The 72,089-nt window shown below is 45.2% G+C and overlaps 1 protein-coding gene across 4 annotated transcripts; it reads left to right on the forward strand.

Annotated features, from left to right (window-relative positions):
- The first annotated feature begins 24,296 nt into the window (after positions 1-24,296).
- Positions 24,297-35,644, forward strand: LOC103635537 (uncharacterized). Of its 4 annotated transcripts, none has more exons than XR_004851990.1 (8): positions 24,328-24,759; positions 24,909-24,992; positions 25,166-25,226; positions 25,824-25,881; positions 32,766-32,823; positions 32,929-33,001; positions 34,962-35,332; positions 35,462-35,643. XR_004851990.1 is itself a non-coding variant. In XM_008657967.4 (7 exons), exons 1-7 carry the CDS (start codon positions 24,424-24,426, stop codon positions 35,052-35,054), a joined length of 759 nt encoding a protein of 252 aa, XP_008656189.2. In that variant the 5' UTR covers positions 24,297-24,423; the 3' UTR covers positions 35,055-35,311. The 4 variants fall into 4 exon arrangements, 1 of the variants encoding a protein (XP_008656189.2); XR_002264224.3 differs by having other exon boundaries at positions 24,335-24,759; positions 24,909-24,996; positions 35,462-35,644; XM_008657967.4 differs by lacking the exon at positions 35,462-35,643 and having other exon boundaries at positions 24,297-24,759; positions 24,909-24,988; positions 34,962-35,311.
- Positions 35,645-72,089: the final 36,445 nt, after the last annotated feature.

Below are 72,089 nucleotides of genomic sequence, written 5' to 3' on the forward strand. Positions count from 1 at the left end.
ATACCTTTGCCTTCATTTGATCCACAACCAATGCTTATGATTCTCCAATATTTCCTGTTCTATGTGGTCCAACCCTGCATTCTTATTTCTCCAAGAATCATTAGCCCACAAGCAGTTGTCATTAATTACCAAAACATCACCAAAGGGGCCTACATGATTCACAGTTGATCCATTCGGTAGCACTATATACTTGTTGTACCTTTTCGATATCGTAGTCTTGTAATCTTTATCTTGCTCCACCGGATCAAAATCTAAATAACCGTTTTGATGCTCACAAATAAAATTATGGACTATTATAGTCTCTACAACAATCATCTTTTAATTCTACAACGAATAGACTGGAATTAACAAATCAATCATGCTTAGTTGTCATTCTTTCAATATAAGTTATACTAGTGTATAACGCGCGACTTGCGCGTGATTTTTTACAGTCTTATTAGAATGTACATATAAAGAAGGAATGGTATATATGAAGATTTGGTGTAACATAACATTGATTGTTTTCCCTTTATAAACAAACTGAATTTATATAACTTTAGTATCAGTTTGAATTTTGATATCATTGAATATATATATATATAATCTAACTTAATTGGAACTAATTGTTAATTGAAAATAAGTTAGATTATATAATATGGATAGATTATAATCCTAAACAAACATTCTCTAACTATATATTCATGCACTATCTCAAGTTACAAAACACTAACATATGCTAATATATGTAGGACATATTTCGAGATTAATGGAAGCATTTGCACAAAAGTTATACAGCGGGCAGTATTATGGCTGAAGGGCTATAGTCGGATTGATAAATCCTTTTAGCTGGTAGAATTGTTGATGTGCAGTGATCCTTGTTTAACCCCTTGTGGGATGCAAATTGATAGGTAAAAGAATTTCACTAAATGGTTCATTGTTTGAGTGATGCAAATTGTACAGCACATTAGCACCTAAGATATGAGGAATCATGCATAATACAAGGATAACAACATATCATGCAAATCTTGTGGAAACAAACTTGAAATTATTAATATGAAATTTGACGCAAACTATATGATTCATATCTTCTATGGCTTCTTGCAAATAAGCCATGAAATGACCCAAAAGAAGAAAACACATCTAAGAGTCATGGCAATTTCATATTAAATATATCAAGCAACATGAACCACAAATACCGTTCCGAGCTTTAGACCCATATAAGAGATTGCTCAGATAGCATTTGCTAGCTGTTTCAAACCATTAGAAGCAACAGAACCAATTGCAATAACAACTTGAAATATATAAAAATGATCATCAAAACTATGTCATATATGTTCTCTTTTGCTCCTGGTCCATGCAGTTGATCTTTCAAACTTCAGCTACTAATGCACACAAAAGTATTTATATCTGTCCCATACAATATTAGTATATTCCAACAACAAGCTGAAAGTTGCCTAGAGGGGGGTGAATAGGCAAGTTAAAACTTTTTCAACAAAAAACTAGAAGAAAACTGGGTAAAACTGAATTGGTCTTGAAATTCACCCGGTTAACTTTGGAAATGAGATGTTCTAAATGATCCACAGGGTTCAAAGTAGTAGATCTGAGAAGGGCACTTCTCAAAATCCACACACCAAAAAGATGTGAACAAATCTTCCACGGAAGGGTGAGAGAACGAAGAACACGAATAAGCACAATGAACAAGAACACAAGAGACACAAGATTTATCCCGAGGTTCGGTCACACCACCAAGGTGCCCTACTTCCTCGTTGAGGCGCCCACAAAGAGCCGGGTCTCTTTCAACCCTAATCCTCCCTTTGCCGACCACAAAGGTCAAGCTCACACACTAATCTTTGCTCAAACGAGCGGGTAATACAAACTTTCTTATGGTCTTCCACAAGATTTGGAGACTCACAAGAGACACCTAGTCGTCTAGGAGCTAGAAGCTCCAAGAGTAATGAATCCACAAAGAACTCGATGTAGTACCAAAGCTCGAATGAAGAAGAGCAAGAGAGATTTGGAGATGAAGCACAAAAACCGTAGCTCTCAAACTCACTCAAAGATTTCTCTCCAAAGATTTGAAATGGGAGAGGCAAGAGGTGTGTGAGAGAGAGTGGGAGGTGTTTCTCAGGTTGGGAATGAAGTTTTGTGCGTGCTCTGCTGTGGGGAAGAGTGTGGGAGGTGTATATAAAGGTGCCCCCAAAAGCTGGTGGCCGTTGGGGAAATCTGACTGAAATTCGGTTGAACCGGTTCTAAAACCGGTTGAACCGGATTCCACCAGTCGGTTTTCGGTTCACTGGCGGACTCAGTCAGAGACTGGACCGGACTCAAATTCGGTTCAACCGGTTTCAAATTCGGTTGAACCGGTTTTAAATTCGGTTGAACCGGTTTCAAATTCGGTTGAACCGGTTTTCCAAAAATCTGCACACGACTTTTTCTGACAGGACTGACTGGTAGACTGGCAGTGACAGAGGGGAACAGTGCAGAAACCGGTTGAACCGGTTTGCAAATTCGGTTGAACCGGTTTGCAAATTCGGTTGAGTCAGGCCGAAATTCGGTTGCTCCATTTTGCAAATTCGGTTGAGCCGGGCCAAAATTCGGTTGGTCCGTTTTCCAAATTCGGTTGAGTCAGGCCAAAATTCGGTTGCTCCGTTTTTCAAATTCGGTTGAGCCGAGCCAAAATTCGGTTGATCCGTTTTGCAAATTCGGTTGAGCCGGGCCAAAATTCGGTGGAACCAATTTTTGAAACTGTTGCGCAGATTTTGAGAAAAGTGAAGTGAAACAAGGGTAAAATGGAAGTTTTAGATCAAGGATTTTGAGCTTTAGTACCAACACCAACCTTCTTTATGGATCCCTCTTGATAGTACGACGATTCCTATACTCAAGTTAGATAAAATATAATTAAGTAAACTCCTTGAGTCATTGGTGTCTTAAGTGTGATTTCTCCATGGTGTTGCTTCATAAGGATCACAAACATCTTTGTCTCACCTTTTGAAGCAAACACAAATCGAGCCTGTGACTTGTGCCATTTCACCATATATTAGTTCAAATCATGGCTTCAAGTCACCTTACTGATGCATCAACATGTTGTAACTCTTTATAGCTGATTAGTTCATCGACTTAGTGCAAGTACTCTCTTCTTCACCTTAGCCATGGTACCTCGGTCTACAAGTCGTCGCTTGGCCTTCACCTTCGCTTAGTTCCTCGAAGCCCTTTCCTTGCTATCTTCACCCTATCAAGCCATTCTTGAGTCACATCCTATTGAGCATCCATTGAGAGAATCATTTCTTCAATATTGTGAACCTTGCTTGAATGTCATTTAGATATAACTGCTAAGATCAATCAAGCTCTAGTTTGATTCTCATATATTTATATATGGACTAATAGTAATATGGTCAAGCCAATTCACGATTCCTCATATCTTATTCACTTTGGCTTGACCAATCCTCTTAATCACTTCAACCTCTATTATGATCATATTTATGCATAGTGATTTCTCAGGACTTGTCCATATATTCAAACCAATATAGAGACCATATTATATCCATTTGCATTGTCTCACTGGTTATTTGACCTTGTGTTGAACCTTGTTCACTGATCATTATACACTATTCAAGTATGTTCATCATACTGAATTCCCTGTTCAACACTTAGCAAACTTGTTAGACCTTTAAATGTGTTGTTATCCAAATCACCAAAACTCACAAAATGGATGAATGCACTTTCAATCTCCCCCTTTTTGGTGATTGATGACAACACATTTAAAGCTTACATAAGATTTGATAAATAAGATTTTGAATCCTATGATATAGTTTCCTCCCCCTAAATATGTGCATTTCAGAAAATACCAATTTTGTACTCAAATGCCAAAAGCACATATTTGGGTCAAAGTATGGAGACAACTTATATCATACTATTCATAGGATGCAGTGCGTCATAAAATAAACGTGATGCTCATGACATAGTATGCACTAATCAACTTTCTACATCTTATGTTTTTCTTATGACTTCCCTTTTTTTTAATTATTTCTCCCCTTTTTAAAGTCTTCTAACACTTAGTTATATAAGACTAAAGGTAAGCTTTAATGCACAATTTCTCCCCCTTTGTCATTAATCTCCAAAAAAGATATAAAGAATATAAAGGGTAGAAATTATGATTAATCAAGATTTGAACACACTATCATGAAAAGGGTCCTTATATGGCACAAAGGTAATGGAGAAGTGTCATAAGTGATGTACCTTTGCGTTTTACCTTTTCAAAGGGGTGTTCCACACTTGTGTTGTGTTTAGAGTTCATTTTGCAATCTCTTTGTTCCATGCCATATGGTCTTCATTATAATCATGAATTTCTATCTTAGCTTTTGATAGGCTTGACATTTCAAAGAGAAACTTATCCTCTTTAAACGATCAAGAGAAACTCATTCTCTTCAAAGAACTACACAAATTCACTAAAAGAAAATGTTAGTCTTTAAGGACACAAGATATAGAATGAGCTCCCCCTAAATGTATGCATCAAGTACTTGAATTACTTGTAACATGCACTTGATTCAATTAAGATTCTTAGAGGAGTTCATCATATATCTTGGTCAAGGCATAATATATTTGAAACAATTGAATTTATGCTAGAGAACACATATCGTTCCCCAATAGAACTAATCCATGGGGTGACATGTGGTAAATATTTGATCATTTCCTTGGAACCACTCATCCTCATTTGATGTTCTCCAAGGTGTGAGACTACAAAACATGAACTTGAAGAAATCATTAGCCTCACAAGATATAGGCTAAACTCTTCCTCAATTTGTGCATGCAAGAGTACACAAAGTACACTTATGCACATTAACAATACGAGGTTAAAGGAGATGTTTGCACTATATCTTGGTTTAACATAACATGTTTTACATAGATGATGAAAATTAAACCAATTAAAAGTTTAAGAACTAAAAGTATATCAATTGAAATCTTGGAGGGTAAAGCATGCTAATATGAACCTCAACCTCATAATGAAGGATATCATATAAATATGTCACTACATCTTCATTATTTGGTTGACAAAAAAAATATATAACCCCTTCTTGATTCACTGTGATCTCTTTTCTCTTTATGATTTCATCCAACCAGGCAATCTTGAACTTCATTCATCTTGGCATGGTTCAATCATACATGATATGAGACCCATTGAAACTCAATGATTGAAATAACCAAGACTCTTATATCCGTAGATTTTGAATCCATCTTGAAAGCACTTGGAAGGACCTTGTTCAAACACTTAGAAAAGAGAGCATTAAAAACACATGGGAAGGTTTCACAAATGATGATCCTTATATGTGGATGAAAATGAACCATCATTCTTGAAACCCAAAAGGATAGACTAAATTCCTTTAAATTAGTGCACACATATAGTTGATGTCGAAGTTATATGCACTATTGAACATTTTATAATGCAATGAATTTAACCTATACTATGGTACATCCCACTAAGGATAGAATACTAAAACAACTAAAGGATAGGAAGTTTTCATACCTTGGCCTCTTATCAACTTCATCTTACTTTAGTTGAATAGTATCCTTTAAGCTTGTGATTTATCCAATTTAAAACAAGCACCATCTCTTAACATAGATTTTCTATGGATAAACTCAACACAAGAGATGGCATTAGTAGCACAAGCACTAGTTTCTTATTTAGCAACCCTTTATATGTGAAAGGCAAACGAGTTGCTAAAATAGAGAAACCTCATAATATGGACTAAATTTCCCTTGATCCCTCATGCACAATATATTTTGAATGACATGGATAATATGCATGGTTATTCAATGAAGTCTAAAGGGATGACTTAATCCATATTATGGTGAGTGTCTAATATAGAAGAATCAAATCCAAATTAACTAGATAGAGAATACGTCACATAATTTTGGATTGTTCACCATATGATAATATTCATTCAACTTCCAATTAGACCTTTATTTCATAATCAACAACTGATGTATATCCTCAAGTGCTTCTTTTCCCTTAGTGGCTACACAAGTCACAAAAAGATAAGATTTGAAAATAATATGCACTTGAGATTCAGTTGTTACCACCCTAGCTACTATCTCCAAAGATGATTTATACATTCATTATCGAGCACCCAACTTGATCCATTGAAGGAGTGATCCTGCAAAACAAGTTTAAGCTTCATATCTTGGTACCCAATTTGAATTGGGTCCTTTGAGATTAGTAGTAAGAGCCTTGAGTACCCACACAATCCTTATTGTGGCCTTTCTCTTTGTGCAGGCAACCACATATACTTGACAACCATCTTACATGGTTTCAAGTCAATATTTAATCACATAGATAAAAACTAGAGTTAAGAATAGGAGCCTTTTCTCCTTTTATTAATACATCATTGTGTTGCCTTCTTGATGATGAACCTACCTTGACTTTGGGTGCACCTAGCTTATCAAGGTTAGTCGCACAAGCATTCATATCATAAAGACAAGTTATGCATGGAATTTACAACCTAGTGATCCAATTCAATGTGAAACATATGGATACTGATTGAAGTAGATTTCTAAGATATTAAAATATGGGTTTCCAAAATTTAGAGAGTATGGATCACTAATTGTACCTTTTATAGTTTAAAAATCATATCCATGTTAGTGCATATGTATGTCATGAATATCAACAAAAAGATTCTTATGCACTTTTAGATTTAACGATAAGGGAATTTTAAACTGCATCAAGAGTAGCTATTTAGAAAACAAAGATTACAATCCATATGAATGAGATACAAATTTACCATTTTGGATTGTCTTAGTATAGTTCACTCAAGTGAAAGGTATTCTCTATGACACAAGATATATAATGTTCTCCCACTAGATATGTGCATCAAGTATTTGAATGACTTGCCACATGCACTTTCAATTCAGTTAAGAGTCTCATGAGGAGTACATTACATATCATGGTCAAGGCATGACAAATTTGCAATGAATTAACTTATGCCTAAGAATACTTACCACCATATAGAATGTACCTTTTGTTATACCAATTTGACAGATCTTACTATCTGTGGTGGTGTCACCTTAGTATTCTTCTTTTCATCATTTGTGGAGACTTCCTTCTTTGTTATCTCTTTTCCTTTTAAAACTAGTCGATAAAACACTTTGAAAAGAGGTATTAGTAGTACAAGGAAGTATTTAATGAATGATGATATATATATATATATATATATGAATGGCAAACAAATCATCATTTATGAGGCGTAAAGGCATAAATTAAATTCCTTTTAAGTTAATGCACATGGAGCGGTGAATTCATAATATGCACTAATTTACAAATTTAAGCCAAAAGGAATTTAATCTTCATATTGACATTTCTTTTCATAGAATATATTATTAGCAATTGAAAGAATGTCACTTGAAAGGAACTACCATTGATCAACAACCAATTGAAGCAATTAGTTCAATACCTTTGCCTTGAGCATTCCTAATCTTTCTTTTAGGTGAAGATTAACCTTTAAAGCTTGTGATTTTACCAATTGAAAGAGCACAATCTCTACTTATGAATTTCCATGAAATATCTTAAAAGAGATTGTATTAGTAACACGAGCAATAGTTTCCTATTTAGCAACCTCTAGTATATGAATGACAAGAAGGTTACTAAAACAAGGAAACCTCATGATATGAACTAAATTACCCTTACAAGCATCATGCATAACATCAATTGTAAAAAAAGATGAAAGTAGCATGATTATTTAATTAAGTTTACATGGCAAGTTTAATTCATAGCATTGTGAGTGATTAATGTAGAAGACTCAAAACCAATTTAAACAAGAATGAATACATCACATAGTATTGGTTCGATCTTCTTTGAATGTTGAATGGCACACTCCATTTGGGAAACACATTCTCATGTTGTGAGACTACATAAACACTTAGATAGAAACATTAGTCTCACAACTCTAGTCATATAGAGAATTCCCCATTTGGTAAGTGCTATAAGAATTTGAATTTCTTACTTAGCACTCTATTCATTTAAGAACATGGGATAATACTCTTTATGTCTAGGTCATGGCAATAATATGATGATTAACTTGAAATATGCCATAAGATACATAAAATCAATTTAAAGCATGTAGATTGTCACAATATAAAAATATGAACTTGCAATCTACCATATAATTAGATCCTTTCCAAAGCAAGGTAAAATCTTTTAAGTTCATTCTCAAGTGCTTCATTTTTCCTATGTGGATACAAAAGACACAAAGGAATATACCAATTAAAAGCAATGTGCACTTAAAAATTAATTGTTACCATCCTTTGGATATCACTTGGTTATAGGCCTTTTGCTTGATTCCCACAAAGGTTAATCCTTATTCCCTACAACACAAGTTCTTGCTAGAGATGAATATGAAGTTAGTGATATAACAATTCAATTCATCTTTGGGTCAATCTTAAAGGATAGACAATGTAAGATTGATAGCTTGAGATAAGAATTGAGTTAAACCGCTCAAGCACCCCAAAGCTTCATATCATCTCTAGGTACCTGCAAAACTTATTAAGTACATTTTGGTACCCATCTCATGATAGGTCCATTATGGTTAGCCAATAAGGACTTAGGCACCCAAATAGCCTTGGTCCTAGAATATGGTGAACTCATCACCTTTCTAGCACAAGAGTCAAATTTGGGTCTCCTAAGCATATTTGAATGTATTGACAAGTTAGGCTTAGGAGTTTTACCCTTTGGACAAACCTTGAATAGATGACCTTTTTCACGGCAATTGTAGCAAATGCGGTGCTTATCCTTGCAATGCATTTGCCTTTTGTTTTCATCCTTTTTGATGGTCATCTTTCTTGATCGTGCAAGATCTTGGTTCTTCATGTGGGGGCATGAATCAATTTCATGACCCTTCTCCTTGCATCCATAGCACCTTCTATCGCTTCTCTTTGATCTTTGTTTGTTGAAGCACATAGGTACATTGTTAGAGCAAATAGTATGAGCATTAATTTTCTTACCATGAATTTTGCTCATGTCCTTCTTGGAAAGCTTGGTATTCTTTTGAAGGGGTTTTGTGCATGCTACGGTTGTCCCCTTCTCAAGCTTTTTCACCATATTATCACAGTTACCTTGAGAAGGTTGAGCATGACACTTTCCCTTCAAAAGAGTTAAGCTCCTTCTTAGCCTTCCAACTTCTTCCTTGAGCTCTTTATTTTCTTGTGTCATAGAAATATCACTAATTCCTGAAATTTCTAGCTCAATGGAAGATTGGCTTTCTTGAGAGCAACATTTGTTAGCACATGATAATATAGTTTCTACTTGAGTACATGTGCATATGTGAGGTTGGTATGATTTCAAATTAGTTAACACAACCTCATGAGCCATTTCTAACATGATATGTGAATCCATCAATTTATTATAAGAGCACACAAGCATATCATGTTTTTCTTGCAAAGCAAGATTTTCAATATTTAGCTTTTCTATTGTGTTCTTGAGCATAGCATTTTTACTTTCTAATTGAGCAATATATGATGAATGATTAACAGCTTTAATTTGCTCAATTGAAATGTCTTCATACCTTTGGACCAAATCATCATGAGAGCACTTTAGCTTCTCATGCTCTTTGGTCAACTTCTCTAAGTCTTCAATTTTTCCGATGAGGAAGTCTTCTTGCTTATGAAGCATTTCTTTTTGTTCTTCCTCTCTTTTCATGAGTTTGAGCAAGCTCATCCGATGTTTCTTGCTTAGCTGAGCGAAGAATTGTTGAAGATCATCCTCATCTTCACTATCACTTTCTTGCTCCTCCTCATCCTCACTTTCACTTTCACTGTCACTCCCATTAGCAATAAAGCACATATGAGAAGTGGATTTGAAAGACGAACCTTGTGAAGAGGTGGATTCGTCGTTTGGTCTCCATCGATCATTTTCTTCTTCAATTTTGTTCTTCGCCTCATCTTCCTTCATTTTGAGGAACATCCTTTCGGCGATTCTCATGGCAAGATCTATTGCCCTAGGATCAACATCTGCAACAAAAGATGAAGTCGAGGCAGCCTCAACTTTTTCAAGCTTAGAAGCACTTTTGTTTCTTAGTCCCCCCGACATGATCTTTTCCTCACACGGTTAAGCATTAGAAACGAGGATTAGGCTCTGATACCAATTGAAAGTTGCCTAGAGGGGGGGGGGTGAATAGGCAAGTTAAAACTTTTTCAACAAAAAACTAGAAGCAAACTGGGTAAAACTGAATTGGTCTTGAAATTCACCCGGTTAACTTTGGAAATGAGATGTTCTAAATGATCCACAGGGTTCAAAGTAGTAGATCTGAGAAGGGCACTTCTCAAAATCCACACACCAAAAAGATGTGAACAAATCTTCCACGGAAGGGTGAGAGAACGAAGAACACGAATAAGCACAATGAACAAGAACACAAGAGACACAAGATTTATCCCGAGGTTCGGTCACACCACCAAGGTGCCCTACTTCCTCGTTGAGGCGCCCACAAAGAGCCGGGTCTCTTTCAACCCTAATCCTCCCTTTGCCGACCACAAAGGTCAAGCTCACACACTAATCTTTGCTCAAACGAGCGGGTAATACAAACTTTCTTATGGTCTTCCACAAGATTTGGAGACTCACAAGAGACACCTAGTCGTCTAGGAGCTAGAAGCTCCAAGAGTAATGAATCCACAAAGAACTCGATGTAGTACCAAAGCTCGAATGAAGAAGAGCAAGAGAGATTTGGAGATGAAGCACAAAAACCGTAGCTCTCAAACTCACTCAAAGATTTCTCTCCAAAGATTTGAAATGGGAGAGGCAAGAGGTGTGTGAGAGAGAGTGGGAGGTGTTTCTCAGGTTGGGAATGAAGTTTTGTGCGTGCTCTGCTGTGGGGAAGAGTGTGGGAGGTGTATATAAAGGTGCCCCCAAAAGCTGGTGGCCGTTGGGGAAATCTGACTGAAATTCGGTTGAACCGGTTCTAAAACCGGTTGAACCGGATTCCACCAGTCGGTTTTCGGTTCACTGGCGGACTCAGTCGGAGACTGGACCGGACTCAAATTCGGTTCAACCGGTTTCAAATTCGGTTGAACCGATTTCAAATTCGGTTGAACCGGTTTCAAATTCGGTTGAACCGGTTTTCCAAAAATCTGCACACGACTTTTTCTGACAGGACTGACTGGCAGACTAGCAGTGACAGAGGGGAACAGTGCAGAAACCGGTTGAACCGGTTTGCAAATTCGGTTGAGTCAGGCCGAAATTCGGTTGCTCCGTTTTGCAAATTCGGTTGAGCCGGGCCAAAATTCGGTTGGTCCGTTTTCCAAATTCGGTTGAGTCAGGCCAAAATTCGGTTGCTCCGTTTTTCAAATTCGGTTGAGCCGGGCCAAAATTCGGTTGATCCGTTTTGCAAATTCGGTTGAGCCGGGCCAAAATTCGGTGGAACCAATTTTTGAAACTGTTGCGCAGATTTTGAGAAAAGTGAAGTGAAACAAGGGTAAAATGGAAGTTTTAGATCAAGGATTTTGAGCTTTAGTACCAACACCAACCTTCTTTATGGATCCCTCTTGATAGTACGACGATTCCTATACTCAAGTTAGATAAAATATAATTAAGTAAACTACTTGAGTCATTGGTGTCTTAAGTGTGATTTCTCCATGGTGTTGCTTCATAAGGATCACAAACATCTTTGTCTCACCTTTTGAAGCAAACACAAATCGAGCCTGTGACTTGTGCCATTTCACCATATATTAGTTCAAATCATGGCTTCAAGTCACCTTACTGATGCATCAACATGTTGTAACTCTTTATAGCTGATTAGTTCATCGACTTAGTGCAAGTACTCTCTTCTTCACCTTAGCCATGGTACCTCGGTCTACAAGTCGTCGCTTGGCCTTCACCTTCGCTTAGTTCCTCGAAGCCCTTTCCTTGCTATCTTCACCCTATCAAGCCATTCTTGAGTCACATCCTATTGAGCATCCATTGAGAGAATCATTTCTTCAATATTGTGAACCTTGCTTGAATGTCATTTAGATATAACTGCTAAGATCAATCAAGCTCTAGTTTGATTCTCATATATTTATATATGGACTAATAGTAATATGGTCAAGCCAATTCACGATTCCTCATATCTTATTCACTTTGGCTTGACCAATCCTCTTAATCACTTCAACCTCTATTATGATCATATTTATGCATAGTGATTTCTCAGGACTTGTCCATATATTCAAACCAATATAGAGACCATATTATATCCATTTGCATTGTCTTACTGGTTATTTGACCTTGTGTTGAACCTTGTTCACTGATCATTATACACTATTCAAGTATGTTCATCATACTGAATTCCCTGTTCAACACTTAGCAAACTTGTTAGACCTTTAAATGTGTTGTTATCCAAATCACCAAAACTCACAAAATGGATGAATGCACTTTCACAAGCGCTTGTCAGGTCATTAGATTTCCAATATGTATTAGCAATTACAAGCAACAACAACTGTTGTTTGTAAACTTTGCGATTGCAATCAAAATGAGAGTTGAAGTTCTGGAGCCAAAATCATCTCTGGACAATATATATGTGAGCAACTACATAACTAAACCACTATTGCACAACTTTCACTTGAAGAAATCTGAACATAGCACATAAGCCCTAAAAGAATAAAAAGGTGCTGCTATTGGAACAACCATGGAATAAGTAGATAGCAATTTAAATACATGTGTTGCATAGCTTAAAACAAGCATCATGTCCTCCACATATATCGCCACATAACTATGTAAAATCACATGACTTCCAATCAATGTCACCACAAGAAGTACAACCGTGCATTTAGTTGTAATAAAGAAGATTAATCCTCCAAAACGAAAAAAGAGATGTATCCTTCAAGGTAAGGAATCATCAGCATCACATAGAACGCGCATTAATCAGAATCAAATAAAAATAAAGTATAGAAAATACTGGTGTGCGAAAACAACAATATAAAGGAGAGGTACAAATCGACTTAAACTGGATCGAGCTTCCAATAACTTATAATAAACATTTTGCAAGAAAAGAGAAAGATTGGAGAGTTTGCAACAAACCTTGCTGCTCATCGTGGAAGCGCGGATGCCGCGGTAGGTGGGACCGGGGCGGTGGGCTGAAGCGTTGACGCTGGGGCTGCGGTTTCCCAGGATGTCGCCTCTTCGGCGGTGGCGGCAGCGGCGACCGATGCCTCACCCAACCACGGGGAGGCGGCGGTGAGAAGTCCCGTCGTTGCCGCGGGGGCAAGGCCCCGCGACCTCGGTGTCCGCCGGTGCTGGGAGTGAAAGGGAATTAGGCTTACACCTAGTTCCTATATATTTTTGGTGGTTGAATTGCCTAACACAAATCTTTGGACTAACTAGTTTGCCCAAGTGTATAGATTATACAGGTGTAAAAGGTTCACACTCAGCCAATAAAAAGACCAAGTTTTGGATTCAATAAAGGGGCAACCGAGGGCACCCCTGGTCTGGCGCACCGGACTGTCCGGTGTGCCACCGGACAGTGAACAGTACCTGTCCGGTGCACCAGGGGACTCAGACTCCAACCTTTCGCCCTCGGGAATTCGCGGAGGCCGGCGCGCTATAATTCACCGGACTGTCCGGTGTGCACCGGACATGTCCGGTGCGCCAACGAACCGCGGCCTCCGGAACTCGTCATCCTCGGGTTTTCACGACAGCCGCTCCGCTATAATTCACCGGACTGTCCGGTGTGCACCGGACTGTCCGGTGTGCCAGCGGAGCAACGGCCCTCTGCGGCGCCAACGGCTCCCTGCGCAGCATTTAATGCGCGCGCAGCGCGCGCAGACGTCAGGGCTGCCCATACCGATGCACCGGACATCAAACAGTGCATGTCCGGTGTGCACCGGACACCCAGGCGGGCCCACAAGTCAGAAGCTCCAACGGCTAGAATCCAACGTCAGTGATGACGTGGCAGGGGCACCGGACTGTCCGGTGTGCACCGGACTGTCCGGTGCGCCATCGAACAGAAGCCTCCAGCCAACGGTCAAGTTTGGTGGTTGGGGCTATAAATACCCCAACCACCCCACCATTCATGGCATCCAAGTTTTCCAACTTCTAACCACTTACAAGAGCTAGGCATTCAATTCTAGACACATACAAAGAGATCAAATCCTCTCCAATTCCACACAAAACCCTAGTGACTAGTGAGAGTGATTTGCCGTGTTCTTTTGAGCTCTTGCGCTTGGATCGCATTCTTTCTTTCTCTTTTGCTCTTGTGATCAACACTCAATTGTAACCGAGGCAAGAGGCACCGATTGTGTGGTGGCCCTTGCGGGGAAGTTTTGTTCCCGGTTGATTGAGAAGAAGGAAAGCTCACTCGGTCCGAGGGACCGTTTGAGAGAGGGAAGGGTTGAAAGAGACCCGGCCTTTGTGGCCTCCTCAACGGGGAGTAGGTTTGCAAGAACCGAACCTCGGTAAAACAAATCCACGTGTCACTCTCCTTATTTGCTTGCGATTTGTTTTGCGCCCTCTCTTGCGGACTCATTTATTATTACTAACGCTAACCCCGGCTTGTAGTTGTGTTTATATTTGTAAATTTCAGTTTCGCCCTATTCACCCCCCCCCCCCTCTAGGCGACTATCAATTGGTATCGGAGCCCGGTGCTTCATTAGAGCCTAACCGCTCGAAGTGATGTCGGGAGATCACGCCAAGAAGGAGATGGAGACCGGCGACAAGCCCACTACAAGCCAAGGGAGCACCTCATCGGAAGAGTCCCGCACCAAGAAAAGGGAGAAGAAGAAGAACTCCTCCAAACGGAAGGAGAAAAGATCTTCCTCTTCTCACCACAAGGAGAAGAAGGAAAAATCTTCTTCTCACAAGCCGCATCGGAGTGGGGACAAGCACAAGAGGATGAGGAAGGTGGTCTACTACGAGACCGACACTTCATCGACATCTACCTCCGGCTCCGACGCGGCGTCCGTCACTTCTAAACGCCAAGAGCGTAAGAAGTATAGTAAGATTCCCCTACGCTATCCTCGTGTTCCTAAACATACACCTCTACTTTCCGTCCCATTAGGTAAACCACCAACTTTTAATGGTGAAGATTATGCTATGTGGAGTAATTTAATGCGATTTCATCTAACCTCTCTCCACAAGAGTATATGGGATGTTGTTGAGTATGGTGTACAGGTACCATCAATAGGGGATGAGGACTATGACACGGACGAAGTGGCCCAAATCGAGCACTTCAACTCCCAAGCCGCAACCATCCTCCTTGCCTCTCTAAGCAAGGAAGAATACAACAAAGTACAAGGGTTGAAGAACGCCAAAGAGATTTGGGATCTTCTCAAGACGGCGCACGAAGGTGATGAACTCACCAAGATCACCAAGCGGGAAACGATCGAGGGGGAGCTCGGTCGCTTCCGTCTTCGCCAAGGGGAGGAGCCACAAGACATGTACAACCGGCTCAAGACCTTGGTGAACCAAGTGCGCAACCTCGGGAGTACAAAGTGGGATGACCACGAAGTGGTTAAGGTTATTCTAAGAGCTCTTATTTTCCTTAACCCCACACAAGTTCAATTAATTCGTGGTAATCCAAGATATCCACTAATGACCCCCGAGGAAGTCATCGGGAATTTTGTGAGTTTTGAATGCATGATTAAGGGCTCCAAGAAGATCAACGAGCTTGACGAGCCTTCCACCTCCGAGGCGCAACCAATGGCCTTTAAGGCAACGGAGGAGAAGAAGGAGGAGTCTACACCAAGTAGACAACCAATTGACGCCTCCAAGCTCGACAATGAGGAGATGGCCCTAATCATCAAAAGCTTTAGGCAAATCCTCAAGCAACGGAAGGGGAAGGACTACAAACCTCGTTCCAAGAAGGTTTGCTACAAGTGTGGTAAGCCCGGTCACTTCATTGCAAAATGTCCTATGTCTAGTGACAGTGACAGGGGCGACGACAAAAAGGAGAAGAAGAAATACTACAAGAAGAAGGGCGGCGATGCCCATGTTTGTCGGGAGTGGGACTCCGACGAAAGCTCAAGCGACTCCTCCGACGACGAGGATGCCGCCAACATCGCCGTCACCAAGGGCCTTCTCTTCCCCAACGTCGGCCACAAGTGTCTCATGGCCAAGGACGGCAAAAAGAAGGTAAAATCAAGGTCCTCCACTAAATATGAAACATCTAGTGATGAGGATGATGACAAAAATGAGGAGGAAAACTTGCGCATTCTTTTTGCTAACCTTAACGTGGAACAAAAGGAAAAATTAAATGAACTAATTAGTGCCATCCATGAAAAGGATGATCTCTTGGACTCCCAAGAGGACTTCCTAATCAAGGAGAATAAGAAACATGTTAAGGTTAAAAATGCTTATGCTCTAGAAGTAGAAAAATGTAACAAATTATCTAGTGAGCTAAGCATGTGCCATGACACTGTTGCCAACCTTAGAAGTGAAAATGCTAAATTAATTGCTAAGGTAGATTCTCATGTTTGCATTGATCCTAGAAATGATAATGTTGATTTACTTGCTAGGATTGATGAGTTAAATGTTTCCATTGCTAGCCTTAGAAATGAGAATGAGAAACTAATTGCTAAGGCTAAGGATTTTGATGTTTGCAATGCTACTATTTCCGACCTTAGAACTAAAAATGATATGTTGCATGCTAAGGTTGTTGAACTAAAATCTTGCAAACCCTCTACATCTAATGTTGAGCATATTTCCATTTGTACTAGATGTAGAGATATTAATGTTGATGCTATCCATGATCACCTAGCCTTAATTAAAAAACAAAATGATCACATAGCTCAACTAAATGCTAAGATTAGAGAGCATGACTTAGAAAATGAAAAATTTAAATTGGCTAGAAGCATGCTCTATAATGGGAGACGTCCTGGCATCAAGGATGGCATTGGCTTCCAAAGGGGAGACAATGTCAAACTTAATGCCCCACCTAAAAATTTGTCTAACTTTGTTAAGGGCAAGGCTCCCATGCCTCAGGATAACGAGGGTTACATTTTGTACCCTGCCGGTTATCCCGAGAGCAAAATTAGGAGAATTCACTCTAGGAAGTCTCACTCTGGCCCTAACCATGCTTTTATGTATAAGGGTGAGACATCTAGCTCTAGGCAACCAACCCGTGCCAAGTTGCCTAGAAAGAAAACTCCTAATGCATCAAATGATCATGCCATTTCATTTAAAACTTTTGATGCATCTTATGTGCTTACTAGCAAATCCGGCAAAGTAGTTGCCAAATTTGTTGGGGGCAAACACAAGGATTCCAAGACTTGTGTTTGGGTACCCAAAGTTCTTGTATCTAATGCCAAAGGACCCAAAACAGTTTGGGTACCTAAAGTCAAGAACTAAATTTGTTTTGTAGGTTTATGCATCCGGGGGCACAAGTTGGATACTCGACAGCGGGTGCACAAACCACATGACCGGGGAGAAAAGAATGTTCTCCTCATATGAGAAAAACCAAGATCCCCAACGAGCTATCACATTCGGGGATGGAAATCAAGGTTTGGTCAAAGGTCTTGGTAAAATTGCTGTATCTCCTGACCATTCCATTTCCAATGTTTTTCTTGTAGATTCCTTAGATTACAACTTGCTTTCCGTTTCTCAATTATGTCAAATGGGCTACAACTGTCTATTCACTGATGTTGGTGTCACTGTCTTTAGAAGAAGTGATGATTCAATAGCATTTAAGGGAGTGTTAGAGGGTCAGCTATACTTGGTAGATTTTGATAGAGCTGAACTCGACACTTGCTTAATTGCTAAGACTAACATGGGTTGGCTCTGGCATCGTCGACTAGCCCATGTTGGGATGAAGAATCTTCATAAGCTTCTAAAGGGAGAGCACATTTTAGGACTAACCAATGTTCATTTTGAGAAAGACAGGATTTGTAGCGCATGCCAAGCAGGGAAGCAAGTTGGCACTCATCATCCACACAAGAACATAATGACGACTGACAGGCCACTGGAGCTCCTACACATGGATCTATTCGGCCCGATCGCTTACATAAGCATCGGTGGGAGTAAGTACTGTCTAGTTATTGTGGATGATTATTCTCGCTTCACTTGGGTATTCTTTTTACAGGAAAAATCTCAAACCCAAGAGACCTTAAAGGGATTCTTGAGACGAGCTCAAAATGAGTTCGGCTTAAGGATCAAGAAAATAAGAAGCGACAACGGGACGGAGTTCAAGAACTCTCAAATTGAAAGCTTCCTTGAGGAGGAGGGCATCAAGCATGAGTTCTCTTCTCCCTACACGCCACAACAAAACGGTGTAGTGGAGAGGAAGAATCGAACTCTATTGGACATGGCAAGAACCATGCTTGATGAGTACAAGACACCGGACCGGTTTTGGGCCGAAGCGGTCAACACCGCCTGCTACGCCATCAACCGGTTATATCTTCACCGAATCCTCAAGAAGACATCATATGAACTCCTAACCGGTAAAAAGCCCAACATTTCATATTTTAGAGTTTTTGGTAGCAAATGCTTCATTCTTATTAAAAGAGGTAGAAAATCTAAATTTGCTCCTAAAACTGTAGAAGGTTTTTTACTTGGTTATGACTCAAACACAAGGGCATATAGGGTCTTTAACAAGTCCACTGGACTAGTTGAAGTCTCTTGTGACGTTGTGTTTGATGAAACTAACGGCTCTCAAGTAGAGCAAGTTGATCTTGATGAGATAGGTGAAGAACAGGCTCCATGCATCGCGCTAAGGAACAGGTCCATCGGGGATGTGTGTCCTAAGGAATCCGAAGAGCCTCCAAGTACACAAGATCAACCATCCTCCTCCATGCAAGCATCTCCACCAACTCAAAATGAGGATGAGGCTCAAAATGATGAAGAGCAAAATCAAGAAGACGAGCCACCTCAAGATGATAGCAATGATCAAGGGGGAGATACAAATGATGAAGAAAAGGAGGATGAGGAAGAACCAAGACCGCCACACCCAAGAGTCCACCAAGCAATCCAACGAGATCACCCCGTCGACACCATCCTCGGCGACATTCATAAGGGGGTAACTACTCGATCTCGGGTTGCTCATTTTTGTGAACATTACTCTTTTGTTTCCTCCATTGAGCCACACAGGGTAGAGGAAGCTCTCCAAGATTCGGATTGGGTGGTGGCGATGCAAGAGGAGCTCAACAATTTCACGAGAAACAAGGTATGGCATTTAGTTCCACGTCCTAACCAAAATGTTGTAGGAACCAAATGGGTCTTCCGCAACAAGCAAGATGAGCATGGTGTGGTGACAAGGAACAAAGCTCGACTCGTGGCCAAAGGGTATTCACAAGTCGAAGGTTTGGATTTTGGTGAAACCTATGCACCCGTAGCTAGGCTTGAGTCAATTCGCATATTATTGGCCTATGCTACTCACCATGGCTTTAAGCTCTATCAAATGGACGTGAAAAGTGCCTTCCTCAATGGACCAATCAAAGAAGAGGTCTATGTTGAGCAACCTCCCGGCTTTGAAGACAAGTTTGGTAGGATCATGACACAGAAATTCGAGATGTCGATGATGGGGGAGTTGAAGTATTTTCTAGGATTCCAAGTCAAGCAACTCCAAGAAGGCACCTTCATTAGCCAAACGAAGTACACTCAAGACATTCTTGCTAAGTTTGGGATGAAGGATGCCAAACCCATCAAGACACCCATGGGAACTAATGGGCATCTCGACCTCGACACGGGAGGTAAGTCCGTGGATCAAAAGGTATACCGGTCGATGATTGGTTCATTGCTTTATTTATGTGCATCTCGACCAGACATTATGCTTTCCGTTTGCATGTGTGCAAGATTCCAATCCGACCCTAAGGAATCACACCTTACGGCCGTAAAACGAATCTTGAGATATTTAGCTTATACCCCTAAGTTTGGGCTTTGGTACCCCCGGGGATCCACATTTGATTTACTTGGTTATTCGGATGCCGATTGGGCGGGGTGCAAAATCAATAGGAAGAGCACATCGGGGACTTGCCAGTTCTTGGGAAGATCCTTGGTGTCTTGGGCTTCAAAGAAGCAAAATTCGGTCGCTCTTTCCACCGCCGAAGCCGAGTACATTGCCGCAGGACATTGTTGCGCGCAATTGCTTTGGATGAGGCAAACCCTGCGGGACTACGGTTACAAATTAACCAAAGTCCCTTTGCTATGTGATAATGAGAGTGCAATTAAGATGGCCGACAATCCCGTCGAGCATAGCCGCACTAAGCACATAGCCATTCGGTATCATTTTCTTAGGGATCACCAACAAAAGGGGGATATCGAGATTTCTTACATTAATACTAAAGATCAATTAGCCGATATCTTTACCAAGCCACTTGATGAACAATCTTTTACCAGACTTAGGCATGAGCTCAATATTCTTGATTCTAGAAATTTCTTTTGCTAAGCTTGCACACATAGCTCTTTTGAATACCTTTGATCATATCTCTTTTATATGCTATGACTAATGTGTTTTCAAGTTTATTTCAAACCAAGTGATAGGTATATTGAAAGGGAATTGGAGTCTTCGGCGAAGACAAAGGCTTCCACTCCGTAACTCATACTTCGCCACCACTCCGAGCAACTCTCTCTTCTTTGGGGGAGAAATGAGCATCAAAGAAAAGGACTTCGTCTTTGGTATAATCTTAACTCACTTATTTATGACCAAAGGGGAAGATTGCACTTCGAGGGCTCTAATGATTCCGTTTTTGGCGATTCATGCCAAAAAGGGGGAGAAATGAGCCCAAAGCAAAAGGACCGCACCACCACCACCAAATTCAAACACTTAGTGCTTTCCAAAAGTCTTTATCATTTGGTATCCTATTGTGTTCAAAAGGGGGAGAAAGTAGTATTTCAAAAATGGTATATCAAAACCCTCTTGAACACTAAGAGGTGGATCTCTTTTAGGGGGAGTTTTGTTTAGTCAAAGGAAAAGCATTTGAAACAGGGGGAGGAAATTTCAAATCTTGAAAATGCTTTTGCAAACTCTTATTTATTTACCTTTGACTATTTGCAAAAAATCTATGAAATGGATTTACAAAAAGAATTTGCAAAAAAAACAAAACATGTGGTGCAAACGTGGTCCAAAATGTTAAATAAGAAAGAAACATTCCATGCATATCTTGTAAGTAGTTTTATTGGCTCAATTCCAAGCAACCTTTACACTTACATTATGCAAACTAGTTCAATTATGCACTTCTATATTTGCTTTGGTTTGTGTTGGCATCAATCACCAAAAAGGGGGAGATTGAAAGGGAATTAGGCTTACACCTAGTTCCTATATATTTTTGGTGGTTGAATTGCCTAACACAAATCTTTGGACTAACTAGTTTGCCCAAGTGTATAGATTATACAGGTGTAAAAGGTTCACACTCAGCCAATAAAAAGACCAAGTTTTGGATTCAATAAAGGGGCAACCGAGGGCACCCCTGGTCTGGCGCACCGGACTGTCTGGTGTGCCACCGGACAGTGAACAGTACCTGTCCGGTGCACCAGGGGACTCAGACTCCAACCTTTCGCCCTCGGGAATTCGCGGAGGCCGGCGCGCTATAATTCACCGGACTGTCCGGTGTGCACCGGACATGTCCGGTGCGCCAACGAACCGCGGCCTCCGGAACTCGTCATCCTCGGGTTTTCACGACAGCCGCTCCGCTATAATTCACCGGACTGTCCGGTGTGCACCGGACTGTCCGGTGTGCCAGCGGAGCAACGGCCCTCTGCGGCGCCAACGGCTCCCTGCGCAGCATTTAATGCGCGCGCAGCGCGCGCAGACGTCAGGGCTGCCCATACCGATGCACCGGACATCAAACAGTGCATGTCCGGTGTGCACCGGACACCCAGGCGGGCCCACAAGTCAGAAGCTCCAACGGCTAGAATCCAACGTCAGTGATGACGTGGCAGGGGCACCGGACTGTCCGGTGTGCACCGGACTGTCCGGTGCGCCATCGAACAGAAGCCTCCAGCCAACGGTCAAGTTTGGTGGTTGGGGCTATAAATACCCCAACCACCCCACCATTCATGGCATCCAAGTTTTCCAACTTCTAACCACTTACAAGAGCTAGGCATTCAATTCTAGACACATACAAAGAGATCAAATCCTCTCCAATTCCACACAAAACCCTAGTGACTAGTGAGAGTGATTTGCCGTGTTCTTTTGAGCTCTTGCGCTTGGATCGCATTCTTTCTTTCTCTTTTGCTCTTGTGATCAACACTCAATTGTAACCGAGGCAAGAGGCACCGATTGTGTGGTGGCCCTTGCGGGGAAGTTTTGTTCCCGGTTGATTGAGAAGAAGGAAAGCTCACTCGGTCCGAGGGACCGTTTGAGAGAGGGAAGGGTTGAAAGAGACCCGGCCTTTGTGGCCTCCTCAACGGGGAGTAGGTTTGCAAGAACCGAACCTCGGTAAAACAAATCCACGTGTCACTCTCCTTATTTGCTTGCGATTTGTTTTGCGCCCTCTCTTGCGGACTCATTTATTATTACTAACGCTAACCCCGGCTTGTAGTTGTGTTTATATTTGTAAATTTCAGTTTCGCCCTATTCACCCCCCCCTCTAGGCGACTATCAGGGAGAAGGCGAGCGGGCGGAGGATGAGGGCGGGGAGGATTCGCCGCCGTTCTCCTGCTACTGCGGTGGCGGCCTGACAATGAGACTGCTGAGAGGGGCACGCGCGGGATGTGGTGAGGCGGGGGCAAGAGCGGGCGAGGGCGAGGGTGAGGGCGAGCGGATGGGGTCGGTCTCAGGTTCTGGCGTTCTTCGAGGGGGCGTGATGTCCTCGTACTCATCCTCGTCGTCTTCGATGTCGTCGCCCCTGCTGCGCGGCCTCATCTTGCTACGTGTGGGAGCGCTACGGCGGTGGCGCTGCGTCCTAGGGTTTGGGGTATGGCGAGATGGGGAAGGGACAGAGAGGCTTGACCAAACAACGCTACAGGACCAAGTGAAATCAAGCCGCAGAGCGAGGACAGGCATTGAACGATCAGAAGGGAGCGTGGAGAGGCGGACCGAGCGAGGGAGCGAGAGGAGACATCAACCTTTGATTGGCGATTGGACATCTGTAATGCCAACTACTGACGTGGCTGAACCTGAGGGCAGATTTCCTTCCCGCTTTAATATATAGATAGAAATGTCTTGGGGAATGTTTGGGATGACTTCATGTTCTAGCTCCAACGTTAGAGCTGTAGTTTATAATATCAAACTAAATAATTTTTAAAATATTTTTAATCTAAATAATAAACAAACTGACTTATAAATATTTTCTAAAGGCTTACAGCTCTAACTCCATGATTTTCTGTAGCACCTAGGTCATGTTTAGGTCTTTAGGATAGCTTTAGCTCGAGAATATTTGGTGGAGTTGGTAGAGCAGGTCATTAGGTGCTCCAGAAAATCATGGAGCTGAAGCTATAAGCCTTTAGAAGATATTTAGATAGTCATTTTGTTTATTATTTAGATTAAAAATATTTTTAAAATTATTTAAATTGATATTATAAACTATAACTCACACTGGAGTTAGAATCTGAAGCCATCCTAAACACCCTCTAATGACCTATTCCACAAACTCCAAATTTTTTTGGAGCTGGAGCTATCCCAAAAAGACCTAAGTTTGCAATTTTATTTTGTGAAATGGCCTCTAGCCTAGTGGTTAAGGGCTTTCAACTAACACCTTTCAAGTTATGGGTTAGATTCCCCTCAAGGGCTGATTTGGTGATTAGGGATTCCAAGGGGAAGAAATCCTCTTGCAATTCAATTTTGAATAACAAGGGGATTCTTTCCCATGGATCCCCTTGGGATCCCTGACCACCAAATCAGCCCCAAGGGTTAAAAAAATCCTCGCTCGCTCTAATGGTCGAGGCCAATGTTCGATCTCTGCTTAGCTATCAATGACTTGTGTGCATACTGAAGTGTCGACTTTAGACATTAATCACGTGATTGGTTACCTTGCTCGCCATATTATAGCGGTCGCGTGCGTTAACTGTGTGTGAGTCGGTGATTGGTTAACTGCTGGAGCACGAGATTGGCCAATACATACTGCTTTAATCTAAACACTTTTTTACCTCCTACATACATGGGAAAATGGAGATCAGACTTCGCTAGCCATTCAGGCCGCCGCGAGCCCGCAGCAACGGAGCATGCCAACCAATCACGTGGTAATAGTAGGAGGGCGGTTTTTTTTGCTCCGACCAAGTTTAAGTTTGCAATTATTAAATAAAGAATTTGGAGAATTTTTTTTTTGAAAAATGGAAGTTGCGCGGGGTGTGGGCCTGGCCACTAAAAAGTTTGCAAATTGTGGCAAAAAAGTTTTCTGAAAATGGAAGTTGCGGGGACGTGGGATTGACCACTTGCTATTTAGTGGAGTCAGACATGAGTTAACAAAAACTACTACCACGTTTCTCTTCCAATGGCCCGTCTCAGCGCCACCGCCACGTATTGCGCCCATCCCTTATCCGAAAAATCAGCCCGAAACCCGTACTCGCTCTCGCCACGGCTCCAACCGCACTCGGCCCTCGTCTCCGCCACTCGGCGCGGCGCTATGGCCCCTGCCGCGCTTCTCCCGCTCGCCCCTTTGCCGCATCACCCGAACCCACCACGGCGACCCCTATGCCGCTGCGGGGCCTCACGCCGCGGCTTCACTGTCCACACCGTCATCGCCATTGCCTCGGTCTCGGACTCCGCCTCCGACCCCACCGCGGCCGCGGAGGCGACGTCCCCATCTCCGCCCCCCTCGCTGCCAACGCAAACGCCTTCCTCTAAACCAGGACCCCCGGCTTTGGGCGGCATCGCGAACACGAGGTCTTGGTCGCAGTACTACGGCAGCGGCTTCTCCATCCGCGTGCCTCCGTCCTTCGACGACATCCTCGAGCCCGATGTAATTACCGACCTGAACTGTTTCTTCACTCCTACATTCCATCGTCCTCCTGCGGTTAGGGTTGCTGGGCGTCGCGGGGGTGCGGAGGAGCTCAGTGTTTGGTTTCGAATTTAGTGAATGCTGACTCATTCAGTCCTTCCGCGTCTCAGGACTACAACGCCGGGATGACATACTACGGTGACAAGGCCAAGCCCCGGGCGTACGCGGCCCGCTTTGCATCTCCAGATAGGTAGGTAGGTAAGGCCTCACTCTACTCCATCAACTGCGGCCATTCCAGTTCTGTACTGTACATCAATTTGTGATTACATTTGTCTCACTTTCACAAGGATGCTGTAGGAAATGAATTTTGGTGGTGACGTGTTGCACATGCTAAATGCGGAGTGCTCTGCTCCTTTGTTTGATGTAGGGATGAGCTCATCAGTGTGGTGATTAAGCCGTCAAATCAGCTCAAAATCACATTCCTAGAGGTTATAAGAGACTTGCCATTTTATTGTTTTTGCCAGACATATGTAATCCCCCTTGAATTTATCTGTTCTCTGCAATATATAGTAAAAAATGACCTGGCATTTCATAACAGGCCTCGTGATATGTGTTCTCACATCAGCTTAGAGCATTCTCTTGTATCCTTGAAACATAGAAGATATAACATATACAAGCTTGTTAAAAGGAGTTCAAACGTAGGCAAACTTTGTTAGATTCATAGCTTTCTTAGTAATTATATCTGGCATCAGAGTGAGTAGTTTGTAAGCTTACCTATAGCTGATACGACACCCTTATAGACAAGCATTTGTCTCATCAGTTGAACTTGCTCTTATTACTTTTTATTAGTGCGATGAATTTCCAAAGTATATTGAGTTTGTGGGTTTGACAATAAAAGGGCACACACGCATCGCTATGACTATGACCAAAACCGTCTTTGCAACGAGAGAGTCAATTAATAAGGCCTATATTATCAGACACCGTGATTCTGCCGTGATTCTGCCACTGATTTGCTCACCATGAAAGAACTTTATGGTCTGTGCACGACCATTTCTAAATGATGTTCTACAAATATTTGTTTGCAGGCAAAAGATATAACTGATTTGGGAACTCTAAAAGAGGCATCCAAGATATTTGTACCGGGTGATTTCTGTTATCTTAGAATTGGATGCTGTACTGTTTTCTTTACAAACAAATTACATGACAATGAATATGAAACATTAACATATTTCATATAGCAATAATGAAAATTAATTAATGTTGGGCCTAGCTTTTTGTGGTTTGTACATTCTAAATGAGATAGTTCTTTTATGATCAGTCTGACACATATTAACCTTTACTTTAAAGCTTTGACTTACTTTGCATGCAAGTTTTTAAAGCTAGCAAAAACTGTACGACTTACTGTCATGGTTAGTTGCACAAATAGGAAGCCTGTTTTAGCCATTGTGTTTTTCGAGACCTTTTTTGTTAACATTATATAGTCTTGGCACTATATAGTGTGGCTATTTCAAATTTTCACTTCTCATTACAGAAATATGGAATAAAAATTTAAATCCCATTCTAATGCACAAAGAAATCTCATCATCAACAACAACAAAGCATTTTAGTCCCAAGCAAGCTAGGGTAAGCTAGAGGTGAAACCCAAGCGAAACCATAAGTCAAGGTTCAGGTGTTAGAATACCCGTTTAGGGTTTGGGGTTTTCCCCGTGTATTCACTATCTTACCCCTTTGTAATGGCCATGGCCCAGTTTACTCAAGCCTATTAATACAACACCCTAGACCCAGTTAGGGTTAGGGTTTTCACTGTTCAACATGGTACCAGAGGCGGTGTAATTTTTTCTCCCTGGCGACCAGCCGCCACTCCCTTGCCGCCACCTCCGGCTGCCCGCCCCTCCCCTCCTCCCAGGCTCTCAGCCGTTCTTCTCTCAGCCGTCGTCGTCGCTCTCCTCTCTGTCCCTCTCCTCCACACCGCTCTCCTCTCTCCTGCGAGTCGCAGCTCTTCTCTCTCCCTCTCCCCTGCGCGCCGCCACTGCGGGCATCTACACCACTGCCGCTCCTCTCTTCTCCGAGCTGCAACTCTTCTCTCTCCTCCACTGCGCGTCGTCTGCGCTCCCGTCTGCAGCCACATCGGCCTCCGCCAGTGCCGTCTGGCAGCAGCAGCCTCCGTCGCCGGTCCGGATGCCTGCGCGCCGCCGTCGCCTGTCCGGACGCCTACGCGCCGAGCTCCAACCCTCCATTGCTCCCCTGCGCCGGTCCGTTCGCCTGTGCGCCGTCGGCTGCCTCCACCGCGCCCCTGCGCAGCCAGCCGCCGCCGGCCATCTCCCCTAGGCCCGGCCGCCGCTTCACCTCCCCGTCCGCGCCCGGTTCTACGCCACCTCCTCCATTTGCGCGTCGCTCTGCCTGTCAGCCGCCGCGGGCTCGCCTCACCCGGCTTCCTGCTCATCGGCACCGCTTGGGCCGGCCTTGCCGCGAACCAGTTTTGGCCTCCACTCATCCTCGCCCTATAGCATCGCCTTTCCCCAAGCGTCGTGCCGGCTGCTTGCCTCTGACCACTCTTCGCTCTCTCATGGCTTCACCCCCTTTCGACGGGCTCACCGTGCGCGTCCTCCTCCACGATGGTCAGCTTGTCTAGGGCACCTTCGTGGCCGTCGATCGCGCCATGAGCCCTGTCCTTCGTGACTGTGTTGAAATCCACCCCAAGGCCGGTCGTCACGTGCCCGGACCCCTTGTCTTCCCTCGTACAGTGATCGCCTCCCTGGCAATCGAGCCCCTGTTGTCTCCCTCCCCTCCTAGTAACCACGTCAGAGCTCCTCCTCTAGCTCTCTCAGCGCACCCTACGGCCTCCCCACCCTCTCCCACCGATTGGGTGGTCGACTCCGGGGCCTCCTTCCACACTACTCCCACAACTAGTTTGTTATTCCACTACCATCCACCACACCCCTCACATCCTTCCTCCATCGTCATAGGCAACGGTTCCACTCTCCCGGTCGCCTCAGTAGGTGCATCAGTTCTTCCCGAACCATTCTGCCTTAACGACGTCCTTGTTGCTCCCGGTCTGACTCATCCCCTCCTCTCGGTTCGTCGCTTCACTAGTGACAACCAATGCTCTATGGAGTTCGAGCCCTGGGGTCTCACCATACGTCACCTTCCCACACATGTGCTCGCTCGCTGTGACAGCTCCGGCCCCCTCTATTCTCTTCACTTGCCCTCCACTCCCCCCACCTGAGTAGCCTCATCTCCTGCACTTACTACTACCACCACATCACATGCTCTTGCTACTACCACCACCTCCTCTGCTGTTTGGCACCGTCGCCTCGGGCACATTGGACCTGATGTCATGTCCCAGCTTTCCAGTCACTCAGACATATCCTATACTCGGGGCTCTTCTGAGCGCCTCTGTCATGCTTGTCAGCTTGGCCGTCACTCTCTTCCTTTTTCCACTTCCACGTCCAGGGTTGTTCAGGCCTTTGATCTTGTTCACTGTGATCTCTGGACGTCTCCTGTCCTTAGCCTCTCCGGCTACAAATACTACCTGGTCATTCTGGACGACTACTCCCATTTTCTTTGGACTTTCCCCCTTCGGCTGAAGTCCGACACGTTTACCACCCTCACTCACTTCTTCGCCTGGGTATCCACCCAGTTCCAGCGCCCGGTCCGTGCACTGCAGTGCGACAACTGCCACGAGTTCGACAACCACGCCTCTCGGTCATTCTTCCTCACCAGTGGCATTTAGTTGTGTCTCTCGTGCCCCTACACCTCCGCCCAGAACGGCCGGGTAGAGCACATGATTCGCACCACCACCAACATGGTCCGCTGCCTTCTCTTCCAGGCGTCTCTCCCTGCCAGCTACTAGGCAGAGGCCCTGCACACTGCCACCCACCTCCTCAACCGTCTTCCCTCCAAGGCGGTGAACCACCCTACTCCCTACTTCGCCCTGTACGGCACAGCCCCCACCTACGACCACCTTCGCGTGTTCGGCTGTGCCTGCTACCCTAACACTTTCGCTATTGCCCCTCATAAGCTTTCTCCTCGCTCCACCCGCTGCCTCTTCCTTGGCTACTCCTCTGACCACAAGGGGTATCGGTGTATGGACCTCGCCTCCCACCGCATCATCATCTCTCGTCACGTCGTCTTCGACGAGGATGTGTTTCCCCTTGCTGGCCCCTTCCCACCCACCGATCACGACTCCCTCCTCGAGTCTGATCCGGTCTCCCCCTCCTCCCAGGCGTCCCGCCTTGCGCCGTTACCCGCACCCCGTGCGGCCTCGACGCAGCGGCTTGCGCCTATTCCCGCGCCACGCGCGGCCCCGTCGATCATGCCTACGCCACACGCGGCCCCGTCGACCACGCCTGCGCCTATTCCCGCGCCACGCGCGGCCCCGTCGATCACGCCTACGCCACGCGCGGCCCCGTCGACCACGCCTGCGCCTTGCGCGGCCCCACCGACCCCTCCCATCCCATGCGCGGCCCTGTCAACCACGCCTGCGCCTCGCGCTGCCCCGCCGACCCCTCCCGCACCATGCGCGACCCCGTCGACGCCCACGGCTCGCTTCGCCGACCCCGCGCTCGTCTACCACCGTTGCCGCCACGTCACTACCTTGGCACCTACGGACCCGGGCCCGTCGATGAGCCCAGTACGCTTCGCCGACCTCGTCGTCGTCTCTCACTGCCGCGAGTCGGCCACGCCCGTGGCCCCCGACGTCCCGGTAGACCGCCTCGAGCCACCGGTGTACCACCCGGTCGCCATCTACCGCAACCCCGGGCACGTCCACCCGATGGTCACCCGGCGCGCCGCTGGCATTCTTCGTCCTATCGACCGGCTGATCTTGGCAGCTGATACGACTACCACTCCACCAGACGCCTCCCTGGTCCCCTTCGTTCGCACCGCTCTCGCTGACCCACACTGGCGACGCGCTATGGAGAAGGAGTACGCGACCCTCCTGGCCAACCACACCTGGGACCTAGTGCTGTGTCCACTAGGCACCAACGTGGTCACCGGCAAGTGGCTATTTCGCCACAAGCTTACCTCGGACGGCTCCCTCGACCGCTACAAGGCCCGTTGGGTCCTTCGGGGCTTCACCCAACGCCCCGGAGTGGACTACGACGAGACCTTCAGCCCCGTCGTCAAGTTTGCCACTGTTCGCACCGTCCTCTCCCTTGCCCTCTCCCGGGACTGGGCGATTCATTAGCTCGACGTCAAGAATGCCTTCCTCCACGACACTCTGACGGAGACTGTCTACTGCAGCCAGCCCACCGGCTTTGTCGACGAAGCTCGTCCGGATCTAGTCTGCCGGCTAAACCGCTCTCTCTACGGCCTCAAGCAGGCCCCGCGAGCCTAGTACAGTCGCTTCGCTTCCTACTTAGCCTCCATTGGCTTCGTCGAGGCCAAGTCGGACACATCCCTCTTCATCTACCGACGCGGTGACGACACCGTCTTCCTTCTGCTCTACGTCGACAACATTGTGCTCACGGCATCCACCACCGACCTTCTTCAGCGCACGATCGTCGCCCTGCAGCGGGAGTTCGCGATGAAGGACCTGGGGCCCCTCCACCACTTCCTCGGCATCACCGTCGAGCGCCGGCCCTAGGGTCTCTTCCTCCATCAGCGCCAGTACGCCATCGACATACTGGAGTGGGCTGGCATGTTCGACTGCAAGCCTTGCTCCACGCCTGTCGACACTCAGGCGAAGCTCTTAGAGGACGACGAGCCCCCGATCGCCGATGCGACGTCCTACCGGAGCCTGACCGGCGCGCTCCAGTACCACACCTTCTCCAGGCCTGACATCGCCTACGTCGTCCAGCAGGTGTGCCTGCATATGCACACCCCATGGGAGCCTCATCTCACCGCTCTCAAGCGGATCCTGCGCTACCTCCGTGGCTCCCTCGACTACGGCCTCCTACTCCGACCATCCCCGACGTCGGAACTCGTGGTCTACACCGACGCCGACTGGGCTGGCTGTCCAGACACGCGTCGATCCACCTCTGGTTACGCCGTGTTCCTGGGCGCCAACCTCGTCTCCTAGGCCGCCAAGCGGCAGCCCGTCGTCTCTCGCTCCAGTGCTAAGGCCGAGTACCGCGCCGTGGCCAACGGCGTAGCAGAGGCCTCCTAGCTGCGACAGCTCCTCCACGAACTCCACAGTCCCCTCCAGCGCGCCACCCTCGTCTACTGCGACAATGTCAGCGCAGTCTACCTCTCCACCAATCCCGTGCAGCATTAGCGCACGAAGCACGTGGAGATCGACCTGCACTTCGTCCGCGAGCGTGTCACCGCCGGTGACGTTCTGGTTCTCAGCGTCCCCACCACGCTGCAGTTCGCTGACATCTTCACCAAGGGGTTACCGTCGAGTGTATTTTTAGACTTTCGCTCCAGTCTTAACATCTGTACAGGATAGAGTTGTTACTGCGGGGGTGTTAGAATACCCGTTTAGGGTTTGGGGTTTTCCCCGTGTATTCACTATCTTACCCCTCTGTAATGGGCCTGACCCAGTTTACTCAAGCCTATTAATACAACACCCCAGACCCAGTTAGGGTTAGGGTTTTCACTGTTCAACATCAGGCACATGGATAGCTGTTTTTCATGCACTTCTATTGAAGGCTAAATCTTTGGATATATTCCATCATTTCAAGTCTTATTTTACCGCCACTTCCCATGTCAACTTCGGCCCTCCCCTATCTCTCATCCCATTGCTATGACGCCTTAGGATCCCACTATACACTGGTGTCTCAACTGGTGTTGGACATATCGATAGCATCTCAACCAATGTTGGACAAATTTTTCTTCATTTGATTGTATCCCTAGCCTATCATGTATATCATCATTTCCTGATTCCATCACTTCTTGTATGGCCACAATCTAATGCAACATACACATTTTCTCAACATTTATCTACTGAACATGTCTTTTTATAGGCTAACATTCTACAATATACAACATAGCATGTCTAATCACAGTCCTATAAATCTTGCTTTTAACTTATGCGGTACTGTATTGTCATATAGAATGCTAGATGTTTGATGCCACTTCATCCACCCTGCTTTGATTCTATGGCTAACATCTTCATCAATATTCTCGTCTCTCTATAGCATTGATCCTAAATATCGAAATGTATCCTTCCTGGACACTACTTGACCAACCAAACTAACATTTTCCTCATGTGTAGTGATACCGTAGTCACATCTCATATATTTGGTTTTAGTTCTATTGAGTCTATAACCTTTGTATTCTAGAGTCTTCCGCCATGACTCTAGTTTGCTATTTTACTCTTGCTCTACTTTCATCAACTAACACTACATCGTTCGCAAAAAGCATTTACCAAGAGATATCCCCTTGTGATCTTATCCATCACCAAGGCAAAGAGGTAATGACTCAAAGATGACCTTTGATGTAGTCTTATTCTAATTAGGAAGTCATTTCTCATTTGTGTCTCTGTTACTTGTTCGAACACTAGTCACAACATCGTTGTACTGTCATTAATGAGTCGAAGGTATTTTGTTGAAACACTATGTTTGTTCGAAGCCCACCACACAATGTTCCTTGATATTTTATCATAAGCCTTCTTCAAGTCAATGAAAACCATGTATAGGTCCTTGTGCTCCCACTTGTCTTATTAAGAAAAACAGCTTTTATGGGTGACCTTCCATGCATGAAACCAAATTGTTTCATAGAGATCCTCATTATTACTTTTAGTTGATGCTTGACAATTCTCTCTCATAGCTTCATAGTATGGCTCGTTAATTTAATTCCTTAGTAATTAGTACAACTTTGAATATCTCCCTTTTTTTAGATTGGTATCAATATGCTCTCCACTCGTCAGGTATCTTGTTCGACCAGAAGATATTATTGAACAACTTGCTTAGTCATACTATAGCTATGTCCTCGAGGCATCTCCATGCCTTAATTAGGTTAAGTGAAATATGAAACATCGATAAGGAAAATATGAAGCGCTAATATTATATTAAATTCTAGAGCCTTGACATGATGTACTGATCTGGATGATTTGCCTTATATATTTTTGTTTCATTTTGTAGCTGGTGCAAAAATATTCTCGGCTCGAACAATTAAAGTTAAGGAAGAGGAGGATATTAGGTACTACATGATATATCCAATTAAAAAATCTTCCTAGTTATAAATAGCATCCAAATTCGGAAATAGCTTTCCTTTGTAATTTGTTCAGGACAAATTTTTCCACAGGACATATTACTTCTATGAATTCAGTCTGGACAAGCAACACGTAGCTCTGATGGCTACCGTGAATAGTGGGAAGGTACTCAGCTGTTCTTTTGATTCACATTCTTTAATGAGTATTGATTCCTACGCGTTTACACTTTTCAGTTGGATTATATCTACTCCAGTTTACTATGATGCTTTCTGTTTACTTCCTCTTCTGAAATATAAGGGATTTTCAGTTGTTCTAATTCAAACCATCCTAAGTTTGATCATCTTAAATATTATTGTTCTTTTCTGCAAACTTAGTATTGTTTTACTTAGAAAAAACTAAAAATCCCTTACATTTCAGGACTGAGGGAGTATTTGTTTTTTTCCCTTCATCTATTTGTATCACTACTTTATCGGTTTCTTTACTACTAGGGTCTTAGATTCTGATGTTCAAATTTTCCTTTGAGAATAAGTAAATGTACAACAGAACCATATAGCCATATAGGCACAATACATATATGCAAACCTTAGTTCTGCTATACTAACAGCTTGAAAGTTAGAAGGCACGCGCTGGTTGTCTGGTTGACTGGTTGTTTACAATGATGGTGGGTCAATGAGCTCTCCAACACAACATGCTGTTTCATGCTTCGCCATATCATTAGCAATCTGTAAAGCACTAAATTTTGTGACCCCATATAGAGAAAGTCAGCCATAGTAGCGAAACCAAGCATTTCCAAATTAAGAACCAGAATTTATCCTTAGTGTTAGAACAGGATACCATGGTATGTTTCGTGGAATTGCTTTAGAGAGAGGTGTCAGTAATCATGCAATATCTCGTGAGGCATTATTGATCAACAGGGGGTCACTTGTCCAGGTTGAAGCAGAGCAATTAGGAAGCGAAAGCTAACTAGAATTATATAGAGAGATAACAAGGTGTGTCATACTGTTGATGCAACACACAGCATTATAGTAGTGGCCTATGGTAGTAGCATTAACAGATACAGACCGGTGAAGCACATAAATAACATGCTAAAAGTGTAGATAAAAAGAATGCAAGGAAAGGTACTAGCCATCATTCAGTGAGTTCTCTAGGTGACACGATTCATGGATGAGCACTGAAGTTCAAAGAGGCAGATACGGATCATTGCTTGAAAAATGGAAGGACTAAATGGCTGTGAAGGTGCCATCAGAGCTCTGAAAACCGAATGACTCGATGTTAAAATGAGCCATCTGAAAACCCAAGGGAGAGTAGTACCTGAGGAAGTAGGAGATGATATAACTAAACATGCAGATGATCAACAACCTGAAGGTCACTCAGATGTATCTGAAGCTAACCCAACGGATTAGTTCTCGACTTCCTAAGTCCTAATCACTGGCAAAGGCAGAATTAACACCCTGAATATGCACATGTCACATGTGATCTCTTGGCTCAGGATAAAGCTCCTAGCACTGCTCAGCAGGATAACCAGATCTCTTGCACTGAGAGGACAGTTTGGGTATGAGAAGCAGACAGAGAAACATCTTTCATAAGCAGAGCAGTAAGAGCCTTATCCATAGTGGGAAGCATGTAACGTGCTGACGTGCAACAAGCTCAACCACAGTAGGATCGAACTCTGGGCGAAGACGTGCAATGAAGTTAATCAAGTCATACTTCTGATTAAATTTCTCCTTGGTTGTGGAACAGTCACATCCAGACAGGCCTTTGGCATCATGCAGTCCAACTGCCATGTGCTACGCGTGAATGCATTGTAAGAAGCCTCTCCAGGACAGGAACGTGTACTGCAAAATTATGCTCATAACACTGCTGAAGATACTCACATATCCCTCGAGATGATGAGAGACCAAAAAATTGTAGCTCGATTGGTTCCTGCGTGCTCATGTACAAGATAATTAATCAAAATTTTGTTCCTCTCAAAACAAAATAAACCAAACTTTGTATTTTTGTTAGAAAAACATAATTTGTTGAACTGAAAACTTATGTCGGTCTTTAGCTCGTTCTTATACAACTCATCTTATTTTCTTAGATCCTTCATTTTTCTTGATTTTTGTGTTGACATGTGGTGTGACAGACGTACATTGCCGGCGCTACCGCTCCAGAGATGAAATGGGGTGATGATGGCGTGAAGTTACGTTCGGCTGCCGTATCTCTATCGGTTTCATGATTTATTGTGCAGAAGATAACAACTAAAAAAATGTGATACAACTCTCAGATTCAGCGGTACGCATAGAGGGTTCTATTACTGTTCTAGTCATTGAAAGAAGGTAAATAGTTGGGTTAGTCGGCAAAAGCAACAAAAGCACTGGATGAGACTGCAAGGTTTCAGTCAAGTCTGTAAACAATTTTGGAAGTGGATATGTATTGTTATGAAGACTGGCATCATGATTGAAATTTGATAATTGAGTTCTTGTCTGCCTATAACTGATATGTTCATTCTAAACTGTAAGTTGTTTAAATTTTGTTTGAAGTCGAACTCATCTAGTTAGCAAAGTATAGACATCTACAATACCAAATAAGATTTATCAGGTACACTATGGAATATAATTGTAAGTGTATTAATTGATATTGCAGGTGCTGATTGTATAAACTTGGTCAAAGTTAAAACAATTTGACTTTGGACAAAACCAGGACAAGTGTATTATTATAACATTTCAGCTGTACCATAGGTCGTCCCGTACCCTGTCATGTAGAGGAATGTTATTGATGCAAAGGGAAAAGAGTAATGTTGAGAGAAAAACTTATTGTATTGCTCCATAAACTAAAGACTAAATAGCTATTGTACCACTGTCATTGTATAAGTTATTATCATGTAACTCAACACATTCCTTTTGTTATATGCATAAATTAAAAAACTTTTAAGTTACTACAAGCCTTCAAATGCCAACTTTTTTTAAAAAAAATGACAACTATACATATCATCTATTAACTCACCAAGATTGCATAGTTCTGCCTCCAGCGCAAATTATAAGCTTATACCTTTATCTGACGTCATATAAGAAATGCATGATTTTTCTCTTAAAAGACAGCTCTCATATACAATTATTAATATTTATATTATTTTTTGAGCATATTAACTATCTTAAATAAAAAATCTCAAAATTACAAAGATGTAGATCTCAACGATAGCTATAAATTAGTAATCCAAAATCCTGATTTTGGGATTAGTAAAAGAAAGCAAAGCAAAGTGTCCCTGATGAATAATTATACTTTAGAATTCACACTTTTTAAAATAAATAGTAATATTAAAACAATGTTAGTTAAAAAAATAGAAACAAAAATTTACTTCTGTTTCAAGAAATAAATAATAAAAAGAGTTTCAATTTATTAGAATGGATTATCCTCTTCAAGGACTATGTTGGTCCTTGTTCTCAAATGATATATATCAAGAACAAAGCAACAAAATTATTAACAATTAAAGACTTTCGCCCTTCGACGCATTATCTCCTTTCGGATATAATGATCTCCAGACGAAGATCATGAAGGACATACCTTCATCATCTCAATAAACAAATATAAATGAAAGTACATGAAATACAAAAGAATATAAATAATGATGATATATCAGTGAATCATTTATATTATCATTTCATAAACATGAATAAATATCTATAATATTTATATTATATTGATACCTTTGGATTGCCAGAAGGTGGAAATGCGAGAGTGACGCAAAAGTGATTATGATCCAGCCCCCACAGTATGCTGTTACAGTTCATCTATTTATAGGCACGGGACGCAGCCCGGGCAAAATTACATCTATGTCCCTGATATTTACTCTTAATCATAAAGCAAACTTTCAAGGGCTAAGTAGTCTTTTCCCCTTTAAGTCGGTTTCGTCTTTCACCTTCGTCATCATATTAAGCTGAAGCTCCTTTAACCACAGCTTCAGCGTCTGTCCGTTCTGCCTTCGGGTTGTATCTTCATATCACACATACTTTCACCAGAAAGAGAACCTTCATCCCGAAACCGAAGTCTCCTGTAACAGTCTATATTACACTGAAAACATATAGTTATTCACGTTTTTGAGGATCTTCGGAAAAGGAAGGCCCCAACAGTAGCCCCTCGCAGTATTAATTTATTTCTTTGTAACAAATTCAGACTGCAACGTGAACAAAGACCTTTAGCCGAAGGTCCAAAAAACACCTTCCCGTCGCTAAAATAGCGAAATACATTGACAAGTAGGGCCTACTAAGTTGTGAGGCGCTGGGCATATAAATAGAGACTCATATTGATAGCATCTGTTACGCTATTTCAGTTGCTTGTGTTATTCTTGGCATTCTGAATTTTCTTGCTCTGCCGAGTTTTGATTAGATTGTAAACTTCGGCAATCGCTCAACCGTTGACTAAATGACTGAAGAGAAGAAGATTGTTGACCCTGCACTGGCCGGGTTTTACGAAGCTATGGAGAAGACAAATACAGAGAAGATCACTAATGAAATGCTAGTTGGGTTATCTGAGGATTCTGGCGATAGTGAAAGTTTTGACTTAGAAAGTGAAAACGAAGGTGCCGAAGATCGACACTGGTGGCCGAGTCATACCATCTTCGGGAAATCGACCATCAAGCAGAGTCAAATTGATGCAATGAAAGGAAGATACTTCCGTGATATTTCTATCGTGAGGGCTGGAGATAGCAATGCCCCTGTGCCCGAAGCTGACGAAGTGGTTGTATATAGAAGCTTCATGAAGGCAAGGCTTCGGTTTCCCTCGAGTAAATTCTTAGTTGAAGTTCTGAAGACTTTTGAAATTTTCCTTCATCAGATTACCCCCGAAGCTATCATCAGAATAGGGATTTTCATTTGGGCCATGAGGAGCCAGGGTTTGGAGCCGAATGCAAGATGCTTCTGCAACATGCATGAACTATCATATGAGACGAAGGCTACTAGCAAAGAGCAATATCATAATAATTTTGGTTGTTACGGCTTCGTGCCTCGCTCTGATGTGAGCTATCCCGTCCCAACATTTCGGAAGAGGTGGCCAGGAACCTGGATGCAAGAGTGGTTTTATGTGAAGAACAACTTAGTTGAAAGAGAAGATATAAAGGGAATCATTCAACGCCCTATCTGGTCTCGCTTTAGCGTTAGGAGGCCAACCACTGTCCTTGGGGATGATATTCAAGCATGCTAGACCGCCTAGACGGCTTTTAACATTGTATGTACTTATATTGGCACTAGGGACTTAGTCTAGGAGCATATTGCTTACAGAGTGTGGCCTCTTAGGAGTGGCTGGGAGATGCCGAAGGAAGCTGCTATCGAGTCCAGTCCAGGCAGTTTAGTTTATCTGAAATACACCTTTAGATATAGAGATCAGTTCGATGAGCCAAACGATGACTGGTTGGATTGTATTGAGGCAACTAGTGATGAATTACTTGGGGCCTACACAAGGGCCGAAGATGATGCCATGACATTGGCCTTCAGAGGACGAGGCAAGAAGAGATTGAACAGGGTTTTTGATGTAATTGGCTTCGTATACCCAGACTATTGTTATCCCTCGTGAAAGCAGGGAAAGAAAAGAAAAGCTGCTACTTTGGCCATCTCTGCTACGCCAAAGGGGAAAAAGATTAAAGTTTTGACACACCGGCCTAGGTACATTGAAACAGCAGGGTGCCGAAGCTTGCTGAGGGGCCTTCTTCCGCTGTTGAGCCAGAGTTCTCTGCTCGTGCTGAAGCCACAATGGGATCAGCCGAAGAGCCAATTTTGAAGACAGCAGCGGAGCTGCCAAAGTTCGAAATAGCCAATGCGTTGAAGTGTCCTGCCGAAGCTAGGGCAAAAACGACCAAAGAACCAGAATTGAGGAAATCGGCAGAGGTATCAAAAATTCCTGCAGTAACTCCAAAGAGGAGGAGAATGGCCAGCGTACTAGACGCTGTTATGGAGTCGACAAAGGTACCAACTCCTGCCTCTACAGAAGTGCCTAGCATGAGTGAGAAAAATATAGAGGAGACCGCAGAAGCTGTTATAACTCGGGTTGAGGCTGAAGCTGGGCCCTCAGTTCCTACAAAAACAGGGCCTGTGGAGCTTGTTGAAAAGGATACTAAACAAGGGCCCTCGGATGCTGCAAAAGCTCCATTACCATTAGAAGAAGAGAGAACCAGCAAAGAGTCTAAATTCTCTGCCGCCGAAGCTTCTACTGAGGGATTGGAATTTATAGTGCGTCACGCGGCAGGGAAAAAGCTATCAGAGGAGCAGATTACGAAGCTGTGCAATATGCTAAAGACCTGAAGTATCCCCCGGAATCCCTTGTGTTTAATGGCACTGACGAAGATGATTTTTTGTACTGCCTCTCGGACAATAAGGAAATATCTGTTTGCCGGGAGATGGCAGAAAATATAGGATTCCCGAAGCTAGAACTTGGCCTGTCTGCAATGTCAAAGGATGACCTTGCAGATAGCCTTGCCTATAACAGTTTGAAGGTGGGGATGTTTTAGCTTATAAGCAGATTACTTTTTATGTCTTTTCTTATTATTGTGTGCTGATCCTTTATTTTTTGTAGGGCTTAATCCTAAGCAAGGCTTTAAGGGCGCAAAAGAATGCGGAAGACGAAAGCTGCCAAATAGCCCTTGGGAACCTTTGGTCAGAAGTTATCACACTAAGGAACGAGACGCTTGAAAAAGATAAAATACTGCTTTCCTTAGTAGATAGGCTGAAGAGCAACAAAGCAAATTTAATGCACAATCCGAAGCTCATAAAACCGAAGTTGAAGATCTTCAGAAAAAGCATGCCGATGCTAACGAAATTTTTGAACTCGTAAAGGCAAAGCAAGAGATAAGTGAATGGACAAGTGCGAGGCTGGAAAAGAATGTAAAGAAGCTTCGTGAGTCCAAGGAGAGATGCTATGAGAAATCCTTGGATTGCTCCAAGAAACTGGAAAACAGCTTCGCCAAGGTGGGTGCATACTCATCGGAGCACAAGTTTATTCAAGGCGATCCTGAAGGAGTCATTGAATGGATCGGCGAAGAGGGTGAAGCTTTTGAAGAAATTCTTAGCGACTGTGGGGATTTTTGTGCCTTCATCGGTGCTCGAGGGGTTGCAGCGATTCTAGAGAAAACTGGTTGTGAACACGTTAAAGCCGCAACTCAGGCAGAAGCCTTCTTCTCCATAGACAACGCGAAGGAGCCTTCGGCCGAAGCTACTTTGATAGGCGGGAAATTTTATTGTGATGTTTGGATGAGGGGCGGCCGCAAGATTGCTAACGAAGCTATAAAGAAAAATGAAAAAGAATCTCAGGATGTCCGAGAAGAAGCCAAGCGAGTCGAAGAGGCTGCTGAGCGAGCAAGGCGTATAGGTATTTTTACTGAATCTTAGCTTCGGTGTTTGTTTTTGGCTTCGGATTAACAACTTGTTCTTCACTACAACTGAACTTTCACCGCCACCTGAGCCATATGATCCCGAGGCCAATCCAGCCATGAAGGCAGCATTAGAAACGATAAGGATTGCGGAAGAAGCCGTTGACGAAGCTATTAACAAACTCCTGAATGAAACTACCGAGAAAATATTAAAAGAAGATTGAATTCTTGTGTACTAAGAAATGTAATATTTGTGTATGAGTCAAACATCAAACATCTGTATGTATATGAATGTAATATATTTCTTTGCAATGTATGAAATTTATGTATATACCTGTTTTTGAGCCTTCGGCGAAAAAACACCTTCCCTTCTTTTTATGCTTCGCAAAGAAAAAATCACCCTTTCTTATGCCGCAGTTGTTATATAATATTGTTGTCGATGAAGATTCTCTTGGCATGTAAAATTATATTTGCCAAAGGTACACTTCGTGCTTCAGCACATTGTTCCATTCATCACATATTTTGAAAGAAACGTCTATTCTCCACAATCTTGTTGCTGATGCGACATGATGTATGATGTAATGTTATGCGAAATGATGCGATGATATGATGCAGCATGATGTTTATGCCGAAAACACATACCCACACGAAAACACACCCAGACTCTACATCCCCTTAGGAACGACTTTTGAGTGTCTTCACCTTCTATTTCGGTGGCATTTAAGCTCTGCATTCCCTTAGGAACGACTTTTGAGCTTCTTCACCTTCTATTTCGGTGGTATTTAAGCTCTGCATTCCCTTAGGAACGACTTTTGAGCTTATTCACCTTTTATTTCGATGGCATATTGGCTCCACATTCCCTTAGGAACGACTTTTGAGCTTCGGAACTTACTCTACGCTCCCTTAGGAATGACTTTGTAACTTCGGAACTTACTCTGCGCTCCCTTAGGAACGACTTTGTACCTTCGAAACTTACTCTGCACTCCTTTAGGAACGACTTTGTAGCTTCAGAAGCATTGTTTAGGGAATGCGTTCCACACTCGATGGTGTGTCCCCAACAATATTACATCAAATTGAAGATTAAACCTTCGTGAATTGTTTTTCATGCAAGAAAATAAAATGACGGACAAACCTAAGATACACCAGATTAGGATATTGTTTAATCAAATCGTCGTGGCACCTTTAGTAGATGTGCTTCGATTCAGGCATAGTGTTGTTGACTGTGCGAGCTTCGGACTCCTCCCGAAGGTCGTGCTGTTGCTGAGCATGGTGATGCCCTTCTGGCTGTTGACTGCGAACCAGGGCAGGTGCTAGCGGTGGGGGTGGTGGCAACTGGGCCCAGGAAGCTTGAGAATGGCTTGCCGAAGCCATATAGGCCGCAGGCTGTTGATTGCCTACATACTCCAAGATGTAGGGAGAGTAGCACGAAGCGATATGCAGAACCTGCTTTGGCTGATTCTACCGTGTTTCAGCTTCGGCAATTTCTTTCTGCTTCTGAATCGTGACTTGGCACGTCCTTGTGGTATGCCCTTTGTCTTTGCCACAAAACAAATAAAACAGTTTCCTAGGCTGATCTCCATATCTTCCTCCAAAGCTTCTGCCCCCTCTGCCTCTTGGAGCTAGTGGCCTAAAAGAACTTTGTTGCGCCCCTAATGATTGAGAGTTGTGTTGTTGCGTTTAGGTATGCCCCTGTTGTCATTTGTACTAGAATTATGAATCGACCTGACATGCCTAGGGTGGAATCTTCCTCCGAAGCCCCTGGCCAACTCAGAGTATCTGAAGGCTTCTTCCCTTCTTTGCTGAAAATCATTGTCGGCTCTGATGTACTCATCCATTTTCTAGAGAAGCTTCTCCAAGGTTTGCAGTGGCTTCCTTTCGAAGTATTGCGTCGTAGGTCCTGGACGGAGCCCCTTGATCATGGCCTCAATGACGATCTCATTGGGCACTATAGGTGCTTGAGCTCTTAGCCGCAAGAACCTTCGGACATACGCCTGCAAGTACTCCTCCTAGTCCTGCGTACACTGAAAGAGAGCCTGAGCAGTGACCGGCTTCGTTTGAAAACCCTGAAAGCTGGTCACTAACATATCCTTTAGCTTCTGCCATGATGTAATTGTCCCTGGTCGAAGAGAGGAGTACCAAGTTTGAGCTACACTTTTGACTGCCATGACAAAGGACTTTGCCATGACTGCAGTATTGCCCCCATATGAAGATATGGTTGCCTCGTAGCTCATTAGGAATTGCTTCGGGTCTGAGTGCCCGTCATACATGGGGAGCTGAGGTGGCTTGTATGACAGCGGCCACGAGGTAGCCTACAATTCTGCTGCCAAGGGGAAGCATCATCAAAAGCAAAATTGCCCTGATGAAAGTCACTCTACCATTCATCATCATTGAATAGGTTTTCTTAGCGAAGCTCCCTGTGTTGAGGCCTTCGGTCCTAGTCATCCTGAGTGAGGTGACGCATTTCTTCAGCAGCTTCGTCGATCTTTCTCTGAAGGTCGGTGAGCCGAAGCATCTTTTCCCTATTCCTTTGCACCTGTTGGTTGATAGCCTCCAAATCCCTGATCTCTTGATCTAGTTCCTCCTCCTGAGGTGTTGGGCTAGTAGCCTTCCTCTTCTGGCTCCTAGCTTCTCGCAGCGTCTCCTGATTAGTGTCTAGTGGCTGCAGGGTAGTGAAAGGGAATTAGGCTTACACCTATTTCCTAAATTGATTTTGGTGGTTGAATTGCCCAACACAAATATTTGGACTAACTAGTTTGCTCTAGTTTATAAGTTCTACAGGTGTCAAAGGTTCACAATAAGCTAATAAAAAGACCAAGAAAAAGGGTTCAAACAAAAGAGCAAAGGGACAACCGAAGGCACCCTGGTCTGGCGCACCGGACACTGTCCGGTGCACCACCGGACAGTGTCCGGTGCACCAGGGGACTCCGAGCTGAACTTCGCACCTTCGGGAAAACTCAGAGACGCCGCGCTATAATTCACCGGACTGTCCGGTGCACCACCGTACAGTGTCCGGTGCTCTAGAGGAGAACGACTCTGAACTCGCCAGCTTCGGGAATTCGCTCCGCTATAATTCACCGGACATGTCCGGTGCACACCGGACTGTCCGGTGTAACGGCGGAGCAACGGCTACTTCGGCGCAACGGTCACCTGCTACAACATTAAATACGCGCCAGCGCGCGCAGAGGAGCAGTGCACGCGCGGGTGGCACACCGGACAGCCTACAGGGCTTGTCCGGTGCACCACCGGACAGCCAGGCGGGCCCACACGTCAGAGCTCCAACGGCCGAACCCTAACGGCCTGGTGACGTGGCTGGCGCACTGGACAGTGTCCAGTGGCGCACTGGACTGTCCGGTGTGCCATGCGACAGCAGCCTTCACCAACGGCTAGTTTGGTGGTTGGGGTTATAAATACCCCCAACCACCCCACATTCAAGTCATCCAAGTTTTCACACTTCTACACCTTACAAGAGCTCTAGCATTCAAGTCTAGACACACCAAAGTGATCAAATCCTCTCCAATTCCACACAAAGCCTTAGTGATTAGTGAGAGAGATTTGTTGTGTTCATTTGAGCTCTTGCGCTTGGATTGCTTCTTTCTTTCTCATTTGTTCTTGTGATCGAAACTCAATTGTAACCGAGGCAAGAGACACCAATTGTGTGGTGGTCCTTGCGGGGAAGTTTTGTTCCCGGTTGATTTGAGAAGAGAAGCTCACTTGGTCCGAGGGACCGTTTGAGAGAGGGAAAGGGTTGAGATAGACCCGGCCTTTGTGGCCTCCTCAACGGGGAGTAGGTTTGCGAGAACTGAACCTCGGTAAAACTAATCCTTGCGTCTCACTTCTTCACTCACTCGTGATTTGTTTTACTCTCTCTCTCTCGGACTCATTATTATTTCTAACGCTAACCCGGCTTGTAGTTGTGATTAACTTTGTAAATTTCAGTTTCGCCCTATTCACCCCCCTCTAGGCGACTTTCAATTGGTATTAGAGCCCGGTGCTTCATTAGAGCCTAACCGCTCGAAGTGATGTAGGGAGATCACGCCAAGAAGGAGATGGAGACCGGCGATAAGCCCACTACAAGCCACGGGGAGACTTCATCGGAAGAGTCCCGCAACAAGAGGAAGGAGAAGAAAGACTCCTCCAACAAAGGGAAGGGGAAGGAGAGGAAATCCTCTTCCCACAAGTCGCATCGGAGAGGCGACAAACATAAGAGGATGAGGAAAGTGGTCTACTACGAGACCGACTCTTCATCACCATCGACCTCCGGCTCCGACGCGCCGTCCATCACTTCTAAGCGCCATGAGCGCAAGAAGTTTAGTAAGATCCCCCTACGCTACCCTCGCATTCCTAAACATACACCTTTACTTTCCGTCCCATTAGGCAAACCACCAACGTTTGATGGTGAAGATTATGCTAGGTGGAGTGATATGATGCGATATCACCTAACCTCACTCCACAAAAGTATATGGATGTTGTTGAGTTTGGTGTACAGGTACCATCCGTAGGGGATGAAGATTATGATGAGGACGAAGTGGCCCAAATCGAGCACTTCAACTCACAAGCCACCACTATACTCCTCACCTCTCTAAGTCGAGAGGAGTATAACAAGGTGCAAGGGTTGAAGAGCGTCAAGGAAATTTGGGACATGCTAAAAACCGCGCACGAAGGAGACGAGGTGACCAAGATCACCAAGCGGGAAACTATCGAGGGGGAGCTCGGTCGCTTCCGTCTTCGCCAAGGGGAGGAGCCACAAGACATGTACAACCGGCTCAAAACCTTGGTGAACCAAGTGCGCAACCTCGGGAGCAAAAAATGGGATGACCACGAAGTGGTTAAGGTTATTCTTAGATCACTTGTTTTCCTTAACCCTACTCAAGTTCAATTGATTCGTGGCAATCCTAGATATACTCAAATGACCCCCGAGGAAGTTATAGGTAATTTTGTGAGCTTTGAGTTGATGATCAAAGGCTCAAAGAAGATCAACGAGCTTAACGGCCCCTCCACGTCCGAAGCACAACCGGTCGCATTCAAGGCAACGGAGGAAAAGAAGGAAGAGTCTACATCAAGTAGACAACCCATTGATGCCTCCAAGCTCGACAATGAGGAGATGGCTTTAATCATCAAAAGCTTTCGCCAAATCCTCAAGCAACGGAAGGGGAAGGATTACAAATCCCGTTTCAAGAAGGTTTGCTACAAGTGTGGTAAGCCCGGTCACTTTATTGCTAAATGTCCATTATCAAGTGATAGTGATAGGGACAATGACAATAAGGGGAGAAGAAAGGAGAAGAAGAGATATCACGAGAGGAAGGGTGGCGATGCCCATGTTTGCCGGGAGTGGGACTCCGATGAGAGCTCCATCGACTCCTCCTCCGATGAGGACGCCGCCAACATCGCCGTCACCAAGGGTCTTCTCTTCCCCAACGTCGGCCACAAATGCCTCATGGCAAAAGACGGCAAAAAGAAGAAGGTTAAATCCAAATCCTCCACTAAATATGAGTCCTCTAGTGATGATAATGCTAGTGATGAGGAGGATAATTTGCGTACTCTTTTTGCCAACCTAAACATGCAACAAAAGGAAAAATTAAATGAATTGATTAGTGCCATCCATGAAAAGGATGATCTCTTGGACTCCCAAGAGGACTTCCTAATCAAGGAAAATAAAAAGCATGTTAAGGTTAAGAATGCTTATGCTCTAGAAGTAGAAAAATGTGAAAAATTATCTAGTGAGCTAAGCACATGCCATGATACTATTGCCAACCTTAGAAATGAAAATGCAAAATTAAATGCTAAGGTTGATTCTCATGTTTGTAATGTTTCAATTCCCAATCCTAGAGATGATAATGTTGATTTACTTGCTAAGATTGATGAATTGAATATCTCTCTTGCTAGCCTTAAGATTGAAAATGAAAAATTGATTGCTAAGGCTAAAGATTTTGATGTTTGCAATGTTACTATTTCTAACCTTAAAAGTGAAAATGATATACTACATGCTAAGGTTGTAGAATTAAAATCTTGCAAACCCTCTACATCTACCGTTGAGCATGTTTCTATTTGCACTAGATGTAGAGATGTTGATATTGATGCTATTCATGATCATATGGCTTTAATTAAACAACAAAATGATCATATAGCAAAATTAGATGCTAAAATTGCCGAGCATGAACTTGAAAATGAAAATTTTAAATTTGCTAGAAGTATGCTCTATAATGGGAGACGCCCTAGCATTAAGGATGGCATTGGCTTCCAAAAGGGGGACAATGTCAAAATTAATAATCCTCCTAAAAGATTGTCTAATTTTGTTAAGGGCAGGGCTCCCATGCCTCAGGATAACGAGGGTTACATTTTGTACCCTGCCGGTTATCCCGAGAGCAAAATTAGGAGAATTCACTCTAGGAAGTCTCACCCTGGCCCTAATCATGCTTTTATGTACAAGGGTGAGACATCTAGCTCTAGGCAACCAACTCGTGCTAAGTTGCCTAAGAAGAAAACTCCTAGTGCATCAAATGATCATGACATTTCATTTAAAACTTTTGATGCATCATATGTTTTAACTAACAAATCCGGCAAGGTAGTTGCCAAGTTTGTCGGGGGCAAACACAAGGGCTCCAAGACTTGTGTTTGGGTACCCAAAGTTCTTGTGTCTAATGCCAAAGGACCCAAAACCGTTTGGGCACCTAAAGTCAAGAACTAAATTTGTTTTGTGGGTTTATGCATCCGGGGGCTCAAGTTGGATCATCGATAGCGGGTGCACAAACCACATGACAGGGGAGAAGAAGATGTTCTCCTCCTACGAGAAAAACCAAGATCCCCAACGAGCTATCACATTCAGGGATGGAAATCAAGGTTTGGTCAAAGGTTTGGGTAAAATAGCTATATCTCCTGACCATTCCATTTCCAATGTTTTTCTTGTTGATTCATTAGATTACAATTTGCTTTCCGTATCTCAATTATGTCAAATGGGCTACAACTGTCTTTTTACTAATGTAGGTGTCACTGTCTTTAGAAGAAGTGATGATTCAATAGCCTTTAAGGGAGTGTTAGAGGGTCAGCTATACTTGGTAGATTTTGATAGAGCTGAACTCGACACTTGCTTAATAGCTAAGACTAACATGGGTTGGCTCTGGCACCGCCGACTAGCCCATGTTGGAATGAAGAGTCTTCATAAGCTTCTAAAGGGAGAACACATTTTAGGATTAACAAATGTTCATTTTGAGAAAGACAGAATTTGTAGCGCATGCCAAGCCGGGAAGCAAGTTGGTGTTCATCATCCGCATAAGAACATCATGACGACTGACAGGCCACTGGAGCTCCTACACATGGACCTATTCGGCCCGATCGCTTACATAAGCATCGGCGGGAGTAAGTACTGTCTAGTCATTGTGGATGATTATTCTCGCTTCACTTGGGTGTTCTTTTTGCAGGAAAAATCACAAACCCAAGAGACTTTAAAGGGATTCTTGAGACGGGCTCAAAATGAGTTCGGCTTAAGGATCAAGAAAATAAGAAGCGACAACGGGACGGAGTTCAAGAATTCACAAATTGAAGGCTTCCTTGAGGAGGAGGGCATCAAGCATGAGTTCTCTTCTCCCTACACGCCACAACAAAATGGTGTAGTGGAGAGGAAGAATCGAACTCTATTGGACATGGCAAGAACCATGCTTGATGAGTACAAGACGCCGGATCGGTTTTGGGCCGAGGCGGTTAACACCGCTTGCTACGCCATCAACCGGTTATATCTACACCGAATCCTCAAGAAGACATCATACGAACTCCTAACCGGTAAAAAGCCCAACATTTCATATTTTAGAGTCTTTGGTAGCAAATGCTTTATTCTTGTTAAAAGAGGTAGAAAATCTAAATTTGCTCCTAAGACTGTAGAAGGCTTTTTACTAGGATATGATTCAAACACAAGGGCATATAGAGTCTTTAACAAGTCCTCAGGACTAGTTGAAGTTTCTTGTGACGTTGTGTTTGATGAGACTAACGGCTCTCAAGTAGAGCAAGTCGATCTTGATGAGATAGGTGAAGAAGAGGCTCTGTGCATCGCGCTAAGGAACATGTCCATTAGGGATGTGTGTCCTAAGGAATCCGAAGAGCCCACTCAAGCACAAGATCAACCATCCTCCTCCACGCAAGCATCTCCACCAACTCAAAATGAGGACGAGGCTCAAGTTGATGAAGGAGAAAATCAAAATGATGAGCCACCTCAAGATGACGACAATGATCAAGGGGGAGATGCAATTGATCAAGACAAGGAGGATGAAGAACCAAGACCGCCACACCCAAGAGTCCACCAAGCAATCCAACGAGATCACCCCGTCGACTCCATCCTCGGCGACATTCATAAGGGGGTAACCACTAGATCTCGTGTTGCACATTTTTGTGAGCATTACTCTTTTGTTTCCTCTATTGAGCCACATAGGGTAGAGGAAGCACTCCAAGATTTGGATTGCAAGAGGAGCTCAACAATTTCACTAAGAACGAGGTATGGCATTTAGTTCCATGTCCTAACCAAAATGTTATAGGAACCAAATGGGTCTTCTGCAACAAGCAAGACGAGCATGGTGTGGTGACAAGGAACAAAGCTCGACTTGTGGCCAAGGGATACTCCCAAGTCGAAGGTTTGGATTTTGGTGAAACTTATGCACCTGTAGCTAGGCTTGAGTCAATTCGTATATTATTAGCCTATGCTACTTACCATGGCTTCAAACTTTATCAAATGGACGTGAAGAGTGCCTTCCTCAATGGACCAATCAAGGAAGAGGTCTATGTTGAGCAACCTCCTGGCTTTGAAGACAGTGAGTACCCTAACCATGTCTATAGGCTCTCTAAGGCGCTTTATAGGCTCAAGCAAGCCCCAAGAGCGTGGTATGAATGACTAAGAGATTTCCTTATAGCTAATGGCTTCAAAGTCGGCAAGGCCGATCCTACTTTGTTCACTAAAACTCTTGACAATGATTTGTTTGTATGCCAAATTCATGTTGATGATATTATATTTGGGTCTACTAACGAATCTACATGTGAAGAATTTAGTAGGATCATGACACAAATTCGAGATGTCGATGATGGGGGAGTTGAAGTATTTCTTGGGATTTCAAGTAAAGCAACTCCAAGAGGGCACCTTCATTTGCCAAACGAAGTATACTCAAGACATTCTAAACAAGTTTGGGATGAAGGATGCCAAGCCCATCAAGACTCCCATGGGAACAAATGGGCATCTCGACCTCGACACAGGAGGTAAATCCGTCGATCAAAAGGTATACCGGTCGATGATAGGTTCATTACTCTATTTATGTGCATCTCGACCGGACATTATGCTTTCCGTATGCATGTGTGCAAGATTCAAACCGACCCTAAGGAATCTCACCTTACGGCCGTAAAACGAATCTTGAGATATTTGGCTTATACTCCTAAGTTTGGGCTTTGGTACCCTCGGGGATCCACTTTTGATTTAATTGGTTATTCGGATGCCGATTGGGCAGGGTGCAAAATTAATAGAAAGAGCACATCAGGGACTTGCTAGTTCTTGGGAAGATCCTTGGTGTCTTGGGCTTCAAAGAAGCAAAATTCGGTCGCTCTTTCTACCGCTGAAGTCAAGTACATTGCCGCAGGACATTGTTGCGCGCAATTGCTTTGGATGAGGCAAACCCTGCGGGACTATGGTTACAAATTAACCAAAGTTCCTCTTCTATGTGATAATGAGAGTGCAATCCGCATGGCGGATAATCCAATTGAGCATAGCCGCACTAAACACATAGCCATTCGGTATCATTTTCTTAGGGATCACCAACAAAAGGGGGATATCGAGATTGCATATATTAACACTAAAGATCAATTAGCCGATATCTTTACCAAGCCACTAGATGAACAAACTTTTACCAAACTTAGGCATGAGTTAAATATTCTTGATTCTAGAAATTTCTTTTGATGTCTTGCATACATAGCTCATAAATATACCTTTGATCATGTCTCTTTTATATATGCTATGACTAATATGTTTTCAAGTGAATTTCAAACCAAGTCATAGGTGTATTGAAAGGGAATTGGAGTCTTCGGCGAAGACAAAGGCTTCCACTCCACTCCATCACTCTTCCTTCGCCGTCGCTCCAAGCATCTCTCCAACTTTGGTATAATCTTCACTCATATTATTGTTTGCCAAAAGAGGAGAAAGTATTTAAAGGGCTTATATTTCACTCTAAGTATCCGTTTTTGGCGATTCATGCCAAACGGGGAGAAAGTATTAGCCCAAAGCAAAAGGACCGCACCACCACCCTAATCTTTAAAAGCTAATGATTTTCAATTGGTAAATTTCAAATTGGTATCTTATTATGTTCAAAAGGGGGAGAAAGTAGTATATTCAAAATTGATATCTTAAAACCCTCTTGAACACTAAGAGGAGAATTTATTGAGGGGAGTTTTGTTTAGTCAAAGGAAAAGCATTTGAAACAAGGGGAGAAAATTCAAAACTTGAAAATGCTTCGCAAAATCTTATTCATTTACCTTTGACTATTTTGCAAAAGGACTTTGAAAAGGATTTACAAAAAGAATTTGCAAAAACAAAACATGTGGTGCAAGCATGGTCCAAAATGTTAAAAATAAAGAAACAATCCATGCATATCTAGTAAGTAATATTTATTGGCTCAATTCTAAGTAACCTTTGCACTTACATTTTGCAAACTAGTTCAAATTATGCACTTGTATATTTGCTTTGGTTTGTGTTGGCATCAATCACCAAAAAGGGGGAGATTGAAAGGGAATTAGGCTTACACCTATTTCCTAAATTGATTTTGGTGGTTGAATTGCCCAACACAAATATTTGGACTAACTAGTTTGCTCTAGTTTATAAGTTCTACATGTGCCAAAAGTTCACAATAAGCCAATAAAAAGACCAAGAAAAAGGGTTCAAACAAAAGAGCAAAGGGACAACCGAAGGCACCCTGGTCTGGCGCACCGGACTGTCCGGTGTGCCACCGGACAGTGTCCGGTGCACCAGGGGACTCCGAGCTGAACGTCGCACATTCATGAAAACTCAGAGGCGCCGCGCTATAATTCAGCGGACTGTCCGGTGCACCACCGGACAGTGTCCGGTGCTCTAGAGGAGAACGACTCTGAACTCGCCAGCTTCGGGAATTCGCTCCGCTATAATTCACCGGACATGTCCGGTGCACACCGGACTGTCCGGTGTAACGGCGGAGCAACGACTACTTCGGCGCAACGGTCACCTGCTACAGCATTAAATACGCGCCAACGCGCGCAGAGGAGCAGTGCACGCGCGGGTGGCACACCGGACAGCCAGGCGGGCCCACACGTCAGAGCTCCAACGGTTGAACCCTAATGGCCTGGTGACGTGGCTGGCGCACCGGACAGTGTCCGGTGGCGCACCGGACTGTCCGGTGCGCCATGCAACAGCAGCCTTCACCAACGACTAGTTTGGTGGTTGGGGTTATAAATACCCCCAACCACCCCACATTCAAGTCATCCAAGTTTTCACACTTCTACACCTTACAAGAGCTCTAGCATTCAAGTTTAGACACACCAAAGTGATCAAATCCTCTCCAATTCCACACAAAGCCTTAGTGACTAGTGAGAGAGATTTGTTGTGTTGATTTGAGCTCTTGCGCTTGGATTGCTTCTTTCTTTCTCATTTGTTCTTGTGATCAAAACTCAATTGTAACCGAGGCAAGAGACACCAATTGTGTGGTGGTCCTTGCGGGGAAGTTTTGTTCCTGGTTGATTTGAGAAGAGAAGCTCACTCGGTCCGAGGGACCGTTTGAGAGAGGGAAAGGCTTGAGATAGACCCGGCCTTTGTGGCCTCCTCAACGGGGAGTAGGTTTGCGAGAACCGAACCTCGGTAAAACAAATCCTTGCGTCTCACTTCTTCACTCACTCGCGATTTGTTTTACTCTCTCTCTCGGACTCATTATTATTTCTAATGCTAACCCGGCTTGTAGTTGTGATTAACTTTGTAAATTTCAGTTTCGCCCTATTCACCCCGCTCTAGGCGACTTTCAGGTAGCCCCTGGCACCGTTGTCTTCTTCGGTGGCATTGCGAAAGTGGTCGATTGAGTTCACCGGATGTGGGCGCCAATGTTGGTCTTTGTTCTCAAATGCTATACATCAAGAATAAAGCAACACAATTGTAACGATTAAAGACCTTTGCCCTTCGACGCATTATCTCCTTTCGGATATAATGACCTCCAGACGAAGGCCATAAAGGACATACCTTCATCATCTCAGTAAACAAATATAAACGAAAGTACATAAAATACAAAAGAATATAAATAATGATGATATATCAGTGAATCATTTATATTATCATTTCATAAACATGAATAAATATCTAAATATTTATATTACATTAATACCTTCAGATTGCCAGAAGGTGGAAATGCGAGAGTGACGCAAGAGTGATTATGATCCAGCCCCCATCTATTTATAGGCACGGGATGCAGCCCGGACAAAATTACATTCATATCTCTGACATTTACTCTTAATCATAAAGCAAACTATCAAGGGTTAAGTAGTCTTTTCCCCTTTAAGTCGGTTTCGTCTTCCACCTTCGTCATCATATTAAGCCGAAGCTCCTTTAACCAAAGCTTCATCGTCTGTCCGTTCTGCCTTCGGGTTGTATCTTCATATCACACATACTTTCACCAGAAAGAGAACCTTCATCCCGAAACCGAAGTCTCCTGTAACAGTCTATATTACACTGAAAACATATGGTTAGTCACGTTTTTTAGGACCTTCGGAAAAGGGAGGCCCCAACAGACTATATAAAATATTTTGTGTGTGTTAAAGTAACTCTTCATAGAGATTATATAATATCTTTCCCTAAAACTAAAACAAATAAGTAAATATTAAATTTTTGAATGAACCCTTAATTGACTACATACTCAAAATAACGATTTATTTAAAATAAATAGTGTATGTGTTGTGTAGTTTGAGCATTTGCTTAAATGAATAATTGATATATATATAAAAATAAAACTTGCATTTGCACCCTAGAGTTTATAATTATTGTGCATATTTGAATTTGGAACCCCAATTCGAATTTGAATGTGAAATAGAAAACTGAAAACAGAAATAAGAAAAGAAAAATAGAAAAAGGAAAGAACTGCTCGTGGGCTCAAACCCTGCATCAGCCCAATCTATAGATGTCCAATAAGCACGAGGCCCGCGAGCCCGGCACGAAGCCCGCTGTTTGGACCCGGTCCGAGCCCGACACAGCCCGGTTATATGCGGGCCCGAGCCGGCCCGGCATGAATAAGCGGGCCGGGCTCGGACAGGAAATTAGGCACGGTGGGCTAGCCCGGCACGGCCCGTTTAGCTCTAAGCCCGTTAAGCCCATTTTTTTACACTAAAACGTGTTTTTAGGCCCGCATAGCCCGCTTTTCGGCCCGCTTTTTTCGTGCTAAACGGGTCGGCCCGGCCCGTTTAGGCCCGTTGCGGGCCGGGCTCGGACAAGAAATTGAGCCCGCGTGCTTAGCCGGCTCGGCCCGGTTTTCTAATCGTGCCTGGCGGGCCGGGCCCAAAACGGGCCAGGCTTCACCGGGGCCGGGCCGGACCGGGCCGGGCGGCCCGTTTGGACATCTCTAGCCCAATCTGCATGCCCCTACTGTGTGGCCCAGTTAACGCTAGGCGACCCAACTCCTTATTTACCCTTTGCGCGGCCCGCGCTGTTTCTACCTACGACGCAAGGGCCCCACGGACACAAGACCTCACAGCCTCTATCGCGCACAGTCTCGCTCTCAGACGCCGTTGGGTGGGCCCATCTAGTCAGCTAGTTCATCCCCATGAAACGGAGCGACCTAGGCCGAACGAACTCACCGAGAAACTAGGGAATTCAGTTGCAACAACCCCTATCCGCCAGCTAGCTACTTGATGAGGCGTCCGTAGGCTATATAAGCTAGGCCACGACCACCCCATCCTGTCCAACTCAAAGCCGTCGAGCCCAAATCATGAGCGAGCACTGTTGCCGAGCAAAGCGGGTAGAGGGAGAGAGAGAAGGAAGCATCCACCGCACGGGAGAACCCCGATTCATCGTAGCCGCACCCTCTGCAACTAGAGATGGCAATGGGTAAATACCCACCGGGTATTACTACCCCATACCCATACCCACGACATAAAAATAACCCCATCGGGTCACCCATATACACTGGCGGGTATGGATTTATCCCCATACCCATACCCATGTGGGTATAGGTCACCCGTCGGGTTACCCGTACCCACAAAAGCTAAACATCTATCAAAATATTATATGATACAAATGTCAAGTATATCCATCTAAATACCATTACAAAATTTCTAGCATCATTTAACCATCCATTCAACACACTAAAGATAATAGGATAAAGTAGTAACACTAGGATAGTACTACATAACACATTACATGTTCCATTACATGGTCATTAAATTGTCATTAAGCCTTCTATGATATTATGGCCTAAAAGGTTGTTAAATAATAAAAAAGGTGGATGACTAAAGTCAAAGTTCATGCTTGGGCTAAGTTTATATTGGGTATTTTATACCCACGGGTTAACGGGTATGGGTGAAGGCGGAACGTTCTAATACCCGTTTACCCATTGGGTGAAGATTTTTGCCCAATAACAGACCCACGGGTAGAATATTTAGCCCACATACATACCCTAATGGAGTAAATACCCATCGGGTATCGGGTCGCGGGTACCCATTGCCATCTCTATCTGCAACAGTCCGGGAAGATTGCCAGGTCTCATAGCATACTAGTATATTGCGCGCGCTCGCGCGTTTAGGGCTGATTTGGTGACCCGGGATCCCGGGAGGATCAGAGGGATTGAAGGGAAAATTAGTTTATTACCCCTTAATCCTCTCGGGATCCCCTTGTCACCAAATCAACCCTTATAGTGTTTTCGATTCTATCTGATATTTCAAGTGAACAGAGAGAGATAAATATGTTCTGGTTAGGTAATAGTATAGTTCCTGGCAGCATGCTGAGTCTTTGCGGCGAAATTGCAGCGACGAGCTTGTACACGGTTACGACGCCTTTGCCTAATTCGCCGGACGTGGGAAAGATCCAGCGACTCCGTTTGCGGCGATGTGCTGCTCCATCGAGGTTCGACCGGTTCCAGTCGCCGGTGGACGGTCGAGAACCTCCACCTGCGAAATTGTTGTGCGCAACAGACCTCTGAAATGGAGCAACAATAAAGGGCAGGCAAGGCAATCTCACACTCCTGAGCAGCGAGCAGCACATTACCTAGAGCTGTTGCTGCTGGAATATAACTTGAGAAAATGCATTCTGTTCTAGGACAACGTGCTTAGAACAGGGGGAACTGCAGCATTTTCCCTCACGACAAATGCTAAAGTGAGGGAAAAGAAATGTAAGATCCTGGTGTGGGAAACTATATCTCCAAAATCCAAATGGAATAGAACCGTTTGGAAACTCCGACGGTAAACCAAACTAAGAATGGTAGATTGTGGCTGAAGCCGCGTCGGGAAGGAAAAGGCGAATAGATGCTCCAGCTCAACTTAGATGCAAATCGAATAAGAAGCAGCAAGATGCAATGGAGGGGCACACGATAAAAAGAAAATCCGAGGCCAAAAACGCAAGAGGTTGATAGGATGTGGAGGGGAGGAGCAACACCCAGCCTGGACAGGAGTCGACGAAAGGGGCTGCGAGATGTGGCATTATTCTCATCCTCCTTCGCCCCAAATTGAGCGAAGGCGGCCACTTCGCGATATTGTGCCAATTCCAGTTTTGAACTACCCACAGACTTGTTTCATAGCTTTCAACTGAGTGGCGGACCCGACGCGACTGACGGATAAGCCAACGTTAATAGCTGGTCTAATTCCGCGATAAAAGAGCTCTGTTTCCAAACAGATTTGTCCATCTGTAATGGAGATCACATTGGTGGGGATATAGGCCGATACGTCTCCAGCTTGTGTTTCAATCACGGGTAACGCAGTCAAGCTACCTGCACCTGTCTGGTCCGATCGTTTAGCAGCTCTTTCTAAGAGACGAGAATGTAAATAGAAAACATCCCCGGGGAAAGCCTCACGGCCTGGTGGTCGGCGTAACTCTGTCTCCAGCAGCGTCCCCTAAATTCTATCCCCTAAAGGAATATTCTCTGTCCTTTACAGCACACTCTAAAAGATTTTGTCCTCTATATTTTCTCTGTCTCTAGCAACGTTCCCTAAATTTGGTCCTCTAAAGCTACAGTGTTAATTATGGACCCATTAAAAAACAATATTATGTAACCGACAATACTAATTCTTTTTCCCTAATGATAATGCTATCCGAAAATGTTTTGTAAGATGCGCACACAAAAACAAAGTTTATGTCTCTATTTTGCTTCACACACATTTCATCGAATGAGTTGAATGCATCGCTCGGAAGTCGTTGTCTTCATGCTCGTGGCCGAGCGCCATGGCGGTTCGAAGATGGCACGATGTCGTTGTTGTCCATCAACGATGCCTCTGCTGCCGAGTTCTTGCTCATGTCCACGAAGTCACCATTGTCCGCCAAGATGCCTAGCTCTCGTTGGCAGCCGCGCGCATGTGCATATCGCCGACGGCCGCACGCTCTCCTCATCGTCACCGGACGGCACCCGTGTGCTCTCCTCCTCGTGTTGGTCTGTCGAGCGCTCTCCTTCTCGTCAACATCGGCTACGCGCGCTCGCCATCGTCGCCATCGGCCGCGCGCTTGTCCTCCTCCCTGGCGGCCTCGTAGGCTCGTCATCAGATAGAGGATGTATAGTGAATCTCCAAATGTAGCGGGTGCATGGCGAACGCTATATTTTAGCGCACTCCGTAGCGGTCGTTGCTGGATGGACAAAGGAGGAGATGGAGCGCTATATTTACCGAACCGGACGTTTTAGCGATCGTTGTTGGAGGTAGTGAAAGTCGCCTAGAGGGGGGGGGGGTGAATAGGGCAAAACTGAAATTTACAAAATTAATCACAACTACAAGCCGGGTTAGCGTTAGAAATAATAATGAGTCCGAGAGAGAGGGCGCAAAACAAATCGCAAGCGAATGAAGAGTGTGACGCACAGATTTGTTTTACCGAGGTTCGGTTCTCGCAAACCTACTCCCCGTTGAGGAGGCCACAAAGGCCGGGTCTCTTTCAACCCTTACCCTCTCTCAAACGGTCCCTCGGACCGAGTGAGCTTCTCTTCTCAAATCAAAACCGGGAACAAAACTTCCCCGCAAGGACCACCACACAATTGGTGTCTCTTGCCTCGGTTACAAATGAGTTTTGATCACAAGAACAAGTGAGAAAGAAAAGAAACAATCCAAGCGCAAGAGCTCAAAAGAACACGGCAAATCTCTCTCGCTAATCACTAAAGCCTTATGTGGAATTGGAGAGGATTTGATCACTTGAGTGTGTCTAGAATTGAATGTCTAGCTCTTGTAAGTGGTTGAGAAGTGGAAAACTTGGATGACTTGAATGTGGGGTGGTTGGGGGTATTTATAGCCCCAACCACCAAACTAGCCGTTTGGGTGGAGGCTGTCTGTCGTATGGCGCACCGGACAGTCCGGTGCACACCGGACATGTCCGGTGCGACAGCCACGTCACCCGGCCGTTGGGGTTCCGACCGTTGGAGCTCTGACGCTGGGCCTGTCTTGATGTCAGGTGGCACACCGGACATGAACTGTAGGGTGTCCGGTGCGCCAGCATGGGCGTGCCTGACCTCTGCGCGCGCTGGCGCGCATTTAATGCGCTGCAGGTAGCCATTGGCGCCTGAAGTAGCCGTTGCTCCGCAGTTACACCGGACAGTCCGGTGTACACCGGACATGTCCGGTGAATTATAGCGGAGCAGCCGATGCGAATTCCCGAGACTGGCGAGTTCGGAGCCGCGCCTCCTTGGAGCACCGGACACTGTCCGGTGTACACCGGACAGTCCGGTGAATTATAGCGCGCCGGCCCTGAGAATTCCCGAAGGAGAAGAGTTTGAAGTCGATCTCCCCTGGTGCACCGGACACTGTCCGGTGGTGCACCGGACAGTCCGGTGCGCCCGACCAGGGTGCCTTCGGTTGTCCCTTTGCTCCTTTGTTTGAACCCTTTTTCTTGGTCTTTTTATTGGCTTATGGTGAACCTTTGTACTTGTAGAACTTATAAACTTGGGCAAACTAATTAGTCCAATTATTTGTGTTGGGCAATTCAACCACCAAAATTAGTTTAGGAAATAGGTGTAAGCCTAATTCCCTTTCAATCTCCCCCTTTTTGGTGATTGATGCCAACACAAACTAAAGCAAGTATAGAAGTGTAAAATTGAACTAGTTTGCAAAGTGTAAGTGCAAAGGTTACTTAGAATTGAGCCAATAAATATTACTTACTAGATATGCATGGATTGTTTCTTTATTTTTAACATTTTTGGACCACGCTTGCACCACAAGTTTTGTTTTTGCAAATTCTTTTGTAAATTCTTTTCAAAGTCCTTTTGCAAATAGTCAAAGGTAAATGAATAAGATTTTGCGAAGCATTTTCAAGTTTGAAATTTTCTCCCCTTGTTTCAAATGCTTTTCCTTTGACTAAACAAAACTCCCCCTCAAATAAATTCTCCTCTTAGTGTTCAAGAGGTTTTTAAGATATCAATTTTGAAAATACTACTTTCTCCCCCTTTAGAACACAAAGAGATACCAATTTGAAATTTACCAATTGAAAATCATCAATTTTTAAAATTAGGGTGGTGGTGCGGTCCTTTTGCTTTGGGCCAATACTTTCTCCCCCTTTGGCAGGAATCGCCAAAAACGGATACTTAAAATGAAATATAGGCTCTTTTCTAACTACTATCTCCCCTTTGGCAAATAAAACATATGAGTGAAGATTATACCAAAGACGGAGAGTGATGCGGAGCGACGTCGAAGGATGAGTAGTAGAGTGGAGTGGAAGCCTTTGTCTTCGCCGAAGACTCCAATTCCCTTTCAATATACCTATGACTTGGTTTCAAATACACTTGAAAACACATTAGTCATAGCATATATAAAAGAGATATGATCAAAGGTATACTTATGAGCTATGTGTGCAAGTTTAGCAAAAGAAATTCCTAGAATCAAGAATATTGAGCTCATGCCTAAGTTTGGTAAAAGTTTGTTCATCTAGTGGCTTGGTAAAGATATCGGCTAATTGATATTTAGTATTAATGTATGCAATCTCGATATCCCCCTTTTGTTGGTGATCCCTAAGAAAATGATACCGAATGGCTATGTGTTTAGTGCGGCTATGCTCAACGGGATTATCCGCCATGCGGATTGCACTCTCATTATCACATAGAAGAGGAACTTTGGTTAATTTGTAACCATAGTCCCGCAGGGTTTGCCTCATCCAAAGCAATTGCGCGCAACAATGGCCTGCGGCAATGTACTCAGCTTCGGCGGTAGAAAGAGCGACCGAATTTTGCTTCTTGGAAGCCCAAGACACCAAGGATCTTCCCAAGAACTGGCAAGTCCCCGATGTGCTCTTTCTATTAATCTTACACCCCGCCCAATCGGCATCCGAATAACCAATCAAATCAAACGTGGATCCCCGAGGGTACCAAAGCCCAAACTTAGGTGTATAAGCCAAATATCTCAAGATTCGTTTTACGATCGTAAGGTGAGATTCCTTAGGGTCGGATTGGAATCTTGCACACATGCAAACGGAAAGCATAATGTCCGGTCGAGATGCACATAAATAGAGTAATGAACCTATCATCGACCGGTATACCTTTTGATCGACGGATTTACCTCCCGTGTCGAGGTCGAGATGCCCATTGGTTCCCATGGGTGTCTTGATGGGCTTGGCATCCTTCATTCCAAACTTGGTTAGAATGTCTTGAGTGTACTTTGTTTGGCAAATGAAGGTGCCCTCTTGGAGTTGCTTGACTTGGAATCCTAGAAAATACTTCAACTCCCCCATCATAGACATCTCGAATTTTTGTGTCATGATCCTACTAAATTCTTCACATGTAGATTCGTTAGTAGACCCAAATATAATATCATCAACATAAATTTGGCATACAAACAAATCATTGTCAAGAGTTTTAGTGAATAAAGTAGGATCGGCCTTGCCGACTTTGAAGCCATTAGCAATAAGGAAATCTCTTAGGCATTCATACCATGCTCTTAGGGCTTGCTTGAGCCCATAAAGCGCCTTAGAGAGCCTATAGACATGGTTAGGGTACTCACTATCTTCAAAGCCGGGAGGTTGCTCAACATAGACCTCTTCCTTGATTGGTCCGTTGAGGAAGGCACTTTTCACGTCTATTTGATAAAGCTTAAAGCCATGGTAAGTAGCATAGGCTAATAATATGCGAATTGACTCAAGCCTAGCTACGGGTGCATAGGTTTAACCAAAATCCAAACCTTCGACTTGAGAGTATCCCTTGGCCACAAGTCGAGCTTTGTTCCTTGTCACCACACCATGCTCGTCTTGCTTGTTGCGGAAGACCCACTTTGTTCCTACAACATTTTGGTTAGGACGTGGAACTAAATGCCATACCTCATTCCTAGTGAAGTTGTTGAGCTCCTCTTGCATTGCCATCACCCAATCCGAATCTTGAAGTGCTTCCTCTATCCTGTGTGGCTCAATAGAGGAAACAAAAGAGTAATGCTCACAAAAATGTGCAACACGAGATCGAGTGGTTACCCCCTTATGAATGTCGCCGAGGATGGTGTCGATGGGGTGATCTCGTTGGATTGCTTGGTGGACTCTTGGGTGTGGCGGCCTTGGCTCTTCATCCTCCTTGTCTTGATCATTTGCATCTCCCCCTTGATCATTGCCGTCATCTTGAGGTGGCTCATCTCTTTGATCTTCTCCTTCATCAACTTGAGCCTCGTCCTCATTTTGGGTTGGTGGAGATGCTTGCGTGGAGGAGGATGGTTGATCTTGTGCATTTGGAGGCTCTTCGGATTCCTTAGGACACACATCCCCAATGGACATGTTCCTTAGCGCGATGCACGGAGCCTGTTCTTCACCTATCTCATCAAGATCAACTTGATCTACTTCAGAGCCGTTAGTCTCATCAAACACAACGTCACAAGAAACTTCAACAAGTCCTGAGGACTTGTTAAAGACTCTATATGCCCTTGTGTTTGAGTCATATCCTAGTAAAAAGCCTTCTACAGTTTTAGGAGCAAATTTAGATTTTCTACCTCTTTTAACAAGAATAAAGCATTTGCTACCAAAAACTCTAAAATATGAAATATTGGGCTTTTTACCGGTTAGGAGTTCATAGGATGTCTTCTTGAGGATTCGGTGTAGATATAACCGGTTGATGGCGTAGCAGGCGATGTTGACTGCCTCGGCCCAAAACCGATCCGGTGTCTTGTACTCATCAAGCATGGTTCTTGTGGGGGACAGATATCCCCTGGGTCCACTAAAAGAGTAAAAGACCTCACGAAAGGCCCAAGGGCCCAATAAATCGTGAGGCCATTCTTTCGTGGGCCTGGGGAAGAATAATCAGCAGAGCAGGTTGACACGAGGCCGGATCGGTGTAAACCTGGACGGTCCACAATGTCGAGCGAGCGATCGCAACAGAGATCCGACTTTCCCGCGCTGGAGCTCTCATGCAACGGAGCCACGCGGGGATAGGTCGGCAGAATCATAGGGAGATAGACTCGAGCAGTTCACTATCTTTTAGGCGCACGTTGTTATCATATCCACATGTATTGCCCCACGGTCGAATATATAAGGCCTAGGGGGCACCCCTTCGAATCAATCGACTCCATTACCTAGCCACCCACTTCAACTCTCTGCGTTCTCAATTCAGAGAATTCTTTTGTAACCTCATCCACCCAGCATACTCATCAGGACGTAGGGTGTTACGCATCTCTAAGCGGCCCGAACCTATAAACATTGTCCACTGTCCCTCGTGCAATCGGCACGAGCCATTTTGCTACAGTCGTCGACACCGTCCTACTCCTAAAAACACCTTGAGGGGCAACCTCGGGTGTGCGGTCGGACCCAAAACACCGACAGCTGGCGCGCCAGGTAGGGGTGGTGTCAACGATCTAAGCTAGCTCAATGGCCATCATCATCAACAACAGGATCACCTTCCGTCCCGGATCCATGTTCTGCTTTGGGACGATTTCATCCATAGCCGACGAAAAAGGAATTCTGCACCGCGTTGCAGATCCGCCGGGAAGGAAGCCTTCACCAACAAACTCCAAAGGAACCGGGGAAGCATTACCCTCAACTTCCCGAAAGAAGATCGCCACGACAGCTACGCCATTCTACCCCGACGTTCTCTTCATCGGAAGAGCAGAGTCACCTCCCGTCTCTGACGATGAGCCGACCGCGCCTGGGGAAGAACCACCTCAGCGGGAATCCCGTCGACGAAGAAATCGGCGCCGAAACATCCAGAGACATCACCAAGCCGGAGAACGGGATCCGGAGCAGCCCGTCTCGCGAGATGAGGTCTCGGAGATGGGAGAAACTCCGGAAGAACGCGTCTTCAGGGAACGAAGGAACTCCCGACAATGTGATCGTCGACGAGCTCAGAAACAAGCCGAGCAAGACGCAAGGCAACGTCGAGAAAATCCACTACTTGGCCGTAACCTAAACCCCGACTTCGCCCGAGCCATGAATACACCGAGTGAAGTCGGAGGAGTGCTAGCTCGGATAGCTGACGGACTCCCTCGGACTCCAGACGCCGAGGGCTATCGACGCCTGCTCACCCAGGCAGCCAACCATCTTCTACCTCTCGCTCACCCGCCGAACGATTTGCGGCACGCCATCAACAGTCGCCGGGACGCGTGGAGTTCTATCAACGCTTCGCGCGAACGACGGCATGAGAACGAGATACGCCGCCGGGAGGAATACGACAGGGATCATGGCATCCCCACTCGGAGTCAAGCCACCAAAACCGAATCAACGACGGCCTCGACTGGTGGAACTGCCCGGGGACGGTCGAGGAACCACAACAACTACTCCCCTCCCCGGGACAAACATCAACACCGACGACAGGAGGACACATGCGGAGTGTCAGCCCTCACTCCACGCCTTAGGGCCATTCAATGGCCCCCAAACTTCAAGGTATCCAATGTCGATAAATATGAACCTAAGCAGGACCCAGGAGGCTGGCTGGCCGTCTACACTACCGCCACTCGAGCCATCGGAGCATCCGAAGACGTGATGACCGTGTACTTACCCATCGTCCTTGGGCAAGACGCGCTGCAATGGCTGCGACATCTACCCCGACACTGCATCGACGACTGGAGCGACTTCAGTCGGCGCTTCACTGCCAATTTTCAGTCCCTCTCCGACAAACCGGCGCAACCATGGGACCTCAAATCCATCAAGCGCCGGGGGATGAAACTCTCCGATCGTACCTCAAAAGGTTCCAGACCAAGAGAAATCGTATCCCTGAGGTCACAGAGGTGGCCATGATCGAGGACTTCTAAAGAGGATCCAATGACTCGGCTTTCGTCCGAGCCATACTACAGAAGGCGCCAACTACCTCCGAGGAGCTGTTCCGGGAAGCCGACCTCTACATCACCGCCGACGAGCGAGCTCAGGACCTCATCGGAGGAACAAAGCCCGCACCGGCATCACCACGATGCGACACGAACCAGCAACCTGACAAACGCTGGGAGAAGAGACCGCGCGAAGAGGTGCACGCCGCCGGACCACCTGCCTCTCGCGCCCAGGGAGGACCTCGCGGAGGCGAGCGCATGCTGGACGACATCCTCGACGCCCAGTGCCCGTACCACAAGGACATGCGCCACACTCTTCGGAAGTGCCGGGACTTCAAGCATTCTGTTGGGCACGGCCGACCCTTCCAACCTCTACCCCCTCCTCCGCCGCGAGGAGGACCAGAAGAACCACGACAACCACAGCAGCAGGAGGAGGGAGGAGGAGGAGCCTTCCCGCGCGTTGATAGGGAGGTCAACGTCATCTTCGGCGGACACGAATCGCAGGAGAACAAAAGACAGCAAAAGCTCAACGATCGCCAGATACTGGTGGCGACCACCGGCCCTCCCGCCTCGTACCGGTGGTCGGAGCACCCGATCACCTTCACTCGGGCGGATCAATGGCTCAACTTCGACCATCCGGGCAAATACCCGCTTCTCGTCGATCCGGTGATCCGAGAGAGCCGGGTGAAGAAGGTGTTAGTGGACGGGGGGAGCAGCATCAACGTCACCTTCCCCCGGACACTCCGAGGCTTGGGAGTTCACCTCAAAGAACTCCATGAGTCAGACACTCCCTTCTTTGGCATCGTGCCAACTGAGGGAGAATACCCGTTGGGCCACATCTACATGCCTGTCACCTTCGGTACTCCGAAAAACTACAGAACCGAGTTCCTGAGGTTCGAAGTGGCGAACTTCGACTGCGGGCACAACGCAATCATCGGGAGGCCGGGACTGGCAAAATTCATGGCCATTCCGCATTACACGTACATGATATTGAAGATGCCAGGACCGCAAGGGATCATAACTGTGCGTGCTGACCTCCAAGGCACCGCAGAATGTTTCCGAGTGGCCATCCAGGCGGCCCTCATTGCCAAACCGTCGGCGACTTCTTCGACCCAGGCAAACTCTAAGCCTGAGGAAGATCACACAGCACCGGCGAAGGAAGCTCAAGCCGTGACCTCTATGCGGCCGACTGAAGAAACTAAACGGATCAATCTGGGGTTTGCTGATGAACGTAAAACTGCCATCATCAGCTCTAGCCTGGGTGATAAATAGGAAAGCGCGCTCGTCCAGTTTCTGCAAGACAATCGAGATGTATTCGCATGGCAACCTGCGGATATGCCGAGAGTCCCGAGAGAACTGGCCGAGCACAAACTGAAGGTCTATCCACAAGCAAGGCCGATCCGGCAGAAACTACGTCGTTTCACGCCCGACAAGAGAGAGGCCATTCGTGCTGAGCTGGCCCGCTTGGTCGCGGCCGGGTTCATTAGAGAAGTGTTACATCCCGAGTGGTTAGCCAACCCTGTTCTTGTACTCAAAAAGAATAAAGTGGATTGGCGCATGTGTGTTGATTATACTGATCTCAACAAACACTGTCCGAAGGATCCCTTCGGGCTCCCGAGGATAGATCAGGTGGTGGACTCCACCGCTGGATGTTCTGTGCTGTCTTTCCTGGATTGCTATTCCGGATACCACCAGATTAGTTTGGCAAAGGAAGATGAAGAAAAAAACAGCATTTATTACTCCGTTTGGTGCTTTCTGTTATACCTCCATGCCGTTTGGCCTCAAAACGCTGGAGCAACCTATCAGAGAGCCATTCAAACATGCTTAGCCGATCACTGGGGCAAGCGTGTGGAGGCCTACGTGGATGATGTGGTCATCAAAACAGAGAACTCAGAAAACTTCATCAAAGACTTACAACTGGTTTTCAACAGTCTGAGGCGGTATAGATGGAAGCTTAATCCCGAGAAATGTGTTTTCGGGGTACCGGCAGGAAAGTTACTCGGGTTTATTGTCAGCAACCGGGGAATTGAGGCTAATCCAGATAAGATTGAAGCTATCATGAAGATGGAAGCACCTCGGTCACAAAAGAAGGTTCAGCGACTTACTGGATGTATGGCAGCTCTGAGCAGATTTATATCCAGGCTGGGGGAGAAAGGTTTACCGTTTTACAAGCTACTCAAAAAGGTGGATAAGTTTTAGTGGACTTCAGAGGCACAGGGAGCTCTAGATGCACTGAAGAAATTCTTGACAACACCACCAGTACTGAAACCACCACGACGAGCCACGTCAAACCAACCGGCTGAAGATCTGTTGCTATATATCTCTTGCACGACTCACGTGGTAAGCACCGCGTTGGTAGTCGAGCGAGCAGAAGAAGGACATGCCTACCCCATGCAACATCCTGTTTATTTCATCAGCGAAGTTCTGGGTCCCTCGAAGAAAAAATATCCTCAAGTGCAGAAGCTATTATATGCAGTACTTCTGACTGCCAGGAAGATGCGTCACTACTTTGATGACCACAAAGTCATAGTAGTCACCGGCTTTCCGATAGGGGATATTCTCCACAACAAGGAAGCAATTGGCCGAATAGCTAAATGGGCCTGTGAACTGGGGTCTCATGACATCGAATTTCGACCTCGTACTGCCATAAAGTCTCAAGCATTGGTTGACTTCGTTTCAGAATGGACTGAACAACAAATACCAGAGAACCCAAAAACGGTAGAAGTATGGAAGATGTATTTTGATGGCTCGCTGAAGCTGCAGGGAGCAGGAGCAGGAATTCTCTTCACTGCACCTGGAGGCGAGCACCTCAAATATGCCCTCCAGTTGCTGTTTCCAGCCTCTAACAATGCAGCCGAGTATGAAGCTCTGATCCATGGACTAAACATTGCCATATCATTGGGCATCAAGAGATTAATGGTATACGGGGATTCTCTGGTGGTCATAAGTCAGATAAACAAGGAATGGGACTGTTCAAAGGATTCAATGGGAAAATACTGCACTGCCGTCCGGAAACTAGAAGATAAGTTTGAAGGTCTAGAATTTCATCATGTGGAGAGAGATCGAAACACGGCAGCTGATGTATTGTCAAAGTTAGGATCCAGCCGAACTCAGGTTCCACCCGGAGTCTTCGTGCAAGAAATACCACGACCGAGCATCTCAACAGATCAAGCAGAAGAATGTAATATCGTGGATCAACCCGGGCCGGACCCCGATGACTGGAGAAGGCCGATCATCAGATATATAAAGAATGAAGAGGAGCCAGATGACAAAAACGCAGCCGAACGCATCGCCAGACAGTCAGCCCACTACACACTCATTGGAAAAACGTTATATAGAAGGGGTGCATCGGGCGTCTTCATGAAGTGCATTCTCTCATCCACTGGGAAGCAACTTCTAGAGGAGGTTCATGCTGGGCAATGTGGAATACATGCAGCATCCAGAACACTAGTCGGGAAGGTCTTCAGATCAGGATTCTATTGGCCAACAGCAAAGAGTGATGCAGCCGAGTTAGTTCAGAGGTGCGAAGCTTGCCAGTACTTGTCGAAGCAACAACATCTACCAGCACAGCAACTGCAGACCATACCAGTAACCTGGCCTTTCGCATGCTGGGGACTGGATATGATTGGACCTTTCAAGAAGGCTCAAGGAGGATACACTCATGTATTGGTAGCAATCGACAAGTTCACTAAATGGATAGAGTTCAAGCCCATTGCCTCTTTAACCTCAACCAAGGCTGTGGAATTCATACAAGACATAATATTCAGATTCGGAATACCAAACAACATTATAACTGACCTGGGATCCAATTTCACAAGTTCGGAATTCTTCGATTTCTGCGAGCAAAAAGGCATTCAGATCAAGTACGCTTCGGTAGCACACCCGAGGGCCAACGGGCAGGTTGAACGAGCCAACGGAATGATACTGGAGGCACTCAGGAAGAAGGTCTTCGAAAAAAATGAAAAGTTCGCAGGGAAATGGATAAGGGAATTACCCTACGTTGTTTGGAGCCTAAGAACTCAGCCAAGCCGGGCTCTACATGGAAATACTCCTTTCTTCATGGTCTATGGGTCAGAGGCAGTATTACCCGCTGATCTCAAGTTAGGGGCCCCAAGGTTGGTCTTCGAGAGCATAGCAGAAGCTGAGACTACTAGGATGGAGGACATCGATGTACTCGAGGAAGAACGGCTGAATGCAGTAATTCAATCGGTGCGGTATCAGCAGACTCTGAGACGCTATCACGACAAAGCCGTGCGACAACGATCCTTCTCAGTAGGAGATCTCGTCCTCCACCGAATTCTAACGGGGGAGGGACGGCACAAGTTGTCGCCCTTATGGGAAGGACCCTTCGTGGTAGCAGAAGTCACTCGGCTAGGATCATATCGTCTCACTCAGATGGATGGCACAGAAGTCGGGAACTCCTGGAACATAGAACACCTCAAGAAGTTTTATCCCTAGCTGCATTTCAAAAGCTATCGGGACGACGATGTACTCTGTAAAATGGAAACATGTCATCAATAAAGAAAGACTTCAAATATACTCAGTTTGTTCACGGTTGACTTGCATTCTTACTTAACTCGGGGTGACCACTATGCCCTGCTAACAGAGCAATCGGCTTAAGTCGGCAACGACTTAAGGCGGTGCAACATGCTCACGCTTACTCAACTCGGGGTGACCACTATGCCCTGCTAACGGAGCAATCGGCTTAAGTCGGCAACGACTTAAGGCGGTGCAACATGCTCACGCTTACTCAACTCGGGGTGACCACTATGCCCTGCTAACGGAGCAATCGGCTTAAGTCGGCAACGACTTAAGGCGGTGCAACATGCTCACGCTTACTTGACTCGGGGTGACCACTATGCCCTGCTAACAGAGCAATCGGCTTAAGTTGGCAACAACTTAAGGTGGTGCAACATGCTCACGCTTACTTAACTCAGGGTGACCACTATGCCCTGCTAACGGAGCAATCGGCTTAAGTCGGCAACGACTTAAGGCGGTGCAACATGCTCACGCTTACTTGACTCGGGGTGACCACTATGCCCTGCTAACGGAGCAATCGGCTTAAGTCGACAGCAACTTAAGCCGGTGCAACATGCTCGTGCCTACACAATTCAGGGTGACCACTACGCCCTATTAGCAGAAGCAATCGACTTAAGTCAGTGGCGACTTAAGGCGATTTGACGAGATCACAATTACTCATATAAGGACGGCTTCTATATCCCGCGAACAAATTTCAAACCACTGCACTTCATTTTACTACTACAAATTTATGATCTTATGAATTCTGAAACAATATGAAAATAACAATATCGTCCAAATACTGAAATGACGTCCTCTAACAAATGTCTGACCATGCTAACCGCGCGCTCAAAGCACGCAAAGTGTTTTTCTATTTCGTAATATTTTTCTCAGGAGCAATCGACGAGGAAGGACGACTCGAGGAATCAGGGGCAACATTCACATCAGCCCTTATGTCTTCGGGAACAACCACGCCGGGTCTCCTCATCAAGATTCGCCCCGCCCGAATAGCCTTGTCCATGGCTCTATCGCGCTGGGCTCTAAGAGTAACAGAAGTTTCTTCGGCAACCTTGGCAGCTAGCTGAGCAGTTTCTAACTCTTGGGCGATGGATTTCTTGGAAACTCGGAGCTCTTTGATAGTAGCATCCTTTGCTGATATCAACTGCTTGAGCCGGGTTACCTCATCCATGGATTCCTGCAGCTTACAATGTTGGTGGTCTAACTCTTCCATGGTGAAGCGATGACTTCTCTCCAAGATAGTCAGTGAGTTGCTAGAATCACGATACAACCTCTCAAGATTGTCTCGAGAAGTAGCAAGGATGCGTTTTTCTTCCTGCAAACAAAAGTCAACTCCCTCAAACACTAAGCAAGTAATGGCAGCACAACAAGGCAAAGCGCAGTTTCATAAATCACCTTTTCAGTGTCGAGCTGAGCATGAAGAGAAGAACTCAGTGCATTGGCGTCATCTAAAGTAGCGGAGACCTGACCCAACTCAATCTGACTCTGAGAGTACTTTTCCTCAAAGTCAGTGCATCGCTGGGCCAATTCAGCCTGATCTCGGGAATGTTTTTCTTCAAGAGTGGAAATCTGCTGAGTCATGCCTAGTAGGAGATAATCAAACAAAATAATGGTCAAAATGTAGAGCAGTCTACAGTGAAGGCAAAGAGAAGCAAAAGGGCACTAACCAGCGTTGGTTGCCTCCAATTCAGAGACACGATGTTGAAGCGACACTGGGTTCCAACATGCAAGTGACGAAGCTACTTCTGGGATAGAACCACCCTGTAGCTTCAGCTGGCCAGCCATCCCATCCACCAAAGCCTGATGAGGAGAGCAGATGAGTGTAATGACAGCAGTTCGTGTAATGTAATAAGCCAAGCTAAAATACATCACGGTACCTGGAGGTTGGAAAAGAACGAAGGGATCCCCAAATCAGGAGAGATCAATTGGTAACCAGGCATAAGGCCACCACCCGAAGCAGCTTGCAACGAACCAGCAGGAATCAATTTGGTGCCATCAACAGAACCCAACACTTGGTCAGTGGGGACGCTATCCTCTAAAGCGACTCCCTGATCCAAGGTTTGGGCTACCACCATGCAGCCGGAGCGTGGAGGCGACCCCGCATGAACGTCCATGGAAGTACCAGAGAAAGACCCCTCTCGGGCATCCTCGGGGGCTGGGTCACAGTTTGCACTGCCCACTTGAGCCGGATCACTCCCGGCAGCACCCTCGGGGGCTGGGCAGTGGCTTGCATTTCCCACCCAAATCAAGTGATCCCCGACAACATCCTCGGGGGCTGGGCACGTGTCAACACCATCCTTGGGGTCCAAGCTCTCCGTGGTAGCCACCTCTAAGGCTGATGGGCCCTCAACTACTTCCATGAGACCAGGACGACCCAAGTCAGTCTCGCGATCCTCAAGATCGTGCTCTAAGGTCGACGAGGCACGGGATGACCTCAACCTAGCATCAAGCACATCAGCGCAAACCTCCATCACACCATCATCTGCTGGCTCCGATAACAAATCCTCTAGAACCATATCCTCGAGAGTCTGATCAAAATTGGCCAGGGACAGTTCTTGCAGACCAATGAGAGCAGACAAAGCAGGAGAGGGAACTCCACTACTTTCACCGCTAGCAATGAATTGCCGACTGTTTTTCTGAGTCAAAGGAACTTCATTTTCTCCCTCCTCATCATCCACATTAGCAACACAGGCAGCACCCCCATTGGGATCAACAACTGATTCGGGACACCCATTGGGATCAGCGTCAGTAAATTCAGTCGCAGGCACTTCTTCAGCATCAGGAACCGAAGTACTAACGTCCCGACCCAAACTGGGTACCTGCCGAAGGCGTCTCCTTTTCTTTTTCTGTTCATCAGCAGGAGGATCGGATGGATTGGCTCGGCAAGGGCGCCTCGGGCGAGTACTAGCAGGTTTCTGAGTATCTAAGGTCATACCAGCCTCTGGGAGGGGCGCCACCACTAATGCCCCAACAGGAGCAGCGTTAGAAGAGTCCTCAGCCAGCAAATCAAGCATGGCACCTATCTCCGCATCACTAGGGTTCAGGGGCACCTCAAAATAAACCTGCCGTTCATCATCAGGAATTCCCCCGAGTGTGGCAACCAAGGCACTAACTTCTTCAGCAGAGGGCCGCACTCTAAGGCCCAAACTGCCGTCAGTATCAGGAGGATTCGACACAAAAAGAGTTAAAGCTTTGGGAGGAGGCAAGTTCCAAGCTGAGAATGCCACGGGAGCACCAACATTTGACACTTTGCCTCTAAGGATCATCTCAAGTCGGCTCACCAGGTCCGTAGAGGGAATTCTTCTGTTAGTGACCCGAGTTGAGTCGGCTAGGCCTCGATACAGATAAGCTGGGTATGCCCTGTCTTTTAACGGCTGAATATTCTTGAAGACAAAATCAGCAACCACGGCTTCAGCGGTCAGACCCCTTTCTTTCAGCAATCCAACTTCAGCAAGCAAAGCACCTGCCTCAGTTACCTCCTGATCTGTGGGAGACTCGGTCCAGCTGGGGGTGCGAACGTCCGGCTGTCTTCCCGACCGGGGGGGAGAGAGTTTCCATAATTCTCAACTATGAACCACTCCAAGCGCCACCCTTTGATACTGTCTTTAAGAGGGATTTCGAGATACTCCGTCTTCCTCCCACGGCGCATCTCCAAGCTGGCACCCCCAACCAATTGATGTTGTCCCCCGGCCATCCCGGGGCGATAGTGATACAAATACTTCCACAACCCGAAATGAGGTAGCACGCCAAGAAAGGCTTCACATAAATGAACGAAAATGGAGATTTGCAGGATAGAATTGGGATTCAAATGGGTCAAGTTAATATGGTAGAAATCAAGGAGGCCGCGGAAAAAGGGAGAAATGGGAAGGCCAAGGCCGTGGAGAAGGAAAGGGGCATAAATGACGGACTCATGGGTATCCTCAGTTGGGACAGTAACCCCATGGCAAATCCGCCAAGAGCAGAGTTCCCTCGGAGGAAGAACCCCGATGGACACGAGGTGGAGAAGTTCGGATTTAG

The sequence above is a fragment of the Zea mays genome, chromosome 8, assembly GCF_902167145.1.
Source record: "Zea mays cultivar B73 chromosome 8, Zm-B73-REFERENCE-NAM-5.0, whole genome shotgun sequence".
In the NCBI taxonomy this organism is placed as follows: Eukaryota; Viridiplantae; Streptophyta; class Magnoliopsida; order Poales; family Poaceae; genus Zea; species Zea mays.

What these genes read in the sequence shown, in the direction of transcription:
- LOC103635537 (XM_008657967.4), top strand. Translation starts at nt 24,424, where the DNA reads ATGGCCCCTGCCGCGCTTCTCCCGCTCGCCCCTTTGCCGCATCACCCG. An exon ending in AAGGAAGAGGAGGATATTAG is followed by an intron (nt 32,824 to 32,928) that starts GTACTACATGAT and finishes ATTTTTCCACAG; the next exon opens with GACATATTACTTCTATGAAT. An exon ending in CTACCGTGAATAGTGGGAAG is followed by an intron (nt 33,002 to 34,961) that starts GTACTCAGCTGT and finishes GTGGTGTGACAG; the next exon opens with ACGTACATTGCCGGCGCTAC.